The sequence below is a fragment of the Nuphar pumila genome, chromosome 4 (assembly GCF_984573655.1).
Source record: "Nuphar pumila chromosome 4, dmNupPumi1.hap1.1, whole genome shotgun sequence".
NCBI classification, from domain to species: domain Eukaryota; kingdom Viridiplantae; phylum Streptophyta; class Magnoliopsida; order Nymphaeales; family Nymphaeaceae; genus Nuphar; species Nuphar pumila.
The window spans coordinates 134,429,330-134,501,418 of NC_143252.1; the positions used below are offsets into that span (position 1 = coordinate 134,429,330).

A 72,089-nucleotide genomic window follows, 5' to 3' on the forward strand; every position below is an offset into this window, starting at 1 on the left:
GTTTTTCAACAAGGAGAGAAAGCAACTCAACAGGAGCCGAAGACATTGTAGCAAGGGGCGGATGCCAAGAAGAAAGTGCAAGCTCTGAGGATTTCCTCGAAGAGTGGAAGAAGGTTTGAAGCTCTTGGATAGAAGCCACAAACCGATGACAGCCACATGCACCGCTTCTATTGGTTCCAAGCACGACAGCGGTTCTAAACTCTCTTGGAAGACATGAAGAAAATGCTTGATGGTATGCATTTCTTAAGTTTCTTTGAAATCTCATATGGAAGATCAATCACCCTCTTTTAGAGATCGTGGTAAAGTTTGGGGATATAAAAACCAACACATTTCAATTTGGAGATATTGAGATGGCCATCATGTTGGAGGACGTGGCATGAATCATCAGATTGAAGTGTCACGGGGTGCTAGTGAGTGGTCAACAGTGGAGAAATTACAAGCAATTGACTACCATGGGTTTCAAAGTGATGAATGGTGCCTTCGAATGAGAAAGGCTAAAGTTAGCAAGGCTAGGAATTATCATGATCCCACAGTGGCAAGGAGGATGAAGAACAAACTATCGTGTGCTGGAGGGAAGGCCGATAGTACCTGGGAGAAGGATTTGAGAGAATTCTTGCTTTACTTTTTTGACACATGCCTATTCATTGACAACAGTGAGAAGTCAATCCGTAGTTCCTATATTAATTTGGTGGCAATCTTAGATTGTGTCGATGAATACACATGGGGGAAGTTGCGCTTGCACACTTTTATGCCTCTTTGACTAGTGTGAAGGCCAAAAAAGTAAACTAGATCGGCATGTTGGTCTTGTTGGAGGTAGTTACTCCTTCATTGTACTTAAACTATTGATTTAAGCTAAAATATTGGTTATTTAGTTATATTTTTTTATTTTTTATATAATTTACTCTATAATTATGTGTTAATCCTTGTATAAATCCATGTAGGTTTGGTTATGGGAGCACATATTTATTGGAAGGCCCCTGAGAGGTCAGGTTGTCCATGGATTTTCACATCTCACAATGTGGAGACAAAATATCAACGAAGATGAAACTGTGTGGAAGGAAGTTTTGTCATCATATGGGTTGTGACCAGTACTTCAATAAATTGCAAAAGCTGAGCAAGGAAGATGTAAGTATTTTTTTTGTTAACATGTTATATGTGCTTTTAAGTAATGCAATATAGGACTAACCATGAATGAAACTTCATTATGTAGATAAAGTAGTGCTTCTATGAAGATGCAGGTGAGGACGAGAACTGAGATGTCATTGTGCAAGCAAAAGCTATGACGAGGAAGGACATTTAGTTGCACAACATGAATGAAGTAGAGCGTCAAATGGCCAATCGAGTGGTCTAGCAATTTGGCTAATTTAGCAACAAACTGATCACTCTGCATAGTTCGCAAAACTGTCTCGATGATAATCAAGGATAAGTTAAAGGATTACCTCACCTTATTTCAATTGGAACTTACATACTAGTGCGAGGGTGGCCAAGACATCTACTTGCCCTCCATGGTAGTTCCAAATGATGACAAAGACATAACTTCTCATCATGATGTAGTCAGTCCCTTCGAAAGGAGAGCCAAGGAGGAAGAGGAGGAGGAGGAGGAGCCTAGTCAAAAGCACAAAAAAATGCAAGTGAAGTAGATACTCAATTGGGTCTTGGGCTGGCAGAGATCAGGCAACTAAAAGATATGCTTGTTGTAAATGAGGCCAAAATTAGTGTGTTGAAGGAAACACTTGCTGCAAAAGAGATCGAAATAAGTGTGCTAAAGGAAATAGTTGTTGCAATATTTCTGACCATTATACAACATCAAGCTACGATCATAGAAAACTATGCTAAGGTAAATGAGCAGCTACAAGCACGGCTGAGGAATCTAGGGCAATAATTTATGTTTTTTTATCATTTTATAAATCATTGAAATGAAGCTATAATTGATTCCTCGCACCTATTGTTTTGAGGTTCGAGTTTAAAAGAAATTTCGCAGTTTATATTTTCCTAGTTTACATTTGATGCAAAGTTATTACATTTTTCATGTGAAGTAACTCAAGTATTTGCGTGGTTTTGAGATTCAAGTTTAAAAGAAACTTCATAGTTTTTTTATACAACATTATTACATTTTTTATACCGAGTAACTCAAGTATTTGTGAGGTTTTGAGGTTTCACAGTTTTTTATGTGAAGTTATTACATTTTTTATGTGAAGTAACTCAAGTATTTGCAAAGTTTTGAGGTTCGAGTTTGAAAGAAAGTTTACACATTTTTTTATTCAAATCTTATAATTTTTTGTACGAAGTTATTACATTTTTTATACAAAGTAATACAAGTATTTGCTAAGTTTCAAGGTTCGAGTTTGAAAGAAAGATTGAATATTTTTTATGCAAATTTCACAAATTTTTTTATGCGAAATAACTCAAGTATTTGTGAGGTTTTGAGGTTCGAGTTTAAAAAAAACTCTGCAGTTTTTTTATGCGAAGTTATTACATTTTTTATGCGAAGTAACTCAAGTATTTATGAGATTTTGAGGTTCGAGTTTAAAAAAATTTATAAATTTTTTATGCAAAGTTATTACAACTTTTATGTTAAGTAACTCAAGTATTTGCAAAGTTTTGAGATTCTAATTTAAAAGAAATTTTGCAGTTTTTTATGTGAAGTTATTGCATTTTTTATGAGGAGTAACTCAAGTATTTGCGAGGTTTTAGGGTTTGAGTATAAAAAAACTTTTATAGTTTTTTATGCGAAGTTATTACATTTTTTATGCGAAGTAACTTAAGTATTTATGAAGTTTTGAGATTCAAGTTTGAAAGAAAGTTTATAGTTTTTTTATGCAAAGTTATTATATTTTTTATGTGAAGTAACTCAAGTATTTGCGAGGTTTCGAGGTTCGAATTTGAAATTTTTTTGCATATTTTTATGCAAAGTCACTAAAGTATTTATGAGGTTTTGATGTTCGAGTCTAAAAGAAAATTTTACATATTTATCATTAAATCTATCCAATTTAAATCTAAAACATCATCTAGAAATTAAATAACATTCATACATTCATCTCAATATCTCCATATAAAAATATTATCAAATTTGCCCCACAGTTTGTCATTATCTTCCTTCTCAGTTGTCAGTTTTTTTCTTTTTTTTTTAAACGTTGTCACTCCCTTTTGTGTGAAATGTTACTATCAGAGCATCAATTTTCACTTCATTTGCCTTTGTCGACCGCAGAGCTTTTGTTCACACTGCCTTTGTCACCAGCGAAGTGTGTTCATTTAGCGATGTCAATAGCCCTACCTTTCCTGTTGGTTGCGCTATTATGGTTTCCTATAGCGTAACAGTGTTCGATCTCGTTGGCTATGCTATTGTGGCTCTTGCTGCCTTTTTTTGCTTCGGTTACCTTTACCAACTCAAATTTTCTAACTTGCTTGTAGTAAGCGATCATTCATTTTTTGTAGTATGTGAGATCAGCTTGACAAAAGGGTTTATGTTCGTTATAAAAACAACTATCAGCCTTCAGATGCTCATTACAAACAAGAACATTTAAATATACACCTAGGTGAGATTCTCCCATACTTTCTGCCCTAAGAGTGATATGTAGGTGATCACAAAAAGACCATAGTATTTCCTGTAACAATCATAATCCAAGTCAACAACATGTACAAAAATTAATTGAATTAATAAACATATAAGCAAAGTACTTGTTATCTTGTCAAGGGATATCATCCATAAGTGTGACCATGCAATCAGTGAAACAGTCATAGCCCATACATCCTGTAAATAAACAACCTTGCAAAAAATATTAAACCTACTGAGTACGAGAAAACAATCTTATTATTGTTAACTAGGTAATAGTAACTTACTATGCTGATGACATTATCAAATATGCAAGTTATGATGCGAAATGAATTGTACAACGTAAAGTCCTTCGCCTTAAGGTGCATTTGCCAAAAAACTCAATGATTGTTGTTCTAGTTGGCAGGAAATAAGAGCTGCAAAATAAATAGAGATTAAAAACCAACTTGGGAACCCATAATTTCAGTTTGGAGATACCTTGTCAGCTTCAAACCAAATATAAGGCAAGGATTCATCATCAAAGCATGTAACTACCCCCTCTTTATGTTTGGGAGTTGTGAGCAATTGTTGTGACTAGTCAACGTATACAAGTTAGTTTTTTTTTTTAGTAGTAATACAAAAGAAACAAAAGGTTGCGCTTACTCACAAAGAAATAATGAATAAGGTAAATCATTTTTGAAAGATTTTCTTCCTTTCTCATGAGGAGATTGTATTATACTTGAAGTCTTTCTATGAATCTTGTTAAATGCTATATATATATATATGGTACATGCATGTTATATTCGAATGAGTACATATACAAAAGAACAAACAAACAAATATGCAAACTTCACACTTACATCACTTGCTATCCAAGTTTCTTCGTCAAAATAAATTTTTTTCTCCCTGCCAGTCTTCTGCACATCCTATACCTCGGGCACAATAACTGGCGCTGGGGATGGGGCTTTATAGGGTTGACGTCCGCTATGTCGCCCTTTCCCTTTTACTATCCTTGTACTCATTACAAACTACCTAATATATATATATATATATATATATATATATATATATATATATACAACACATAAGACATTGAAGTTGTTTATTAACAAAGACTATATAAATATAAAGAAAGAAAATTTATTAAAGTAAAAACAAACTAATGAATACAGATGACACAATAAACTAATGAATAAACATATGTTTAATATGCTTCTGCTTGTTGTGGCCAAGCTCACCACAAATATTGCATTTGTATGACACAACATCCTTGTTTGTTATCCGTCTCTTCTTCTTAGGGCGCCCTGGTTTAGGACCCACGTTTGGTGGTAAAAGGGGAGTAGAGTACGACAGAACAACATGTGATACATTATTTGCCATCGGCATGAAAAAATAGCTATTATATGCAGCACGATATAAATCAATAGTGTACCACTTGTCACAATAGTCATCTAGTTAATTGCCTTCATACATAATGCATATGATCACATGTTTTCACATAATCTCTCTAAGCAACCACTCTCTACAACTGCACTCTTGACTCGCGAGATTAACAGTGTAATCAAAATCTCGATCGTGGGCTTCATATCGACGCTCGAGGCAATGCACTACTTGCACACGTACCCTCTGTGCATCTTTCTTACCTTTCTCAAGCTTTTCTTTTACGTTGGGCATGAGAATAATTCTTGACATGTTCTGCCCATCATTCCTTTTTTTGTCATAAAGTTTCATCAACATGAAACAAAGTTTTTCAATAAGAGAAATTAGGGGTTTATCATGTATTGTGAGAATCCACGCATTGAAGCTCTCTGCTACATTAGAGGTTAAGCACCCATACCTCTTAGCTAAAAACTCATTGTTAGCCCAATATTTCTTTGCAACATCTTTCATGATACATGGTATGTGTCTTCGTGTTGCTCGTTGATCTTGTCAAGAAAGTATGTGCACTAAGTTGTCGTGGTTGCTCTGACTGCACTCCATCAAAGTGGTACAAGTGATGGACCAAAAGCAGTTTTAAAGTTGTACGTAAAGTGCTTCATGTAATATCCAACATGATATTTAAGTCATACGAGGGGGACAACATACGATAGCCCTAGGTGTTTATCTAAGATAACTTTCAACCATTGTTTAACTCTAGGTTCTCAACATCATAGCAATCCAATTGTCGCTTTACGTGTGGCAAAAACCACACCCATGAATTCTTCGACTCCCTATCCACAACTGCAAAGGCAACCAAAAATATCTAACCACAAAGATCAATACTATCGACTGACAACAATATACTCATATATTTTTCTTTTAGGAATGTGCCATCTAATAGAAGAACTGGAGGATATCCATTAATAAACCAATCGATGCATAGTCGAAAAGATCAGAACATGTACATAAATCAATTTTGTGTATTAGTCTCAATGACCACCCTCGATCCACGATTAATCATCTTTAAATGATGGCAATAGGTGGAAAGCAACCTAAAGGAGTCTTCGAATGAACCATATATCTCTATCTTATCCTTTTTCCGTCCATGCTATGCTTGTTTGTAATTAAGCTCAATTCTTCTTCGTGATTTATGTTATTCATGATTTTTATGGAGTCATCTTCGGGTTATAGTGTAATCGTTCGTGAATAACACGTGAAACCCACTTGGAAGAAATATTTTTTGGTACTAGGTTGACCAATGATCTACCACATGTATGCTCTCTTTGATCCTTCTTCACTTGAAAGAACGCTACTCCCCACACCTTTGTGCAATGGATCCTTCAAATGCAATCAATCTTAGTTTGCAGGTTCTTTTGCGTGCATATGATAATTACTCTGTTGTTGCAGCCATTCTTGAATTTTATTTTATAGGTGTTCTTGATCACATGATCTTTCAGAAATTCATGACAATGATCGACATCATTAAACCTTTTAACAATAGCAACTTCTCGATCGTTGGACTTTGTTGATAGCCACTGAAATTGTTCCCAGTCATCAAGTCGTTTTTTACGCAACTATTCATACAACTGAGATGCCTCCACATCAAAGATTGCCAATTGTTCTTCTACGAAAGAGAACCCATCCAGTGAGAACCTAGTAAACCCTAAACAGTGAAAGGCAACGCCATGAGAGCACCAGAGTTTATCGTCCTCGCAACGCCATTATCCCAGCATGAGAGCTCGTCGTCCTCCTCCCAACGCCATTACTGCAGCAGCCCTGCTCATTGTTTCTGGGTAAAGTCGGCTTTGCAGATAGCCAAGAGTCACCAGGAAGAAAAAGAAGGCGTAAGTGAAGACATGGCCCTGCCCTTTTTTTTTTTATTTTTGTGACTAAATTCTTGCTTCTTTTTTTCCTTTCAACATTATGGGTGTAATATTGGCCACTCTTTTATTTTCCTGTGTTTTTTGATGTGATTATTTATGATGAGGGTGTATAATATTGGGGCTTGATGGTGTATCTTCTTGCCTTTAATTTGTTTCTACATGTGATGAGGATGTATAATACTGGGGCTTGATGGTGGTTATATGTGATGAGGGTGCAATTGCTTAGGTTGATGGTATATAATCATTTAATTGTCTGATTGTCTTTTTTTTCAAGCCAACACAAGCAAATGAACATTTTTTGATGTTCACAGTGAGTTAAAAGCTTAAAACACTTGCTCCAAAGAGAAAAGTTTTTTCAACTGTTGGAAAGCTTATGCTTGTGTGTTGATTTTTTTGTTTGTTTTTATTGTTTTGTTTTTTGCTGCAGCAGCAAGAATTGTCAGCTTCCTACCTGAGCTTGGGAGTGCAGAATTGGCACGCCTAGCAGAGCTTCTTGTCTTTTTGAAGGAACGGTATAAGCATTTTGGATGAGTTGTCCTTGTGCACATGCGCATCCTTGTCAAAGAGAAACCAACAGCCTACTACAAAAGACACGTGTGTGTGTGTGTGTGTGAACTATTAGATGTGTTTATCATTGCTTATTAATTAATAAACAGGCTTTGTTTCGAATTCATTTGATGTAAAAATTTGAATATTTTATCCTTGACAGTTGATCTAGACTATGTTTGCATGAAATCAAAGCCAATGTTGTAAGAATTGTCTCAGGCCCTGAATCGATTTGAATCGGGCAATTCCAGTTTGGTTATGAATCAATCAACTTTTAACCACAGAAAGACACGTGTGACAAAACATTAAAATAATATTAGAAAATATTAAAAAAAACTAAGTTTGACCATTCTTAACATTTATTTGAAAATAAGCTGGTCCATGTCCGTTTTTTATCGATTTTCTGCCAATATGATACAATTCAGGCCAATTCCCAACATTACTGACATTGATCAGAACCATCATACAAATTTGAATATGATGGCACTTTCTTCCTAATCTCATTGTTCTCCATTTTTTATTTATGGGACCTGGTATTGGTTACGGTTCACATGCTTTCAAGGAATATGAGTTGGTGGTGATGAGTGATGGAAAACATAAGTTTTATGTTTTTTCCTTTGCTTTTAAGTCAATAGTTGAATATTCCTTGTTGAATATCAAGTCATTGGAATATTTGTAAGACTCCTTTTCACATCAAACTTGATGGTAAGACTTGTGTTATTGATGAAATCATGGAGGTTATTTGGTTGCTATATTTCCAATTTAATGAGTCGTGGCTTGAATCATTCCAAGTGTTCAATTTCATCTATCGCTACTTTTGTTTTGAGTTTTTGGATGGGTTCAGCATCATTGTTGCCAATGAGTATATATAAATTTGCTTACCGTGACTAGTTTGTCATAAATAGCTATTTAGGTCAGGATTGTTGGTTCTGTAAATCATTCCAAGTGTTCAATTTCATTTTCCACTGCTTTTGTTTTGCGTTTTTGGATGGGTTCAACATCATTGTTGTCATGTGTATATCTATAGATTTGCTTACTGTGAATAGTTTGTCATAAATAGCTATTTAGGTCAGGTATTGATGTGCAGTAATATATAATACACTTTTTATCATCTTCAACTTCTCTTTTATCCTAATACATTAGTACATTCTTCCTTGGCTATGTTTGCTGCATTCATCATCTGTGTTTTTAGAGGCTGTGAAGAACATTGTTAATCTCTTGTTCTGTTTTCACAATTGAATTGAGCCAGTGCCCAGAGAGTTGAAAACAGGCCAGGTACAATGACAGAAATCATTGTGCTAGTCACAACGAAAACCAGCCATTATGTGATTAATAGGCCTAATATGCGTGTTGATTAGAAATGGACAGCAACAATAGTGGGGGCTTTCATCACATGCCCCCATGTTTGTTTGGTTGTCTTTCAGTTTCAGAGTAGTAGTGAACTGAGAGAATTTAGAGATTCTAAGACTAGTGTGCTTTTGGACATGTATAATTTTCTTTAGTGTCAATACTTTAATTGGGACATTTGTATCTTTGTACTCTTGACAAACAATTACATTAAATTATGAAATTAAGTCAGATTGCCTCAAATTATGATATACAGGCAAACTGTTACCCGGTGATTGATTTCACCTGAGGGATTCCTGATATATTCATGCGTGTTAATAACCTTTATTTATCACTGTAATTACTGTCTTTTATAGTCTTCATTTTGGTTTAGAATAGGATTTATCTTATGGAATGCACTTGTTGATTAGGACACTTTGATATGGTTGTAAAACAGGGTTTCTATTCTGAAATTTGTTGTGATTCACTGTCTTTAAGACAGTGCCATGGTTCTAACTTGGTATTCTGATTGTTGCTGTGAGTGATGCTTTAATTTAGATTTTGATCAGAGAAAAAATATGTACTACAAGGTATAGCCGATTTGCTTGATGGAAATAGTTCCATATCCTAATGATTGGCTGTCAACATGGCAAGTAATCCTATGATATACCGACCACCTTTCACATTGCATGTTCTAGAAATATGGAGCTCTCTAGCCTATTATAAAGGTTGGGTGAAAAGGAGTCCTTTGATGCAAGTGTGAGGTCACAACATTGGTCTGTTTCATTCAATATTAAATGGACCAATTATTCCCATGTTTATTTACTGGTTGTCTCCTACAGTGGATTCACAGTTCGACTACCCAGAGTAAAAGCTTCATGGTGGATGTAGTTCACATACTAAAACCCACTTGAAATTGAGCTGATATGAGCATCCCTGATCCTCTCTGAGTCCAAAATGTAGCTTGGTAAAAGGACGGCTAAAAGGGGAATTAACCCACCCAGCCTAACATGGGGTAATTCCATCTGAGAGATGTTCTCACGCTGGGACACCTTTGCTTATTTGTTTTTAGTTCAAAGCACATCCAATGCACATACATATATATATATATGGCTACCTTGCAAAGAAAAACCAAACTAAAAAATTGGAACAAAGGTGGAAAGATAAGATAATGAAAATCTTGCAAAAGGTTGAAAAAAGGGCTGCTCCAAGGAACCTAGATGTGCACGTGCAGACATGTACATGTTGCAATAGTAAATACACACACCCAAGAAAATTAAGAGAACTAATAAAAGGCTTGATATATGAGATCAAACCATTGGAAAAGCAGTCAATATTACATACATGAAAAGAGGAGATAACAAAATGACAAGATTAACCAAATCTAAGATTAAGTTACTAAATTCACAATATACATAAGCATTGACCATCAAACATAGCAACTGCATAGCTGAATAAGAGAATAAAAAAAAGACTACTAGATGCATGCGACAAAAGTTACACCAACCCAAAGTCAAATATTTCATCATCTCATCCAACTTCATTACATGCCCAAATCAAGAACCACAGCAAAAATAGGTATGGTATTGGGTTTGGATCTGGGTTTATTATAAAAAATCATACTCGAACCCTATAAAAACTATATGAACAAACCCGAATCATACCCGATAAAACCATATTTTTATCATTTTTACATTAAAAAACTATGGGTCTTAATCAGAACTTGGATAGGGTCCAGGTTTGGTGTAAAATTTCACAAACTATACACCAGCCCATTTATTAATTGGACCTTCGGCTTTGGATTCGGGTCTTAATCGAGTTTTATTATTTATCATCGTACCCGGACCCTATAGTGTTTGTTCCGGGTCCCTTAATTGGTATGTGAGATTCAACCACCACCAACTTGGATTTAGCCTTTGCTTTCAACCATCCATTAAAATTAAAACTCTAGATGCAATTCACTTAGAGCAGGCATTGAAAAAAAAAATTGGGCCCACAAGAAAACATAAACAATCTAACTATGAAATGGTTCTTAGATGGAATATCTATACAAAATATGATTGACATTTTAAGAATATTTACTTTGTTAATAATTTTGTGGTTTTATACTAAAAGAATTTATATATTCCGGTATGTAATATTAAATTTGTTGAAAGAAAATCTTTTTTTTAGCTTACGAGGAGAATTACCCGGTAGTGAGATTTGTGGCATGGACAGCTGGCTGTGACTTTAATGCCCCGTAGAGCCTATATAAACATCCAATAAATAAGACAAAAGAATGCTTGATAGAAAGGACGTCTGGCTCCAACCCGCAATCAATAAAAATGACAAAAAGAGTAAATGAAAAAGAAACCGATAATTTCAATTAATAACCGAACTTTTCTTTTTGATAACGAGGAACCCTCCACTACCGGGGTTTGATCCAGTGTCTTCAACTCAACAGCCACACAACCAACTCCACTGGCCACACGGGCGAAAACTATTGGATAAGGACCCAAAGTTAATTTTTTTATTAGTATTCATACAAAATATCATTTTTAACCATTGGTTTGAAAAAAAAAAGTTTTTGACCATCGGAAGTAATACATAAATCAAAATCGAGAAATTATTATTTTTTCAAACCTTTAAATGATTCAAGAAGCAAGAAATGCCAAGTAGTGTAAATAATCGTTTAAAAACTAATATGTGAAATAATTGCAGATAATCTGATGGAATTAGAAAATATAACTTTTAAAAAACAAAGATGATCGTCAACGAGAATTTCAGTTTTTAAAAATATCCCTAGTTCACTTTAAATTATAATGCACACGTATACATTTAATAAAAGTACAAAAAATATTCAAAAGCAGCATATTAGCCTATTTTTAACACCAAACATTAAAATAATAAAATTATTTACATATCAATTGATGCATGCTTATCACATGTATTACTAGGGGTGTCAATGGGTGGGGTTTGATTCGAACTAAAATGAAACCCGACCCAAACCTGATTTGAGATGATGGTACCGGGTTCAGACAGGGTTAAATTGGACCCACCACAAGAGGAACAACATCCGGATCCTATAAAGATTACATGAACCACACTCGGACTATAACCGGTAAAATAACATTTTTTATCTTTTTTACATTAAAAAATTACGGATCTTAGTTGAAACTTGGGTCAGGCCTGGGTTTGATGTGGAATTTCACAAATGTACCTAGCTCCATATATTAATCGGACCCTTCAAGTCCGACCAAGAATCCAATCATGCCTTCTTATTTATCACCAAACCCTGAACCTATAGGCTTTGGTACGGTCGGGTCTGGGTCAAACTCAACCAATTGACACTCGTATGTATTACAAATCTAACAATCTTTAATTAAGCCTGATAACATAAGTTAGTTACTATATGATATTGGTGAACAATAAAAAGGATAGGCCAAGGATAAAAGTATAAAACCATCCATGTAAAATGATATCCATTGACCACCGAATTAAATAACCTTTTATGCATTTAATGCAAAAGACAAATAAAAGCTAAGAAATAGGAGAGGTATCCTCTACCAAAAATTCTGATCTTACATTTGTTTTTGAACAATGGTAGCTGTAATTAAAAATGGAGTTTTCCTTATTTGCTTTCTTAATCAATGGTTGAATTTAAGATAGATGATCGCTTTAATTTTTTTATGGCTTTTTGTTTAATTTTTTAGTAGCATGTATTTCATTTTAGGGAAATTAATTTAATAAAATTTAACACCAATCTCACCTATCAATCCATTCCTTGACCATAAGTTGTTCATATTGGTGGGCCGATAAACTATTATTCATCCTAACATTTGCACAAAAACTAACATCCAAATAGTGTCAGATCAGAAATCGAGATTTGCACCACACCACTGTGAATTAGAGTTCTTAATGACTTCAGCTTCTTGCTTCATAAGAATGGAGATTTATACTTATTTTAAGTATTTTTTTGTAACTATGGTTTTGAGTATTTTTATTATGAAAATAGGAGCAGTTTAGTAATTTTGCCATGTAAATGGTTCGGATTGAGTCAGATGGGCCAATACAAGATCCGACTAATCAGATGTTGACTAAATGGATTCAGATTTGGATGGTGAAGGTTCATACCAAATCTGCTTTTTTGCATGTAATCCAATTCTGACATCCATTAGATTAGGCAGCAAAAAATCAAAGTTGGCATCTAATTATAATCAGATATGGTTTGACTTACCAAATATGGCTAAATAAGTCGGATAATCCGATCCATTGGCATCCCTTAACTCAGCCTTGTAAACACTCTAAATAGGCAAAGAGTCTTGAACATGAGGGTATGTGACGCGAGTTCAAGCTCCAAGTTTGAATTTTTTGTTGGAAAATAAGACAAGACTTGGATCTTATTTTTTTTAAATCAATAAAAATAATTTTAATATTTTAATGGCAATAATACAACAACAACAACAACAACAACAACAACTACTACTACTACTACTACGCCTTCATCCCAAAACAATTGGGGTCGGCGATATGAACGAAAAAAGAAAATCATTTTGGGTCTTTCACGTGAATTCTTCTTCTCCAATCATTTCTATCCAATGTCATATCCTCGGTGAGGTTCAAAGCATTCATATCCTTTCCTATCATCTTCAGCCAAGTTTTCTTAGGCCTACCTTGAGCTCTTTTAACTAATATATTTTCTCATTTCTTCATCCTTCTAATTGAAGCATCATTAGGCCTTCACCGAATATGTCCAAATCACCGTAAACGATTCCCTCTCATCTTATTTTCAATGGATGCAATGCCTATCTTCTTACGTATTTTCTCATTTCGAATCTTATCTTTTATTGTATTTTTACCCATCCATCTAAGCATACGCATCTCAGCTACACTCATTTTTTGAATATAATGTTTTTTGGCAGCTCAACATTCCGTATCATATAGTAAAGTGAGGCTAATTGTCGTTCTATAAAACTTTTCCTTCAACTGCAATGGCATTTTATCATCACACAACACTCTAGTTGTACTTTTTCATTTCATCCACCCAACATTTATCCTGTCATTTTACATCTCTATCAATTTCTCTATACTTTTGAATGATAGATCCTAAATATTTGAAACAACCCGATATTTCTTACTTACCAAACTTCACTACACTCTCATCACTACTTCGTTGCTTACTAAACCGACATTCCATATATTTTGTTTCAATGGCAATAATATTTTTTGTAAAAAAATATAAAAAATATTAATGTATTATCGCCCTCTGTGTGTGTGGGTTTCCGTACAAATATATATATATATATATTATAAAAATAGAAAAACTGAAAAGTGAGCAGATCGTGTGTTCGCGGCAGAACACAACCCAAGTGTCTCTCTCCCATCACGTGGCAAGCAGGATGGTGGGGTCCAGTGTACCTAGGCAGAGCAGCCCCGAATTATCGGTATCCACCTTCAATCGTCGGGCTACCGTTTCATTTGTGTTGGTCTATACAGATATTCAACTGAATCGTTCTGTATCGAACAAAAAAATAATAAAAAATTATTCCGTATCAATGATAACGTCACACATGTTAAAAATCATTGAAATAATTTAAAAATAATAATAAAAGATATTTTTTTTATATTTATTAAAAAATAGCCGATTCAAGTCTAGAGCGAATCAAAATTCTGACGATACGATTTGTATCGGCCGATACTGAAAACATTTGTTATCACCCTCGGACACAGACTCCACGCCTCAAGCGGGAAAGGAAGGAATGAATAAGGAGGAGACGAAGACACCAGTAACGAGAACTATAAAAAGGGTCGCAGCTCACCCCTGCCTTATCTTCTCTTTGTTGTTCGTTACTCTTCCATCCCTGGAGAGAGAGAGAGAATGTCTGGTCATCCATACGTTCCTCAGGACCTCCATCTCCCGGGGTACGTCCCCTTGGCACTCTCCCAATCGTCCATCCTCGCAACCTATGTTGCCTCTTCCCTCCTCGTGCTCGCCCTCGTCTGGATCCTCTCTGGTATTTCTTCTTCTTCTCTCTCTTTGTGTTTCTCATACACATTGACGTAATGCTGTGCTGTTCAAAATCGGAAACAAGGAGTTCTTCTCCTTGCATACCAAGTGAGTTTCGGTAAGCATCAACGTTTTTGGGGTCAATGGTAAACCCGTTATTGCTGAAACAAATCTACAGACACTAGCAAAGAAATTGGCGTTTTTGAAAAACAGAGCAGAACGCAGTGACGAAAATGCAGTTTCCTCTCAGATATGCTCACTAGGAATATCTTTGTTGTCCACACGAAACATGCAGTGGTTTGTTGGTATCAGATATATAACATTGTTTTTTGTTGTTTAGGATCTCTCCTCCTAAAAAAACTTTACCTTTCTTTTGTGATTATTGGATCATCTGTTCGTCGATCTGCTTGATTTATATCATTGTCAGCTATATGAGAAACAACAAAAATTCGTTAAAGAATGAATACATCTGTTAAAAATGCGTTGCATTCAGAGGGACAGATGAAGAAACGACATAGAAAGTGAGATCAAAAGGAGACCAACATAGATATGAGACTTTTCCTTGAAAATCAAGTTAGGGTGTAAAGTCCGGGACTCAACCAGACTCAAAGTGATTCAAACTCCAGATCCAATAAAATTGGATCCACATTAGAGTTTTTTCAGTGTTCTAAATGGGATTCTTTCAAAGAAATGATTTTTTCAGTGTTCTAAATGGGTTTCTTTCAAAGAAATGAATTTTTCTGCCTGTGTGTGGAAATATAGAGTTTCACTTTTTTTTTTTGAAAAAGGCGTGTTTTAAATGGAGTTCGTTGAGATGGGTTGATTTTCTCCTAAATGCCATTCGCTAATAAGTTTCATGCAATGTTAGTGTTGAGACATGTGCATGTCTCTTTGCTGCTGTGGGATAAGCTGTAAAAATTAAATTCTGGTGTAATAGAATTTAATCTGTTTCCACTTCAAGCGGATGATTTTAAATATGCATCTTTTTTGTCAACCTATTAAGGATTTCAGTGTCATTAAAATATGAAACATGCACGCATTCATAATTATATATACATGAGCAAGATGTTTGGGTTGGATCCTTAATATATTTTTGTCTCCAGTCAATGCATTTGAAGCTCACTGGTTTTTCTTCTTTTCAATACCAGGTTATTGTTCTAAGATTACAAAAATTGATAGGGTGCTCATGTGCTGGTGGGCATTTACTGGTCTAACACATATCATTGTAGAGGGATACTTTGTTTTCTCTCCAGAATTCTACAAGAAGGATACTCCCTTTTTTTTTCTGAAGTTTGTAAGTTTCATAGCTTCTCCTTTTTTTTCTGTGATGTTTGGTGAAGATTGAGATCGAGTGAAAGTAGACCTGCTTTCTAACTATGTGAAGAGAATTAATCTTAGGGAAAGAATACAGCAAAGGTGACTCTAGATATGTTGCTCGAGATGTGGGAATTGTTGTTGTGGAAGGTATCACTGCTGTGCTTGAGGGACCAACCAGCCTGCTTGCAGTGTAAGATCTATCTTCATGCCATGTCATAGTTTGTAGAAGTAGTGGGCTGGTAATCTCTACACATGATGATTGGTTGCATTATATCTAGCCAAGGAGGCTAAGGTTAACCTAGATTGGGGTTCTATACAAAGTGACCTAAGCTCTTTCAAAACCAGTCTACAGAAGCCTAAAATGCATCTTAGGTTTGCTCCATTCCGCTACATCTTTGTGTAGTTACTTGAACTTATCGCAAAACAGGATGGGCCATCAGGAATGTCCGGCACATTTGTAACCCTAAGTTCGGTAATAGGGGTTCAAATATGATAGATTGACTAATTACAGTTACGCTATCCTAACTGAAGGGGTCTTGGGTTGGATCCTAAACGGGGCTATAACCCTGCTTGACTATATTACAAAAAAAAAGGGTTTGGTAATGCCTTTATTTTGGTGGTTGAGAATGTATATGCTTGTATTCTCAATGTTTGAATGCTAAAAAAAATTGCCTTTGTAAGTGTATGAAAGAAGTGGTCCTGTGAAGCCTCTACCTTTAATGAAATTTAAAAAGCACAATATATATATATATATATATATATATATATATATATATATATATATATATATATATATATATATATATACACACACACACATCCTCCTGCACTCAAGTTTTTTTAAAGTGCCCCATCGCCGCACCGGTACCTGCACCTGCACCTATGTGACATAGCTTAGTACCTTTGATACTAAGCTTTGAACAACTGTTCAAATAAATGTTCTTTCTATTGGTTCCATCCAATACACATAGGTACATGCTGTTCTTACATAATTCAAGTAACAATGGGCTGTCATTCTTTTTATCGTTCTTTCCTTTGTAGATTTTTATCAGTTGTACACTTGTTTTATCCTTTGTTAAAGTGTTGGGGCATGTTTAAGTGCAATAGATATGTAACACCCTAATTTTTAAATCCCGAAAATCATGGAAAAAGTTTTTTTTATGAAATACTTTTAAATTTTTAATCACTTTAGCAAAATAGCAACGAAAAAATCTATCGAGACTAAAACATTTATAAATTGAATTAAATATTCAAAATTAATTACAATTGTCCAATTATCAAATAAATATAATTATGAGAGTCTTGAGCAATTAAGATTGCTTTCAGTTCATAACATTAGAGGTTTGGGAAAGATATGGCTCGGTTTCTGTCACAACCTCCCGCCATCGCATGTGAGCTCACTCACTTCCTGAAAAACATTAAAACCATATGGTCAGATATACAATGTCTCAATAAGGTAGAGCTATACTAAACAAGCAAACTAGAATACGAAGCAGAAATTTCATCAACTTTTCATGCAATTAATCAAATTAAATACAGACAAATTCAACATACATTTCAAATATCTCAAGTAAGCATACTATTGCAAAAATGACAAATATTCATTTCATTCAACTTAGATAAATAAAAATGCATGAACAGTTAAAAATGCATGTACTTACCGATGCAGAAGCCATTCATATGCATGAATCAATTTTTATCTTTAATTACATTTTATTTATTATATGATGCATGCTATGCCTATCTAATGCACACATATTTAAGTTTCACTTCTTAGCCCCGTGGGTACAAACACAGGCAGAAACCTGGATCAGGATCATGATTTAAGAAGTATTTTTATACATGGGTGGTTTTGGCCTGGCTTGGCACCTTTCACCAGTCCGGGTGAGGGACGATAAAAGTGAGAGCGACTCTCAACACCACCAATCCGATGCATCAAATTTTTTACTTATGGGTTTTTTTTCCCTACGCTACAGTTTATTGTAATGGGTTCTCTTATCTTCGTGAGTGGGGAGAAGCAACCTTCCATGCTCAAAATATATTTTTACGAAATCAGATGTACTGTTTGCTCTCTCTTTGCAAGCCCTTGCTTTAGTGTCACATGTTTCACTTATTTAATTTAAATGTCTTACATGCAGCACCATGATTGAATCCCTCAAAGCGGATTCAACTACTTCAGCTATGGATGCGTATATTAGAGCATTGATTCGATAACATGTTTATTTTCATGCTTTGCAAACACGCATGCATATACATAAGTAATGCGATAAACTTTCATAACTTGCATGCATGCATCCATACATCATCATCATAGAAATATGCATAAACATACAACAAGAATAACTTTAAAACATATATCAATAAGTTTGCAAGTCAGACCTTTTGGTCCCTTAACGCGTAGAACATATTTATTTATTAAGCATTCAATCATGCCCCAATGTTTGGGCATATCATTCTCTGCAGAAAATTAGACTTTTGCAGTACATTTACGGTCTGTAAACTATTCGTAATGACATTTATATCAATGGACAATTTATGCATGTATTCGAGGATCGGTTCTTAAACCAATTCCAAACTTGAGAAAAGTTCAACTCTGTCTGACTGTTACAAAGGTTACAGAAAAAATTTCAATCAGTGGTCAAAGCTGAATTTTTTATAGTTTCCAGAAAATTTTATCAGCTTTTCAATGCCGCAAACTGTTTATAAAAATTCATTCGTATGAGGGAGTTACAAACGTTTTGGTGCAGACCTGTACTTTTCTGTTTCGACTGTCACAAAACAATGCTCAGTCCATGAACAAAGCTCAAAAGTTGTTAGCTTTCCAACGCAATAAACCGCTTGTCAAACTCCTTTGGACGAAAGAGATACGAGCGATTTACTGGTCGAATGTCATGCCAAAAATACATAATATCGAGTATATGCATTCGGGTGGGGCCAAAACGGGCCACCCGAATTCATTTTTTAAAATTTTTCTACATGAACTAAACTAGAAAAATTATAGACTTTTAACTACACTAAATTAAGATCCAATACAATGGATCTAGAAAAAAGACCTGTCTCACATAGGGCTTATTTTCTTAGAAATAACTTAGATAAATTTTATAATAAAATAAGTAAATCACATAATTTTTCTATAAATAAAAATCATAAAATCATGCAATAATTCTAGAATATTAGCAGGACACTCACTACATTTTTCAATTAAATTTTGCATGAAACTAATTAGACATATCATGGTTTTTACTAAAATTATCAATTTTTTTTTAGAAACCCTATAACACAAAACACTTGTTTTTCTATGAAATCAACCATGGAAATCATTCAAATTTTTACAGGGTCATATACACATGATCTACTAATCCAAACTGAAATTTGCAGAAAACTAATTGAGTAACACATGTATTTTAAAATTTTTACGGTTTGATTTTCTGAGAAATCAGTTTTCAGAAAAAACAAATTTTAGAGGTTTTTTTTTAAAATCCCTTTCTATCATCTATTTTGATATCTCTAAGCCAAACCCACATGTGGGAGGCATGGTTTAGGTCTATACTTATGAAAAATCGATGAAATTCGTGCCTACGAATTTTGTTCTACATGTAGAGCATAGAACCCCCTACCTTTTTGGCGAAAAATTGATCCTACGCACGTGGATCACTCTTCTAGCATGAACCAACCGTTCCACATGAATAACGATCTTATCCACGACCTCCATACGCTCCCTTCATAAATGTGAAAGCTCTCCTTGCTGAGCCAAGGGTGACAACACCAACAGTTTGGTGTAGGAAAAAGAAGAGAGAAGAGGGATTTGAGAGGGAGAAAAAGACTAAAAAAAAATCAAAGGAGGCAAATAGGGAGGCATGAGCCCCTCCCTTGTTTTTATAGAGGTTAGGAGAGGTCAAGGGCTTGTGTAAATTCCAGCCCTTGATCCAGATCTAGGATTTAATTTTTTTATTTTTCTAATTTCTCTACTTTTTTTTTCTTTCTTATTTCTTGTTTCTTTTTCCTTTCTGTTTTTTTGTATTTTCATATTAGCTACTTAGGGCATTACATTTATTTTCATACACTTATATTAAAAACCTTTGTGAATTTAAAGTTTAAGTTCATTTTAAATTCCTAAAATTGCCAAGGAGATGCCACATAGGATGGGAGACCCACCTATGGACTCCTACCTTTTTATAAATTCTAGTTTATTTACAAGTTTCATTCCATTAAATAAATTCTTAATTAATTTAAATTAAATTCAAATAAAATTCAAATGAAATTCTATAAAAATTCAAATGTGAAATTACATGAAATGCCATTAAATAGGATTTGAATTAGGCTTAAATGTGAATAGTTTTCATCTATAAATTTTTTAATTTTTTATTTATTTAAATTTTTTATTTTAAATATTTCTTAAGAGGTTAATTAAAATTCTTCAATTTTTTTTTTTGAAAAATTCGAAACTCAATAAGATCAATAAGACCCTTGGGCGTGTAGGAGTATATTTCTTATACTTAGACATTTTTGAAGTCCTACATACCCTATATCATAATGCTTAGCTAAATTATCATTATAAAATTTCTCTTCTAAAAGTATCATTTTCTTAAAAATGCATTTCGAAAATGATTTCTATTAGGGTCAGCATGACCTATTATCGTTTTGAATATTTGATTTTATTTTGGTTTTGTTCATTAGATTTCAAATTAAAATTCAAATTTATTGAATTTACATTACATACATATCAAGTTATCCTAAATTTGTCTGAAATCCCATTCGACTTTATTTCGATGAAATTTATCAGTTTTTTATTAAATTTTATCTTTTTCAGAAATTTGATTATGAAGGAGAATTCCATTTAAATCAACTTGAATTAACTTTAATTTTTATAGGATATTTCTTATATTTTATTTTAGACTAATTTATATTTTTACACTTCTTTCTCATAAAATTCATCATTATTATTATTTTATTCATTAAAAATGCCCTGAAGAATTCATATGTATTATTTATAGATTCAATCAATGGTTTCAAATTTAATTTCAACAAAATATATAAATTATTGTATATTTCAAGCTTGAATTAACATTTAATTAAGTCTTAAATTAGATTTGAATCAAATTTAAATCTAATTATAATATTCAAGATATATTTATTAAGTCCAAAACTCAAATTCAAATCTGATTGAAAATCAAAACCCTAATTCAGAATAAATTTTACATTGAAAATTTATTCTGAATCTTAATAAATGTTTGAATTATAAATTAATTTTTTAATTAATATTAAATAATATTTTAACTTTAATTTAATGTTATTTTTCATAAAATATCAAAAATTTGCAAGTTTTACATCTTTCCCTCCTTAAAGAAATTTTTTTCTCGAAATTTAACTAAGGTTATTTATCGACATAGTTCTAAATGTTTTGTTTTTATCATTTATATGTTTTATAACCGAAAAAAAATTTACGGGTATTATAAGATATGTTGTGTTTAGGTAACCTATGTCTAAATAATGACAAAAACAAATTATTAACAGATTGTAGTCTTCCTTGATTCTTGTGCATTTTAGTGAGATGTAAGTGAAAATTACAGTCCTAGAAAGATTAATACAAAATTAAATATAAGAATTAGATGAACATAACATTCATTTGAAGAACATTTTTTGCATTTTGAGCATAATATCCAAAATTAAAGTCAGTCATGCAGTCAATACGAGAACAAAATCAAGTGAATACGAGCAACAATACATAGAGTTCAAAGAGATGGATGAGTTCAGGCCTAGTTATGAAGTACATGAAAGAACTTACGATCCTTATGCTTTACATTCTAAAATGATGTCCACAATATTGATTATGAAAGCAATACGCATGACCCATGTTGTATTGTACGATACATATCATCTCTATGGGGTTTTCTAATACGATACACCTGTATCTTGATACACCTCTGTATCTTATTCTTATGACACACTCCGATATGGGGCGTATCATAAGATACACTATAAATGCAGTTTAAGTGCACTCATTTCAATTTTTTTGTTTCAAAAACAGACACGGTCCCTTGAGGCAAGTTCATATTCATTCTTAACCAACTTAAGAGTGATTTAAGGAGTTTTTTTGCAAAAAAAGGAAAATAATGATGATGATGATGATTATACCCATGATTGACGTTATCTAATTCATTTTTGTTTGAATTCTGAATAAATTTGATTGTGTAAATTTTTAAGCATTGAAAAAAACACTTTATGATATTTTTTTTATGTAAACACACATTATTATTATTATGAATCTTGTGACTTATTAGCTTAGATTCATTATTAAATATGCATATTATTTCATAGTTTTCATTTTCTTGTGAGATATGCATGGCATTTATATCATATTATTTTGATTATTGAATCTTTGACATTAATTGCACATAATTGTTTTGATATGTGATATTATAGTTTTATCTTACACTATTCATCATTATTTCTTGTGTTATGAATTATTTTTAAAATTCCTATTTTTTTTGGATTTTTGGATTTTTTAATTTTTTATTTAAAAGATACTATCTTTTATGATATGAATACTTATTTTGGTGCCATCCAATACGAGTTACAAAATGTTTTTTACAACCTTTCCCATGACTATTAGGTAATTGTTAGGAGAATACCGAAATATTTAACAAAAGGGAAAGGGGAACCATCCAACCAATGGAAGGTTCAAAATCTACAATTGATGATAATCGATGATGTTCTTTCTCTAACGATTGAGTTTTTCATTGATCGGACTTTACCTATTAGATTTTTATCAATCATTTAGTGAGCAACATGTCTTGGATTATGAATTTTTGATGTTTAGATGCATTTTTGAAAGTGCTAAAAATCAACGGCTCACAATACTTTGTATTGTAAAGTTTTAAATGCATTTTGAGGCTCCGGTTTTTCACATTTTGAAAAACATACCTATATGTTGTAAAGTCTTCACGTAAAGCATATTTCTTACTAAATAAATGATAAGGAACAAATATATGATGTCTGATTGATGAGATGCTCAAGCATTGGAGGAGCTGTTCGATAATCATTAGTTGTAGATTTTGGACCTTTGGTTGGACAATTCCTCTTCCCGAACAAAAGAATGGCATTTAGTATCATCTTAAATAGTATAATGACTTTTGACTCCTCAACATATACGATGAATAAGTTGTTGATATCGCTGTGCTGCTTGTAAGGATGGCAGTGGACCGGGGGAAAACGGGGCCCGCCCCGCCTTGCCCGGTTTTGACCGGGGATGGAGGACATAAAACGAGGATGGAGGCGGGGATGGAGGTTAAAGTCCAAACCCATGCGGGGATGGACTTACACTTTCTCTCGTCCCATCCCCATCCCGATCCCCGCCTTGCCCCACCCCGTCCTCAATCCTTCTTTAGGGATGACAGTAGACCGAGGGAAAATGGCCCCTCGCCCTGCCTCGCGCTGTTTGGACTGGGGATGAAGGACAAGAAACGGGGATGGAGGCGGGGATGGAGGTTGAAATCAAAACCCGTGCGGGGATGGAGGGTAGAATTTTGAGACGGGGCGGGGTGGAGACCTTATCCCCCACCCCTGCCCCAGTCCAATGCCATCCCTAGCTGCTTGTCTAATGAAAGAGGTGATTTTACTGTTGACTGGTAATTTGGATGATCAACCTTCAATGTCAGATGGGACTATGTAGATTCTATGACAATTTTGTTATTGTGGATTGCCAATTTCATCTAAACTGTCCTAGATAAATACAAGAACTAAAGAAACTAGGGAATTTTGATACATAAAACTTTTGATGTGTCAATGAACAGTGTCTGCTACTAGCTTGTTAAGCTTTTGGATCTGCTGTTAATCACACTACTCTGGCGACTCGCAGGTATGCTATAGGAACAAAGAAATCGTACAGCTACATACTTCAGTTTGCTATCTGTGTGGGACAGTTGTATGGAGTTCTTGTCTATTATATTACTGCATTGTTGGAAGGTGACAATTTTGCAACTAGCTCATTTCACTACTGGGCATACTATGTGGGAGCAAACAGCGTTTGGGTTGTGATACCCATATCTATTGTTATCAGGTGCTGGAGGAAAATAACTATGACATCCGTCCAGCAAAAAAGCAAAATAATCTGATTTAGTAGAATCCTTGTCATGGTTTAATTTATTCTCGGAAGATTTGATTATTTATCAAATGTTGATTTTCCACTGGAAATGTTCATCACTTCTCATTGACTGATGGTACCTGTAAGGCTGTAACGCTTAAAGAAAATAAGCTTACATGGTCCTCTCTCTCTCTCTCTCTCTCTCTCTCTCTCTATATATATATATATATATATATATATATACTTGCATGACTTGCTTTTTGAATGATTCAGAAAATTTTGATCTTCATCTGATCATGGTCCATCTTTTGTAAAACCTTTTGCTGCACCAAATTGGTAAACTAGTATGATCAGGATCGTTTTTTCAGCTCTGTTGTTTATACATGGTTGCTATATACAGCAAAACTGGTCTGCTAGTAGTGTCATTAGTTCTAGCATTTTATATGTTGCAGTACAAACATGTGCGTGCGTGCGCGTATACACACATGCAGAAAGAGAACCATGTTCCTACCCAAAGCGTTGGAATGGGCTGCAGGATTGTCACACGTGGCCAACCATGATCCTACCTAAAGGGGTTAATGGCATAATGCTGTAAAAAGTTAAAAGTGGAGATGAAGGCGCAGGGACATACCATTTTGTAGCAAGGACCAAGGGCGGAGCTAGGAATCTGAACTAGGGTGGGCACAAACTCTAACAATGAAAAACGAGATGAACAACTTGCCATTGACCCCACTTGACTCAGAAATTGAGCTCAGCGAGCTAAGCTATCATCTAGCTCATTTAGGTATATGAGCCGAGTACGAACATGGCAAACTCGATTGGCTTGATTTGTTTTGGTCATTGTACATATTATATATTTATATATACTTTTATATTAATGCATATTATATATGTTCTGTACATGGATTAAACAAATATTTATATGTATTATACATATATTTTATACATTATCAAGCTTTAAAAAATACTTGAAAACAATTTTTTTAAAAGATGAGGCAGCTCGTGATTGGCTTGCAAAAAGCAGGGGTGTAGCCTTAACGAGCCAAGCTTGAACAGTCCAAGCTCGGCTTGTTTACCAGCCCTAGCAAACCCTTCTATTGAGAGGATTTTTGTTGGGTTGACAGAGTGAGTCATCGGGTGGGGAAGGGGGGAATATAAAAGATCAAGGTGGGCACTGCCGACCCTTGACCTGAACCCCGCCCTTATTAGGGGTTTTTTGGGTCAGGGTGGGCACTCAATGTGGCTCCACCTCCTTATTAGGGTTTTTTTGGGTCAGGGTGGGCACTCAATGTGGCTCCGCCACCGGCAAAGACACACCATTTTGGTGGTGTCTTTGGTGACACGAGCGGACTTGTTCAAACACGTGGACACAGACACTAACACAAAAGGATAATATTGTTTTATTATTTGGTATTAGTTTGAAGTTCTATTTCAGTAAAAATATATTTTAAATGTTAAAATATCAAAATTAGTTTTTTATTGATTAAGAAAATTAAAAATCTTGTGTTCTCATGTCCTATTTTCTAATGCTTTTTGAAGTCGCAAGTTGAACCTAGGGGTGGGCAATGGGTTGGGCGGCCCAGTGGGCCAAGCCGAGCATGGGACGGGTTTGAGTCAAGGTTTTATTAGGTCCTGACCTGTTAGCTACCGGGCTGAAACCTGGACCGTTATATACATGTGCTGGGCACGGGTCGGACCATGGGCTACCGGGCCCACCCGATGGGCTTAAGCTACCTAATTAATTTTTTAGTAGCTGGTTACATACTAATTACATTGATTATATGAGAAATAGAAAGATAATTAGATGTGTACATTAATGTTTTATTTAATTAATTGTTTTTGGTATTATAGAGAATAATTTATGAACTTCATTTAAAAATGACCTACAAATGGGTTTGGGCTCAGCTGGATTGGCCTTCTAAACATTGACACAATTGGCCAATGGGCTGGGTCATGGGCTGCTCTTCAAGCCCGAGCCCGTTAAGAACCGAGCAAAAACCCAGCTCGTTAATAAATAGGTTGGGCCAGGCCGGTCACACTTAAAACCCGATGTGCAGTGCCCACCCCTAGCTAAACGCGTCACGTGTTCTCATGTCCACGTGTCTTTGTGACATAGGTTAAAAGAAAACAAGACAATTTTTTTCTAACTTTCATTTTTGCTCTCTCTCTCTCTCTCTCTCACACACACACACATCTGCAAATCATTCTAATGTTTCTCTCATTGACACAGAACAAATGATCGTCTAAAATAAAAAGGTGGGATGGCTCTCGAGAAGAATCGGAAGCCATATTCTGCTGCCTTTAGGATCAATATCGTCTTATTGGTTCATCAAACAATCTCGATAGCTAAACAAGCTAAGCAGATCCAGTGATTGGGTCCGAGTGCTTTACAAAGTACAGCTCCAGCCACACAAACTATTTTTTGTGTATTGATTCTATGGATTTTTTTTGGGTGCTTTACACAGAAAATTGCTGCATGAAAAATCGCTGGGATTTTCTATGTTTTGTGCCAGATCGCCTTACCACGCCTCCTAAACAAGTATATCAATATTAGGCATGCCTTTTTTTTATAATCAAGCTGGGATTAGGATCCATTTGGATATCTTTTAAATCCATCTTCTTAACATAAACTGCAACTGCACTAAAAAAAAAAAAATCTCTCAGCAACCAGTCATACTTGAGAAACTTCAGAAAAGAAAAAATTACCCCACAAATCCATGGCCAACCATCCATCGTTCCACAACCTGAGCTTTTCTTTAATGAATGATTAACACAGATCCAAACTATTTTCATCCCTGACCCCATGTTAACGATAACGCGAAAAGAATAACCATAAAATGGAAAAAGGAGTACGAGTAAATTCAAATAATTAGTTAGTGCCAACCCAGATTCAAACTGACTTTAGTCTATGAGTGCAGACATTTGTTTTTAACATTCACAAATCTTTGATGGGAAATTGAGGACATTCAAAAGTTTGGTTAGCATATGAGTTAAACCAAGGTTGCTGGAAGCTTCATAGATAATTGGGAAGTGCGCTTCCCAAAAACTTGCTTGGAAAACATATACTTCCCGCTTCTGAAACTTGATGGAAATCTCAATTTACTCATGCTTTTTCTATGTTTTTTAGATGTGTCTTCCCTGCTTCCCTATTTGCTTCCTGTGTGTTTCTCTCACACTTTTTTATGTTTTATATGTGTTTTCTTTCACGTTTCTCATTGTTAAGATAATGGATCCAAGATCAAATGTAACTAATACATGAAAGGGTTTATAAATGAAGAGAGTTACACCCCTCTTCATGTGAATTGCGAGAGTATTTATTCATGGATGTAGGTCACATTGACCAAACCATGTTATATCTATGTTTATGTGTGTGGGTGTTTCTTATTTCAAACATGTGAGCGCTCTTTATATGGTATCATAGTTTCACGCCCTTCAATGATTGTTTATGTGGGACATCCCTATTCGGCCGATCATGACCATATGGCACCCAGTTCTGCTTCATCCTTCTCGGGTCTCTCCTTCCTCATGCCAAATCCGATCATCCAGTGAAATGCAATTTTCTCATTAGTGTCAATCAAGCTTGATCGACACAACTATCTTCTATATAGATCACAAATTGAGTTAGTTATGTTTTTGAGGATCTCATAAAATATGTTGATGGATGATACCCTATGCCCAACTAGTTTGTTACAGAAGAAAAAGTGAAACTGAATTCGGAGTTTATTGTGTGGAAAGAGTCTGATCAACTCACCCTTAGCTGGATTCATGCTACTCTCAAAGAGTCTGTCTTGGGTAGATTATATGTATTTCATCTGCACATGAGGCATGGATTATATTGAAACAATCCGACATTTCTCAGTCTAGCATCTATATCTTATAACTGAAGAAAGATCTCTAGGATGCTCGAAAAGAAGAAAAGAATATGGTAGAATATCTGAACCATATCAAATTTCTTGCTGACTCGTTATGTGTTGTCTGTAAACTTGTATGTGATAAAAATTTAGTTCACTATACGTTGAATTGTCTCTCAAGAGACTATAAAAGTTTTGTTACCATAAATTTCACTCGTAGTTTGTTGCCCTCTTTTATGAAAATTTATGAACTCTTACTAAATCAAGAGAAGATGTTACAAATATTAAACAAGTAGTCTTCTTAAAAAGAGTTATCCACCATGACCTTCTTTTCTCAAATAGGCCGTGTAAGAGGTGATTCCTTTGGTAGAGGCAGAGGTCACTCCATAGGAGCTGGGCAATCTTTTGATTTTTTTTTTTTAAATAATCAAGAAGGTCAGTCTCAATTTATCTAATCCCAACAGAGAAAAGGACAAATAGTCTGTTAAGTAAACGATCATTGTAATCATATTGTCTGCGCATGCTATGATATTCTAGAAGCATCTGCGGTCATGACCCTGAATAATATAAAGGATTCAACGTGATATCCAAGTACAAGGGCCATACATCATGTCACCTCTAAAGACCAAGGCATAACTACTAAGAGCGAATATCAAGGCTCAGATGACATCATGGTTGAGAGTGGGACCCACCTACCTATTTCGAGTTCAGGTAACCTTTCATTATGGTTTAGAAATAAAAAGTTCATGTTAAAGGATGCTCTTCATGTGCCTTCTATTAAGATAAATATTTTGTCTGTAGCTAGATTTACAAGAAATAATCATTGTTTATTTCAATTTGATACTAATGGTTTTTTTGTTAAGGATCCTTAGAGCAGGTCTACTCAATTAAGATGACCAATTAAGAGAGGACTTTACCCATGGTCGACTGACAACATGAAAAAGAGAATCAATCTCCTATAATTAATTTTTCCAAAGTTAGTAATAAGTTGTTTAAATTTTTTGATGAAGTTTTTCATTGTAGACTCGGTCACCCTGGTTTTAAGGTTATGAAAAAACTTAGAAAAGACAACTCTATTTTAGTCATGAATAATAAAAAGTCTTATTTGTTGCTTATTGATGATTTTTGAAAAAATTTATGGTTGTTCTCATTTGTTAAGAAATTAGACGCATTCACATGTTTTATAAAATTTAAAAATATTGTTGAGAAACAAACTGGAGCTAAATAAAGATATTTCATAATGATGGTGTCGGAGAATTTAATTATTAGTGACAGTTTTATAAAAATTTTATTTAGTTGTGGCATCAAAATGTGGTTGTTTTGTCCCCATATTCCTGAACAAGATAATGTAGTAGAAAGAAAACATTGTCACGTTGTTGAAACGGGTTTGACATTGATTCTGCATGCATCCATGGAAAATAGATTTTGGGTAGATTCCTTCAAAACTATAACTTATCTTATCAATAAGATGCCTACACCTAATCTTGACCAAAAGTCCCCATAAGAACTCCTCAAACGTGTCCCTAGGTATGAGCATCTGAAAAATTTTGGGTACGCGTACTATCCATATTTCATCCCATATGCTGAATTCAAACTTTCTCCAAGGTCTAAGCCCTACGTTTTCTTATGATATGGTTTTAGCTATAAATGTTATTTGTGTTATGATCCAATAACTAAGAAAACATTTGTCTTAAGACATGTTGTCTTTGATGAAGATAAATTTCTCTATACTAGAAAGAAACAACCTCTCACATATCAAGAAGTGTCAACTTGGATTCAAAATCAGAAAGACAATTCTCCTAAAAATCCTACACAAAGTCAACCTTTAGCCCCAATTATTTTTCCTAATCCCATCAATTATCATGAAACGATCATTCATAATCAGAATACTGAAGTATCCACCGACCTACTTAATCAAACACTAGAGTCACCTCATAGTCCCATGCCTATGTCGACTCCTATCCTTTGAACCTGAACCTGAAATTCCCCTGTCCAACATGGTCAACAAAGTGGATCCAATGAACAAGGGCTATGGTACAAGACCTCATCTCCAGGTCTAAACCTTATAGTTAACCTTTACCATCAAGCTACATCCAAAATGCATCACATGATTACGAGAACCCATGAAAGAACTATTAAACCCATGTTATTCTTTAGAATAAAATATCCTATTTCTCTCCTAATTGAGGTGAGCCAAGAAGAGAAAAAACCATACTCATTCATCTAGGCTCTCACTGAACCTAAGTGACATCAGGCCATGCATTAAAATCAAACTTGTACTCTTGTCTCTCTAGAAAAGACTATCAATCTAGTTAGATGCAAATGAGTTTATAAGATTAAAAGACATGTTGATGGAACCACAATCAAGTATAAAGTTCGTCTTGTTGCTAAAAGATATAGTCAACAAGAGGGAATTGATTAATTTAAATTGTCCAACCTAGTCATTAAACCTATATTAGTCTGATTGGTTCTTTCTATTGCAGTTAGTTTAGGGTAGCTGATCTATCAGTTGGATTTAAATGATGTATTCCTTTATGATATTATGCAAGACGAAGTCTATATGAGTCAACTTCTTGGCTTTGAAAATACGAGTTATCCAAATTTTGTGTGTAAGATTAACCGTGCTTTCTATGGCTTCAAACAAACTCCCAGAATATGGTTTGAAAGATGATGTTTCTACTTAGAAAAGTTGTGTTTACTGAATCAAAGGTTAATCCATCACTTTTTATCTGTCATAAAAATAAAATTCATACGTTTATTCTGGTTTATGTTTATGATATTATTGTTACATGAAATTCATGTGAAACTACTAAGTAGATCATACAATATTTTGGATGTGATTTTTCTATCAAAGATTTGAGCTCTCTGCATTATTTTCTTGGAATAGAAGTTGTTTATGATACCTCTAGAATTGTGCGCTGTCAGAGATAATATGTTTTAGATCTCTTGCTCAAAATAAGGATGACAGATTGTAAACTGGTTGTCACTCTAGCTGCATCAAATATGACTTTATCCAAGCATAGAGGAACATTATTAGAAAATGCCACCGAATACAGAAGAGTAGTTGATACTTTACAATACATCACTTTTACTAGGCCTGGTATTACATACTCAGTCAATAAAACTTGCCAATTTATGCACGAACTATATCAGGATCATTGGGCTCATGTTAAAAGGATATTGCGTTATCTCAAAGGAACCATTAATTTTGGTCTACAAATCAAAAGGTCTTCTTCCTTGCAACTACTTGCATTTTTTGATGCCAACTAGGTAGGATGCTCAGATGATTACAAATCTACATGTGGTTATCTAACCTATATGGAAACTAATTTATTATCTTGGAGCTCCGCCAAACAATGTACAATTGCCAGATCCAGTACAAAAGCATAATATAAAGCAGTTGCAGGTGTTGTGTTTGAACTTGTCTGGTTCAAACAACTAATGACAAAACTGAATGTTTTTCCCCATGAGGTTCCAATTATATGGTGTGATAATCTAGGTGCTACATATCTAACTGCAAATCCTAGATTTCACGCGCAGACCAAACATATAGAAATTAATTATCATTTTGTGTGAGAAAAGGTTTCTACAAGAGAAATTAAAGTTTAGTTTATTACTTCCCAAAATCAACTTACAAACATCCTGATCAAGCCGTTGGCTGACCTAAAGTTTCTTCACTTCAGGAACAAGCTCAAGCTCATGGAGATTGGCTTTAGGGGCATGTTAAGATAATAGATCCAAGATCCAATACAGATCTCAAGGGGACACCCAAGAGTCCTCCTCAAGATGGGACGTCCAAAGGTCCTTGTATGCCTCTACACAAGAGTCCTTCCAAGAAACTTTCTTATTAAGAGACTTGTAAGAATAATAAGGTTGAGCTAAGTAGAATTCCTATAAGAGAAAAAAAAACTTCAGTCAATTATGACTCTCATATATGTAAGGACTCTAAGGATATTGAAAATAATATAGTTCTCTTATCTAAATATAACTCATACATGAAAGGGTTTATAAATAATGAGAGTTACAGTCATCTTTGTGTGAATTAAGAGTGTGTGTTTATTCATGGACGTAGGTCACACTGACCAAACCATGTTAAATTTGTATTTATGTGTGTGTTTCTTATTCCAAACGTGTGAGCCCTCTTTATACTCACTCACTTTTCATGTGCTTTTTTTAAATTGGTAACCATTATTTTCATGATTCTTACCCTACAAAATTATGAAATTTAAGAATAATTATTTTAATTTTTATTTTTATTATCTTCTTTTTCGATTACCATTCACTTCACATTTGATCCCAAATCACTTCATTTTTTATTCTCATTTCATTTTTAAATTGATTCCTCACTTCCCGCTTCTTATGAATTTTAAAATGCATCGCTTCTCGCTTTCGCTTCACATTTCGCTTTTGCTTCCTAATATGGTAACCTTGAATTAGACCCAATGTTTTGGTAGGCATTTTGAAAATTTTCCTTTTCATTTTTAATAAGCAAACAATTAATATGGTCACAAAAGTACATATCATTTGATATCATCGATAAGAGCGGAAGCAAGTGTATCAGGTGAAAAAAATGGTTGTCATAACTTTTTCTTAATTGTACACAGAGTTTTCATAAAAAAAAAAGATTACATAAATGGCACATTATAATTTTTAAAAAACTTAATGAGCTCTCTCTCTCTCTCTCTCTCTCTCTCTCCTAGGCATAGAACGAGGAAACTACCATTCTCTCTTTTTCTTCTTCTTAATAGTCACAAAATGAAATTAATTTGTAATGTTTTAAATTATCAATATATTGTGGTTTTCATTATTTTTACTTTTAATCTTGATAAATGTATATGAAGTAAACCTTTTTTTTTTCAATTGACTTGTTTTATAGGGCCCAACCATATGGGCAGGCCGATCATCTAGTTAACATGTAAAGCTAAAAAATAAAGTGTCATAATGAGTACCCTTTGTGACGAGAGCGTATCAGGTCAAAGGCACCTTGGAGGACGGAAAAACATTCAAGGAGCCTTGGATGACTTTCATTGCCATGAATGACACCCAAAAACCCATGTAATTGAAGAAGGCCCTCAATTAGATGCCTTCCCAGCGCTATTCAATTTTTTAGATGAACAGTGTCGGCAGTTTCCAAAAGGATGGTTGAGAATTGTTTTACTCACATACAGTTTGATGGGTTTTTGGATGCTAGGGATGGCAGTGGACCCGGCAGAAACGGGGCCCCGCCCTGTTTGGACTGGAGATGGAGGACATGAAACGGGGATGGAGCTTAAAATCAAAACATGTGCAGGGATGAACTTACGCTTTCCCCTGCCCCGCCCTGTCCCCGTCTTCGATCCCCGCCCCATCCCCGATCCTTCTTTAGAGATGACAGTGGACCGAGGGGAAACAGGGCCCCACACGCCTCACCCCGTTTGAACCATAGATCTAGGACATGAAACGGAGATGGAGACGGGGATGGAGGTTAAAATCAAAACGTGTGGGGATGGAGGGTAGGATTTTGAGACGGGGTGGAGGTGGAGACCTTGTCCCCCGCCCCTGCCATCCCTAGATGCTCCTTGGACGAATGTTGTTAGAATCGTTTTTTTGAACCAAATCACTTTTTTTAAATGATAAAGCAAATTGGGTGATTCAAATCATTATGAATGAGCCTTTCTAAAAATTTTATTTAAAAAAAAACATTCAATAAACATAAAATTTTTAAAAAGTTCAGGAAATGATGAAAATAGAGAAAAAAAAAGCAAATAGTGACTGATAGAGCCCAATAAAGTTGTAACATGTATTTAGTGCTCAAACGATCAAACAGCTAATAAATTCTATAATTATTATAAATTCTCTTTTTGCCGTTCCTTTCTAAAGTGTCCATGATATTCAATACCCTATTTGATCAATCTTATGGGGAAAAAAAAGCAGAAAGTAACGTACCTGAGAAAGGGAAATAATTTTAGGATAGAAGAAGATTCCACAAGCATAAATATTGATATACTAAAAAATTTCTAGTACAGTAATGTTTCATTTCTTCTGAACTAGGTGATCCTTTTTCACTAAAAGACGTCAGCCAATTTCAAAATCTACAGTAAGCTTCCAATGAACTTTGAAGATTTGTATATCCCATCTTAAAATTAAACTCAATATTCAAACTCTCCAAAAACACCTTAGAGTTTGTAGTGCAATTGCAGTACAAATGTGCGATAATGATTTCTACAGAGGTAGAAACTAGAAGACAAGTTACGAGACTCGGCTATGACATGCATATGCAGCAAAATAGATATGGCTTGGATAGCAGATAAAGAATGATGAGTGGGTTCAACAAAAGTTCACAAAACACCAAGACCTTTTTAAGTTCTGCAAAATCAATAAAATAATATTGGGCTACTTTCAAAAAAAGATTAGATTGTTATGTACAACTAGAGAGAGTAACTGGGATCTCTACATGTCCCACTTGTTTATCTTGTCCTAAACAAAACTTATTCTGAAACACTCAGTCATGCCACTCTCAAACCTCTACGTTTAGGGCTTCTTTCTATGGTCCGAGGAGAAATGGCCTTTCTTTTTCTTGCATTACTACTTTTATTGATGTCATTGGATTGTTTGGACTTCAATAGATGAGGATGAAGCTTTTTCATGTCGGATAATTGCACAGGTTTCAACAGGAATTCTTCTGCTCCACCTTCCAAACATCTGTTGCATTTTATGAAGAGTCAGCAATGGAGAATGAGGAAGAATTACTCATGTCTTAAAAGCTAAATGAATTTTCACAAGTACGTTCAGATTTCATAAATATTATTCCTAGATGTGAGGGGAGGCACGCTTTTTCCTAAAAAATCTGAGGGATCTATAAAGTTTGAGATCAAGAACTAAGACCTCAACAAGATGCTAATTCAAGAATATATGGAAAAAGTACTTAAAAGGAATACAATCTTGTCTTGCTTGAAAAAAGTATAAAATGGAGGCAAAAATCATCAACAGGTTGCCTCATGTGATTAAGATATTCAGGAACTAGGAAAGGTATTTTCACACACACACACACACACACACATATTTAGGCATGCATGCATCCATGCATTGATGCACACAAAATGGTTGTTCCTCTTAGAAACGGAAATTTTGTAATTTTACAGGAAAGGGAGCAAATATGGCAACCATTAAGCTTGACTATGGAAGATCATAGCAAGTTGAATTTCAATATAATGATAGAGGTAGATGATGCATATAATTAAAAAGAAAAAAAGAATAAAAGCCTGTGGGGAAAGGTAAATTTTTTTTGGAGCCTATTGTTTGCGATACTAAAACAAGGCAAACAGAGGAAAATGACATGTATTTAATTCTGATAAACAACAATAATTTGGACAACAGTCAACATAAATATATATAGTTGTGTGTTCCTCAGGACCCCATTCTTGTTAGGTCTCAGTAGGTCCATTACAAAGTTTCACAGTTGTTGGTATTTTCAGCTTAATCTGAACCTCTAGATGTATTTATCATTGCTTATTTACTACAAATATGCTTTGGATTTGACTTAATTTAACGAAAAAGGTTTGAATTTCTTTTGTTATCAAGTAATATAAGCACTTGATTTTTTTTTTATCTCTAGAAAAACATTTTGAAAAATGAAAAATACACTTAATCTAACACATTTTCTTTTGAGTAAACTATGATATGCACATCTACAAGTTCATATTAATTACAAAACACAAGAAACTATTTTTTTTAGTATACCAAACGAAAATGGGGTCCTAAGGAATACACTTGGCATTCAAAACAACAGTTAGGGATGGTCAGGAGGCAAATAATCACCCCGAAAAACCTATAGGTGAGCAATCAACCCATTATCCCAAAAGCTAGTCCAAAATATGTATCTTGAGCGTCTACATAAAGTCGTATAATCTCCTAATTGGAAAGACAAATAAATGAGACTGCCTCATCACGTAGCAGAGGCAGATGATCACCTCCTGATCCCAAAGCAATCTTGGCCAATTTGAATGAGCAAAAGAATTTTGTAGGCCACATTATATATATATATATATATATATATATATATATATATATATATATATATATATATATATATATATATATATATATATATATATATATATATATATATATATATATATATATATATATTGATGAAGTTTTCCAGCAAAGCGGGTAATCCGGGAGGTGGGGCGGGGGGGGCGGCCTCACCAACACCCAAGCCCTCACGGAGCTCACCAAGTGAAAGGCACCTGTACACTCGGTGGGGGTCGAACCTTGGATGAAGGGGTCAGCACCTTCTCCCCATGCCCGCCAACCCGGGCGGGTGTGGTAGCCAACTGTATCATTACATCATCATCATAGCTTAACCAAGAACATCCACAGATCAAACAGGGGCATTTTATTTATGAGTAGCAACTCATCCTTCCCCCAACATCTTGGTGACATAGGAGAAGGATAAACGGCAAAAACCATGATCGAAGAAAGAAAGAAGAAAAGATCACCTGGTGATTCTCGATGGCACGCTTTCAGATGACATAACCACGACAGGGATGTCTTTCCAGGAAGATTCCTAGGAAAATTAACACATTCAACTCAATCAAACAAACGCTGCATTCACATGCACTTAGTAAATCTCCATTGATAGAAAGAGTAGAGAAAAGGTTAGGAGTATGGATTTTCTTTACCTTGATTCTCTTGAGTAATTCATAGCCGCTCATCCCAGGCATACAGTAATCTGTGATTATTAAATTCACTTTCACGTCCTGCAATTACCCAAAGGTGTTAATTTTTTAAAATTCATCAGCCACCAAAATTCTATCATTTTTTTGTGTGACTAACAATAAAATATAGAATTTAAAAAAAAAATACATGCTTTGCATAAAAATTTCTACTTCTTAGATTTCTTGGATGAAACAGTAGCATTGTTGATAAAATCATCTATAAAATATATTTAAAAACTCATAAATGCATTCATTATTTTTCATTCCTTGATGTTAAAGTAAATTTCAGAATCTGCATTTTCTTAACTTTTTTTTCCATACCATCCTATTTTAAAGTTAGAAAAAATTCCATACCTGTCTTTCGCAAGAGGAAGAACCCATGTCATCCATCAAACCCAGAAACTCTAGAGCCTTACTTCCTGATTCCACGCTGGTAACTGAGACACCAATATTAATTTCAGGGGACAAAAGTATTAACACCGAAATATACACTTAAAAAATGTCAGGGACACAGGGGTTAAACGAATTCTTTTTTTTTTCTTTCCCCCTTTAATTTGACAATTCTATTATTGACTTGCATAAATGCACTCTTAAAAGAAATAAATAGCAGAGCATCGAAAGAGATGACCTGCACAAACAGTTTTACTTGAAATGACCATTCTATTCACTTATCATAAATGAAGAAGCATGGGGAACATTTTCTTTTATCAGTAAATGAATCATTTTGATTTTCCCCCTTATAATTTACCATTCATTCTCAAACCAATGGAAACTATATTTTCTTGGTAGGACGAAATCTAGTTCACTACGGATAAAGCTTTATTTGCTTTGGATTATGATGTAATTCTTCTTATTCTTCTTTTATTGATGTATGGTTACATCTTTAAAAATGTGAAACCAATGTGTGGAAACATGTATAAGTTCTGTTTGGAAAGCACCAAAGTTTCCTACTGTTGGGATCTGACATACAGGTAATATTGGATAGGTTGATATTAGAAAGAAAGTAAAAATGTCCAAGAGTTCCCTAAGAAAACCAATTACACCTATAATTCATTGGCTTATTAGACAAGATGAAAGACCAACAGAATATCATACCAAAAACCATCTCTCTCTCGCTTGAGAATGGAGAATAATAAAAGAGTACCTTGGTATGAGGAAACAGTGAGAAGTTTCTCCAAGATTTTCCTGTCTATCAGGCTATCATCTACTGCTAGAACATGAAAATGGGTGTCACAAGGACCCTGCTGCTTTTCCATGGAATACACTTCTCTTCCTTCTCCTCCTTCTCTTCAAGTTATCTTCTTCGGTGGGATTTATATGAATGCATGAAGCAAGGGGATAGGTATTTCAAATGGCCCTTTATTTGACCACTTATTTTTTTCGGAAAAGAAATGATGGGAGTTTGAGTAGGTGGCAAACAATGCTGCTTGATCTCCTTGGATTTTCTCCATCGTATGGTACAGCTCCTGCTTTTCCTTTTCGTTTTTTTCCCTCTCCTCCTCCTTGTTCTTTTGCTTCCCTTTTAATATTTGAATATTAATTGACGTATCTTAAGCTTTATGTTAATTTTTGAAAGCTAATAGAAGGCAGGTGCAATTTTCAAGGTTTTTTTTTTTCAATTACGTGATTAGGTGACCGTCTCAGTATGAGAACCATCAAGAGGCTGTGGTCTGGTCATAGGTACCTTTAGACAGAGACGTACCTTGGACACTATTGATGCTCATGATGTGCTGGATCTGAGGCACCTCTGTGTGACCACCTCATTCTTGACTGGGACCTGCACATGCCATTCAGAATCTTTCAAGAACAGCACGGCAGGTTTGTGCTGTAACTGCCTTGGATGTTCTCAACAATTACGTCATTGACACATGACTGAGAACCCTGCCACCATGATCTCCCAACGGTAGCTTCAAAAGGATCTCCTCTTCCTCATGCCTACCTAGCCCTAAACTTTAGTACGGTTTCAAAGAAAGTTACTCAGAAGCCTTCTGTTCATAATCTGGAGTATGACATTTTTCAAAAGGACTTACTTTTTAAATATATATAATGATAGCACATGCAATTTCATTAAGATGATCAATATCTACATGTCACCAAAAGCGTCCATTGGTCTATGGACACATGGGAACAGTTGAAGATCTTTAGTACATCTTGAGGCTTTGTTAGTGAGTTAGTGTTACAGCCGAGATAAGAGCGGTTATGGGATTGTAGATGAAATGGGTGATGGAAATATATTTTTTTTCCTTTTGTTTTTGATAGTCCAAGAGACCCGCTACACATTGGACGGCCTCCAGTTGGTAAAACCCTTGAGGTCTGTCCACTGCAGAGTACACCCAGCTTGGACCTTGCAGCAGGGCCGTACCTGTGTTTTATGGGGCCTGAGGCGGAGGGAAAAAATGGGCCCCTTATTAATAGTTGGAGTTCGGGGCAGGGCCTCGAAATTTTTTGAGCCCTTATTAAAAATGAGCTTCTTAAAAATAGGCCCCCTATTAATAGTAGGAATTCGGGGACAACGCTTCGAAATTTTTTGAGCCCCCTATTAATAGTAAGAGTTTGAGGGTAACGCCTCTAATTTTTTTGGGGTCCCTATTGAAAATGGAATCCCTATTAAAAATGAGCCCCTAAATTTTTTTTTGGCTCAGGGGCCCTGAGGCCCAAGTCTCATTGGCCTCTTTGACAGGTCTGGCTCTGCCTTGCAGCAAGGGACATTACATGTGGGTTTCGAACTTGTGACATCTGCTAGAAATAGAGTTGTCAGACTACGTCCTCACGAGAATGTAGTTGAAAAGGCAAGATTCAAGGCCATTTGCATTTTCATCTCCTAAATCCAGGCACCCATAAAGCAACGAGCTGGGTAAGGGGAATTCATTTATCTCCATATCACCTTGCATCTCCCTCTCAATTCCGGCTCCAAAGCAGAGCTCAGTGGTGTTTGAATTGCAGATTGGGCCTTGAACATGAAATATAAATAATTAGGAAACAGACTGTAAGGACTCTTGTTTGGATACACTCGTTTATCCTGAAAACCGGGATATGTTGAGATATGGAACTATGGTCCAGGAAGTGAGGGGTACTTTTGTCACTTCCAGAATTGAAAGCCTCAGAATTCGAATAGTGAATATGAAAGGTGACTAGTCATGTCCATGCCGGTTGCGAACAAACATGGACAAACAAGTGCACAACGATGAATTCTGTACGTAGGTCTTTTCTCTATGTGGGTCCCACTAATCACTCAAACCGTATCGTATCACCCTTCATGGATTTTACTGTGCCACATTATTAAATGGAGTTTGAGAGAAAAATTACCCAAGTAATTACGTCCTTTCATCTACTCCAAGAGGTGCCCCCCAAGGGTTGGGCATCACCCCTTGATCAAGCCTAAGCATGACAACTTCTGAGAGGCAAAGGGTAAGGCCATGAAGTTTTATGCTACCAGGATAGTAACTGTAAGTATGACAGGCAGAGTCAGCGCAACTAGGTCTCTGTTCCTGTGGATGGTTTCGCTGTGTAAATATAAAAAAAAAATCTACCCTTAAGGGTTGTCTATAGCCTGCATGGTCTCCGACTTCCCTTTGGATTCCTATGTGAGATCCTCCTTCCAGAAGCCGCAATTTTCTCATATTTTAGTTCAAAAAATTGGATACTTAATTCCATGCGTGTTCATGAAAACTAGTCATGGAAATGACCGGTGTGGAATAATCAAAGTGATTTTATGAAACATCATAGGAAATTTCTTCTGTTTCCTTTTACATTAAAGTAATTATATGCGGTGGGCCATTTGAGATCTGGATGGGCCACAGAATAAATTTTGTAATAATATACCAGGAAAAATTTGTTGCTGATTGTGGGGGACCTTGGTCCTGCAATTCCATGGCTACCCTACAAATCAAATCTTTTGGGGACCCACCTGCAATTACTCTAATGCGTTATAGAATCTGTCCCCATAAGAGGGAAGCCAAAAGTGTGAAGGTGACCCCTCCCTATGTGGGAGTCTATGGCCTGTGATCATGTAGCAAATTTGCTAGTATGAATGCAAAATCTATCAACCAACTAGTATTCAAGGCTTTTGGGTGCTTAGAATTTGCAATTTTTTTTTTAACCAAAGATTTGGCAAGTCATGACTTGCCTCATAAGATCGATGTGTAACCTTGTTAGGGCTCGTAAACAGGCCAAACGAACTAAACAGAGGGTATTCAAACTGAGCTGATTTTTATTGCAAGCTGATTCAAGCTTGAGCTAATGGTGAGCTTGAGTTAAAAGTACTGAGCTCAAGTTGTCTCGTTAATCTTTGATTCTTGCAAAAGACCACTTTTTAGGTTAAGGCTTAAGAGCAAGCGTTCTTAACTTTTTAGGTTAAGAATTAGAACACTTGCTCTTAAGCCTTAACCTAAAAAGTGAGCTTTTGCATGAACGAGCTTTAAGAATGGCGATCCATGCAATCCTCCGCGGGCCCCACCTTTCGTCACACTTGTAAAAATCAAAAGTTTGACATATGATATTGCGTAGGCTTTTTCCATGTGTCCGAATTCTCATAGATCTCTTCTTTCCCCCACTTTATCTTAGGTCGCTTTTTTAAAGAAAAAGATGCAGAACGTGTTCAAACATCCAAACACGTTTTATTCACCAGGGGAAAATGCAGGGTACACGGTTTATTCACTAGGGGAAAATTAGGTGCCTCCTAAGGAAAGCTCGAGAAAAAATAAATATGAGAGAGAGAGAGAGAGAGAGAGAGAGAGAGAGAGAGAGAGATCCTTGTAATAATTTCTTGGGAATGCTATAGCAAGTCGTTTTTTAATTCAAGGAAAACAATAGTTTCTCTGAATGATGATGTGCATGCTGTCAAACAGTTTTTTTTTGTAAAATATCGGCAGTAAAATCTTCTGAGATTTTGATTTTTTTTTAAATGTCACATTTTTGTCTAAAAAAGGGAAAAAAATTAAAATTAAAAACCAAAATTTTGATCAATTTTTACAAAGAAAAATAAATAAATAAATGTTAAAATTAAAAAAATAGTTTCTGACCATATTTACCAAAAAATGGCCAGGTAATATCTAACGTTCTATTTTTCACAACATTTTCAAAATGTTACTAGTGTTCTAAAAAAAAATAAAATAAAATTGTTACTAGTGAATTGATCATAGCTTATAAGGACATTTATAGAGGAATCTACCTTTGGACACACGTAGCAACGTTCCGTTGGCTCTCTTTTTTTTTCAACATCTCGTCCGTACAAACATTCACATCGGGCTGACAGAACCGTTGATTGGGCCAGCTCAGTCAACGGCCCAGCCTTTTTGGAAAACCCCGACCCATGGCCAGCCCTAAAAGATCAGGTCATGCTGAACATGAGCGCTTTTGCTCATGCCGACATCGTCGCCGTCTGTTTGCATTTTGGATGAATGCCGCGTGGTTTTGTTGACTTTTGAGCTTTTTAAAATGCAAATCGGATGGCCACGATGTCAGCATGAGCAAAAATGCTCATGTTCAGCATGACCTGATCTGCTTCCGCCTGCCCGTCCGCCTAATGTGGCTGGGATGGGCTGGGCCTCTCTCTCTCTCTCTATATATATATATATATACACATGGCTTAGCCGGACTGCTTCCCAACCCTTGTCAGCCCGAGGCCATTGTCCACCCCTAATTTCAAGAATTTTTAGGTCATCCCAACTAGTGTGAGGTCAAGTGAGGGTGAAACTAGGGATGACAGTGGACCGGGTGGGGGTGGGAATAGAGCCCCTCTGTGCCTAGTCCCATTTAGACCGGGGATGGAGAACATAAAACGACGATGGAGGTGGGGATAGAGCCCCTCTGTGCCTAGTCCCATTTAGACCGGGGATGGAGAACATAAAACGACGATGGAGGTGGGGATGAAAGTTAAAATCAAAACCTGTGCGAGGATGGACTTACGCTCTCTCTCGCCCTGTCCCATCCCGTCCTCAATTAATCCTTCTAAGGATGACAATGAACCTAGGGGAAAACAGGGCCCCGCCCGGCCTTGTCAATGGAGGACATGAAATAGGGATATAGGTTAAAATCCAAATCCGTGCGAGGATGGAGGTTCAGATTTTGAGACAGGACTGCCTAGTCCACTGCTATCCCTAGGTAGAACAGAATTTGTAGATTCTCCCAAATTTTAATTAGTTTTTCCTAGCATCACATTGCAATACTCTATTGATGTACTTAATCCTTAGTTCATGTTTATGGTCACCCTACCGCAATCATGGTTAGCAAAACCAAGGTTGTTAAATGCGATGAGACGAAGAGAGGCGTTGAGCCTGCGCTTCGCCTACTGAGGCGTACGCCTCTCACAACATGAGACTCTCAAGTATCCATGGTAAACGAGCCTTGGAAAGCCGAAACCCCGATAATATGTATTCGACTGCATCAGAACTACCTTTGTTTAATGATCAGATTTGGAAAGCTGAAACCCCATCTGCAAATAATCAGATTTTTTTTTTATATTTACCTTAGGCGCATCACTGCAACGCCTCAGTACCTTCAGCGTGCGCTTCACCTCTGAAGCGTACGCTTCAGGTACTGAGGCGTACGCCTCTCACAACACTGAGCAAAACCGTATTTAAAATAATCCTCTTTTAATAGATATTGTTAAAAAATAAAGAAAATGAAACTCATCTTTTCCAGAAAATCTGAAAAGAAACTCTTCTCGTAGAAACGTTTAGAAGACTAAGAGTTATATTTAAAAAAATACTTTTAGAGAGAAGCTCAAATATCGATCGAAATTTTGTTTTATCTCAGGCTTGAATAACATTGAGTCTTGAATTTAATACTGCAATTCCTAAACCTTGCTTGATTTCAATGAAAAAATCTCATATATATGTCCATTTTAACTACTGCAATTCCTAAACCTTGCTTGATTTCAATGAAAAAATCTCATATATATGTCCATTTTAACTACTTTTGTAAAGTTAAAACTGAATTAAATCTGTATATGCTATTTACCGAATTTTTTACAGCTTATTCTTATTTTATTTTTTTATCCGTCTCTTCTTGAAAAAAAAAACTTTTCTTTTAATGCTGCATTCATTCTTCAGTTTTTTTGCCATTTCACGTATTCCTAACTATGACGACAACTCCTGTACAACCTGTCCACTTGCTACCCCTTACGAATAAAGCAGGACCATAATCTAGTGACTCAGCTTTGGGTTTCTTTGTTTGGTCTGTTAAAGTGCTGGTATTTAATACGAGTCATAAGTGCTGGTGCAGGTCCGAGATCCAACTCACTAGGGTCAGTGTAGGCCTCATTAAAACGTATCCCCATTATTGATTTTTTCTCGTATGATCGGGTAAAAAACCTTTATCAATGTAAAACCCTTGGTCCCCTCTCACCACTAGAGTATAACCTATGGGTCTATGCAGTGCAACTACAACCAATAGGTGGTCCACATTGCACATCCGCCGCCAGTGTGCAACACGTGGGATTCATTTTTCTTTGAAAGGCAAGCTGGGGTTAGGAACACCGCTACCATAACAACAGCCTCCCCATGTGGGAGGGATTCGATCCTGATCCCTCAGCTTGACACGATCAGGCAAACGCAGGGTGCCTATAGAACACAACATTTGACGTGTCTTGCAAGGACAAATTTTGATGTCCAGGGGAGTTCCACCCTTCTTCCTGGAACAAGGGTGTCGGAACACCGCTGAACACGACATTGAAAAAAAAAAAGTACCGCAGACATCCATAGAGAAGGACACTACAATAATTGTTCTAAACATGACAAGACATAATAGTGTGTACTTGTGTAAAGCGGATTCTAAATCAAAGATCCCTTAGGGTATGTTTGATGGCTTGTCCAGGGTTGAACGAAATGAACAAAAAGAATGGAACAAAACATTGGTTCTGTTCGTTCCGTAACACTTGTTCCAAGTCCAACGTTTGATTGGATCGTACTCAAATGCTACGATCCAAATGTCTGTTGTTTGACGATGATGTGCAGACAACTTGGACGATCATAGATAATGGGTCAAATTACTTTGTTTTGGATCATATGACCTGATCCTTTCACCATTTTACATGTTTTAACAAGTTTATTATGGGTTTTTGTTTCGATATGGATCCAATTACGAAAAGAGGTGGGAATAATTCGAAGCATCTCAAACGAAAAGAGTAACTGGTTTTACCCGATAAGCGTCTTTGCTAGATTTTGTATCTGCTTAGACCCATGCTTCTTCAATCTGCTAACAACTCTTTCAATCTCTGTGGCCTGAGAAAAGGACACAGAATTCACCAAAGTTCCACTTCAATCATGGTTGCCAAAGCAAACTAATAGGAAGAAAAGGACCAAAAGATCATGCTATGTCCACCTTCAAGGTGTCAACATAGAGTTCCATCAATTGCAGCCTCCTCAACGAGTCGAACAAGAAAGCATCAGACTATCAAAACAGAAACACCAAGATAGAAAATCAGACACCAACATCGTGACAAAATACTCAATTATGATAGTGAACAAGAACAACCATCTCCTAAGCACAGAAAAGTTTTGCAGAGAGTACCATGCTCAAGAAACAAAGCAAAACATCCATCACAAGCACATAAGAGAAAACAATTTTAGCACACTGTCTCATTTTCCTCCCAATTGATAGAAAAAAACCATACACAACATACATCATGAATCAAGAATTGCAACGTCGTTTGAAGCTAAAAAACCTTTAACTCATCCCTTCAAACAAAAACAATGAAACCAAAAAGAGAAATTCATCTCTCCGACCACCAATAACAGTAAAAGACAAGATAATTCACTGTGCATTTGCAGAAACCCATTAATCAAAACATGTACACCATCAAGACTAATAAATAAACAAGCTGAGTCAAGCACCGATTTCTTCATTGCCCAAAACCATTCATCCAAAACTTAGAAAATCTTCACCAATGTAACAAAGAAAGGACTAATCCTTAAAACTCATCAGGACTCTCCAGCACCACTCTAATCCTAAAGACCTCACCCACAATTTGAGACTCCTCAATCTCCTCCATGAGAGCCTTTGCCTCATCATAACTGTAATTGCTGATCCTATTCCTCTCATTATCGTCACTGCTGCTCTGGACCTTGCTCTCCTTCACATGGCACCTCTTTGAGCCACTATCTTTGTCGTCCGCCTGCTCTGCCAGCGCCACCGAGTCGCATTCAACACAACGGATCAATTTGCAGGCAAAGAGGGGAAGCCTTCAGAGTGATTTAACCCTAGAGGAATCCTAAGAGGGAAAGCAATTGTAGGCAAAATCAAAACCAGATCACTATTGAATCGAGGTTTTCTTCCTGCCAAAATCATGCCACAGGCTAGCCGGAGGGAGACGTCTGCCCCGCCTATACGCCTTCCTCCTTGACAACAACCTCTTCACAAGCCCGTAAAAAAAAATTCAGGCGAGGGGCGCGCCCTTCGAAAAAGTTGTGTTCCCCTCATCCCTGTTACTTTTGTAACAAGGGGGAGGGTGGAATGAAAAGATCATACTTATAAGGACACGACAGACGCGGGGAACGTTGTTCATCGCGTCCAACGTTTGTTGAAAATCATCGTTCCCAGCGAGATTTTAGTCTGAATCACGCTGGGAACGATTCATCAAACATACCCTTAGGGCCTGGTTGATGTCGTGACAGGCGTGATTTGAGATGGCAAATCATGCCCGTCGAAACAAACTTTTGATGCGACAAAAATGCATTCCTTGCATCCATCGTGTTTCAAGAACAAGATTTCACTGTTTCACCCCCATTACGAAAAGAATAAGACCAGGAACCACAAGTTGAAAAAAAAAGTCGAAACATCCTACCCCCAACATTTCTCTCTCGGTGCGTCTCTCCCCCCAACCCCGAAACTACCCTCATCTCTCTATCATTGCCTCTCGACCCCAGAACTCTCCACTCTCTTATTGTTATGAGCGTTCATCTGGTGAGTGATGCCCCCCGACGAGACGAGTGACGTCCCTCCGACAATGTCACCATTGTCCTTTTGGCTATCCTTTGCCTTAGGTTGCGAGCATCATTTCAGCATTCCTCTTCCTTCTTCGACCTTTCCTCCTCTGGTTGTTGTAGGATTAGTGTGTTTTCCCTGCATCTCTCTGGCTCATGGACAGAGTTAGCCTTAATTTGATTGCAGGTTTAGGGTTTGTTGGAGATGATTTTTTTGTTGAGTATGCTTAGGGTATCGAGTGAATGCATGCTAAATTCAATATCATATCTTCAAGTATGCTTAAGTTTTAGGAATTTTGTATCATAAACCTTGTTTTTTTATTTTTTTAGTGAATGCATTATAAAGGGGTTATTTTGTTTGGATATGCTTAGATGCAAGGGTTTTTGAATTTTAACTTTTGCTTTTGCAATTTTTTGAATGAATTCATACTAAATCCAATATGATACTAATTATAACATTGAATTATAAAAAAAAATGGTTGTGTACACAAGTTTTATATTATTTTGATATTAAAATCCAATTCAATATCCATGTTCAGGTTAAAACCTATAATAAATATGTTAAAACATTGATATTGGTAGGCAGATCGGGTCATAAGATCCAAAATAAATTTAACGGAATCATTATCCATGTGTCACATAAATCACACAAGAGATATAATTAGGAACACAACCAGGACTTGGTACAAATAAAACGTTTGTTCTATATGTTTTATTCATTCATTCCATGCAATCTTGGACAAGGCATCCATCAAACAAGCCTTTATAAGGCATTTGACAATAATCTAGAGTTTGGACCCTTATGTCAAAGGGACATAATAGTCTTGAGGTTCTTTTTTTAAAGTGTTAGATTCCGTCCAGATGGTTTTAGATGTATCCCACCAATCAGGCGGTGCCTTGGGGAATGTTTAAGAGCTTTGGATCTCAGATCGAGGTTTTGATGTTACATGGGGAACGTTGGTGTTTGTTTGGGGATCGAACTACAACAAGATCTGCGGATTCTTAAATCCAAAATCTCAAATCAAGGGTGAACCCTCATATAAAGGACATCCTAAATACTATCGCAGGGGTCGCCCACATGGCCATTAGGGTATGCTTGAAGGCATATCAAACCTTTTTGGCACACGGGTGTGTCCATAAATTTATCGTGGATGGGGACACATAAGACAAGATGGTCATGTCCTCCTTTAGGGTTTTACTGGCAAGGAGGTAAGCCCATTAGGCAGACACGGTTCTCAGTGAGGGTTCCTCATCCTAAAGAAAAAATATCATAAATATCAAAACGATCTCAAATCCAAGAATATCAAATCCATGGATCTTCCTTGGATCTCAAATACGAGGCAGGGAGTAAAAAATACCCTTTAAGATCAAAGATTGAAAAAAAAAAAACCATGATTGTCTTGCGAAGTCACACAAAGAACAGTGTGAGTGCTTTTATTGAGACTGTTTGGTGATGAAAAAAACTCTGACATTAAGGCGAAGGCCATCGTTTTTCAGAGGCCATGAGAGACTGCCGGGTCTTTTTCAATCCAAGACAGGTCCATATCTTTGACCAAGGACGCAGATATATTTCGTGCTTCACACTTTTCATATGGGAGGGAGTCATCGTAGTGGTCTTGGATCTGGTGCAGACTCGGACTCTGGGCACGCCCACTGGGTCACACCAACTTTTTCTCCTCGTTCAGTACGTGCCAGGGCTGTTCACAAGAGAAATGGTATCGTACGCTGCCGGTGAATGATATCTAACCTACTAGGTCTATCCGTACCTTCGATTTTAGTGGCAGTTGCTTCGGATCAGTTCAGGTGGATCCTTTGGTTCCATAAAGGGAGTGAGTGGACCTGTCAACGGGTCGGACCTGCACGGACCCGGTGGATCCGGGCCTGGTCGGACTTTGAGGTGTCAATACTTGGCGATATGTGAAGCGACGATTTTTTTTTTAGAAAATGGATGTATGACAAAAAAATGTTTCTTATTGAAAAGATGAATAGAAAAAACCCGTGTCCACTAGTTACTAGACCGGCCGGGCCTAAGCCCGATTTGAACTGGATCGAGGTAAAAAATCATGGCCACAGCGGGCTGGTCCCAGTTGTTCAGTCCGTTTTCCACCCCTAGTTTTAGTTACAAGTGATACATGTGACATGAGTGGACACACTCGAACATTGACTTGTACGAGTAATATTTTAATATTTTCAATAGTTTTAAGTATCATTTTAGGAAAACTTTATTTTTAATATTAAAATATAAAAAATAGTATTTATCGATTAGCAATTAAAAAATTCCATGTACTGGTGTCCTATTTTTCAAAAAAAAAAAAATTGAACTTTAGAGTCGAATCTTCATCACACATCCTCGTATCCACGTGTCTTTGTGACAGTCCATGAGATTGATCCATTATATCCGGCTGAATCATTTTACTACGGAAGATTATCCGCACTGCAGTATAGAGGTCCCCTGACCGGACAGTGGTAGGTATATCATCACAACACCATCCACATCTCCGCAGAACATATAGGTAGTTATGTTCAACCGCTGCAGTGGGTGTGATCTCAGAGGGTGTTGCGTGTTCTTCCCGAACACGCACTGTAGCTACAGTGCATGTTTTGGGGTCTCAACTGAGCGCCACGTGGTGCTCAGTCGGGTGTACGAGTATACCATACACCCACCTGCAGGATGTACAATGGTGTACAATGCATCGACTGAGCACCACTCAGTGCTCAGTCAGGACCCGAAACGCGCATTGTAGCTGCAGTGCATGTTTTGGGTCTCGACTGAGCACCACATAGCTATCAGTCAGATGTATGGGTGCACCATGTATCACCGTACATCCTGCAGGCCGGTGTATGGTGGTATACGGTGCACCTGACTGAGCGCCGCTCAGTTGAGACTCAGAACACACACTGTTTATCGAGAGAGGTGACGTCAACATCACCATTAAAGGCCTTATCTGTACCAATATCCTCTCTCTCTCTCTCTCTCTCTCTCTCTCTCTCTTCGTCAACACGTGCCTTGGAGGCATGTTGTGACATGTAAAAAAGTGTTTCCGTTTAAAAATTTACTCATGCACGTTCTAACAAGTAAACGTAGGGACTTCGAATTGAGGTTTCTTACCCATGCCTCATGCGAAGTCATGCGATGACTCATCGAGAATCGATTTGTTCAAGTCCTCTATGCATCCACCGACAAAAGTGAAGCATTGGTTGCCTCAATATATTGAGCAAGAGGGCCTCAATTCAATCCATGAGGTCTGCAATTGACTGCTCAATATGTTTCAAGTGATTGCCTTGCTCCGCGCTCACTTGACATTGCCGAAAAAGATTGGCTTGCATCTGTTTGGCAATCGCTCGGGCCTATTTTGTATGCTTGCAGATTTTTTCTGTCTTATCAATGTTGGAGGGTGGCGGCTGATCCATTTGTATAAGTTCGCTTCGATACCAATATGTTAGAACCTCTGAAAAGTCTAAGGTAGAAGCCTAAAAAAAGTGATTGGAAGGTAGGTTCAAGTTCACGGTGGACAAATATTACACTTTGAGCCTAATATACTCAAGATGATCAAACCTGCAATTTTTGGATCGTGGGACTTGTGGTAAACGTTTTGGGGGTGATAAACTCTGCTGAAGATGGTGAAAAAGAGGTCTGAGGTTTTTCGTAGTTTTGGATAGGGAAAAACAATGATTAGCAGGGCCAAATAACTAATTGGGTAGGTACAGTTTGGGATTGTTAAGTGTTTGAGTAAGGGTTTTGGTCCAAAATTGAAAAGACTTGGCTTAGGGGTTCTAAGGTGACCTATGAATATATGTAAGGATTTGGTATGAGTTCTAACAAAGAGAAAATGTGTTGATGATCAGTGGTTAGAGGTTTATAAAAAATAGGTATTTTGGGTACCGGACATGATGCACTTTTGGATTTTATGTTCTAGAAAATTAGTAAAAGTTGTTCTAAGGTTATAGAGAGACTATAGGGGTACTTGAAGGTCTATAGTAGGCTGAAAAGGAGTTTCTCATATTCTAAAACTCGAACACACGATCTACAATGCAGAGATGCTTCTCGACTTGTCTGGAAAGCGGAAACACATGGTTCAACATACTGAGAGAGCTTAGGCTTCTTGAGAGGGTTGGACGTCCAACACTTAAGGGTCTGGTCCCTTTGTGAACTAGGGTGGGTCAAAGAAAGAGCAACATGAGAGAGAGAGAGTTGTGAGAACAGAGAGAGAGAGAGGAAGGCATTCAGAGAGGAAGAGAGAGAGAGAGAGGGTGACTAGAGAGTGAATTCTAAAAGAACCTCAATATAGTTCAATGCTTAAAGGGGGGTTCTGAGACCTCTATTTATAGATGAGAAGTTTGAGATATAGTACATAATTATTGAATAAAAACAAAACTATCTTATAAACCCCAAACACCGTCTAGTAGCCAAAAAAGATATTTTACTAGGCAACCATAATTAACCTAAAATTGGGAGACAAAAGTCTTATCTTGAGTTACACTCTTCAAAAGCCTAAAAACTCAAAAGTAAAAAACTCAACATAGGTGGACTCTTTGTAGCCTAAGAGGGCTCTAGAGAGGTTGGGACGTCTCACCCTGTTCCTCTGAATTGTCCCCCCTTATAGGCTCCACTTGCTGAATCGCCTTGGCTTTGGTTATGACATATGTCAGGATCATCTTTCTTCTTTAATGGACATATGTTTATTGACTTTTTTTATATGTGAAGAGGACATATCAGCTATCACATCATCCTCTTAGGCTCCACTTTGACCTGGGAATCCTTCTCTCACTGCTAAGGTGGTATTTGGATCCAGAAACTCATATCCTAGTGAGTTCGTTGAATCTATAACCATAACAGAAAAGAAGGTGGTCATAAACATTCCTGCTTGTTAAAGAGACTTGGGATTCAACATTTGAAGTATCTTTTCTTGATTAAGCAAGATATCATAAATTTCAACTAACTTAAGGAGCTTACTAAGAGTAAAAGTAGTAACTATTGTAATGAAACTTCCATAGTCTCGAGTTAGACCCTTCAATGTATATTGGACCAGATCTTTGTCAAAGACTGGTTTATCAACTGCACAAAGAGAGTCCGCGAAAAATTTGACATGTTTCAAATATTTCACCATGCTCTTTTCTTCCATAACATTTCGAAGATCATGTTTCAATTGAAGAATTCTAAGATTCAAGTGAGATGCATAAGATTATTCTAATGCAATCCATGCATTCCGAATAGAGGGGATACAAATAATTTAATAATTTACAGCACACTTTCAAATAACATATTCAGGATTGAGTTTAAGCTACTCATGTACCTTCTCTAACGATCTCACTTGTGAGGAAGGTTTCCTTGTTTTATGTAATCACCAAAATAGGAAACCTCATTAGATATTCTTCTTAATGTTGGATCGTTTCTTCATGATAAGCGGATCTATTCTAACATGTTTGATGAGGATCCAATGTAAGACCAACTAGTTCTGGATCTATCTTCACAACAACATGGTTTTTACCTAAGCATAATCTTCTAAATTGTCATTTAATTAATTTTTTTTGTGTATTAAGAAATGACCAACAATATCTCTAGAGATGGATTCAGGATGGTTGATTTGATAAGAGTTGACTCTTGGATCCTGCTTTTGACGAAAGTGGTGATTTTACTGCTATTTTTTTCAGTCACATTCAGGTCAGATTCCAACATTTCAAATTCTTCTTCAGTTTGGAAACATGCAGTTGGGATGGGAGTTTAAGCATTTGGCAGAAACATGGTCAGACTACCTTAGTGGTTTATGTCTGGAAACTAGTAGATGGGAGGAAAGTTTATGCATTCAAAAGTAGAAGTGAGATTATATCCTCTTTATATTTGCACTAAAGAGTAGATTTGACAGCTACCATTTTTCCAAATTCATAATCTCCCATGGAAGACCAGTTTCCAAACAAAGGATCGTTAGACAATCTTGCACACGTATCAGATTCTAGTGATTCAAATGTTGATCTTCACTAAATGAATAATGTAAATAGCATCTACAAGGTGAGATATGAGGAAAGCAAATTTATAACAATGAGATCACAATCGTTTTATGATGAATGGGTATGAGTTAATTAGGGGATGACGAAGCAATTTGATATAGAAAAGTGTCTAAATGGTTCACAAAAATGATTGTTTCTAGCTCTACTACAATCTTTATCAGTTGTTCTGCTATTATCTAAACTAATTCCATCATTAATATTAGGCATGCATTTGTCACTTGGAGTCCAACCTAGGATGAAGGGGTCAGAACATTCTCCCCAGGACCTGCAGCCACTCAAGGCGACCCAGGTAGGTGTGAGTCCTTGTTGTTGGGGACAAAGTAGAAACAAACAGATGGATCGAGTCTTCCCCACAAGTGTGAATCGATGGAAACAAAGCGACAATGATAGTGAAAGTAATAAAAGAATCAAACCAACAGCGGAAACAAAAACAACACAGAATGATTTACGTGGTTCCTTCTCTACTGAGGTACGTCCATGGCGACCAATAGGTCAACAACTTCCACTATCTTCTTTCAAAGATTACAAAAGGCATAAGCCTTACAAACACACAAGGTGTAACAAAATGAACAAGAGGATATACCTCACAGAAGAACAAAGAACAAATGATATGAAGAACCATCTTGACAAAGTTGTGCTGAAAGAAGTATAGCAACACTTCTTACCCTTGCTCTCTTTGCACCTTTTCAGTGCTTTAAAAGTGTTCCTCACACTTTCTGCCTTTTCGCACTCTGCAAAGCTCTCACTGAAAAGTCCTATCTCCTTTCTCATCCATCCTATATTTATAGGGGATAAGACCCACATTAAATGCTAAAAAACTAAACGCCTTGCACAACTTACGAAGCATCAGAAGCACTAATTGCTATTCCAGCAATACCCGCAAATCACTATGCTGCGATGCCACAAATCGCTCTCCAACGATGACCATAAATTGCCATCCAGTGATGTCACAAACCAACTTTCAATTGAAGCCACAAATCGCTATTCAACGATACACACAAATCGCTATCCCACGATACTCCAAATCACTATACAGTGATACCACAAATCGTTGTCCGACAGATAGCACAAATCGCTATCTCGCGATAACACTACAAGAAAAATAGCCATTAGCGACGGAAGTTTGCGATGTATTTTTTCTGTCGCAACTTTACAGCAGATTAACGAGAGAAACAAATCTGTCGCTAAAATTTGTAATATTTATGAAAATAGTGACGAAAAAACTTTCGTCACCAAATCTGTCGCTAATTAGCGATGTCAGGTTTTCATCGCAAAACCCACGACATTTAGCGACGGATTTGGCGACGAAGGTTTTTCCGTCGAGACGTATCAACGATGTTTGCGATAGAAATATTATGTCGGTAACTAGTCTTGTAAATTTATGACGGCGTTGCGACAAAAGTAGGCCGTCGCTAAATCCGTCGCTAAGTTTCTCGTAAATCCCTAATCAGAACCCTTCTTTCTCTTTCCTATTTCGTCTCTCCCGCCCGACGCACTCCCCGACCGTTGCCCTCTCCCGCCCGACACACTCCCCAGTCCGCCGCTCGTCGCTCCCCGGTCTGTCGCCCGTCCCTCCGCCGACCCATCGCCCCCCGTTCTGTCACCTGACACCTCCCAGGTAAGTGGGTCATTTTTTTTTTCGGCATGGGGTCGCCCCCCCTGCCTCGTTCTTTTTTTCCGGCAGGGGGTCGCCCCCCTTGCCTTATTTTTTTATTCGGGCAGGGGGTCACCCCCGTGCTTTTCGGATTGGGGGTCACCCCCCTGCCACTTTTTTTTTGGGAAAGGGGGGCGACCCTCTGCCTCATTTTTTTTTTCCGGCAGGGGGTCGCCCCCCTTGCCTCATTTTTTTATTCGGGCAGGGGGTCGCCCCCTTGCTTTTCAGGTAGGGGGGCGCCCCCTGCCTCTTTTTTTTTTCGACAGGGGGTCGCCCCTCCTGCCTCATTTTTTTTTCAACAAGGGGGGCGACGGGACGGGGGGCGCCCGACGATCGTCAGGTTCCTGAACCACGTCATTACCCCGTGCCTGCCGCTCCAGAGGACGATCACTGCCTTCGGAGACCTCGTGTCACTGTCATACAACACTAGCCTACTAACTGCCCGGCCAAACTCGAAAACCTGTTTGGCCAAACGAATATGTGGTCGATGCCTGGGAGGCATTCTGCCTCGCTGAAATCCCGTCCAACTTCGATATTTATTCTAAATTTTTTCCTTTTGGCAAAGGTTGACTTCATTTTAACACAGCGTCTCTTGTAGATTTCTCAATGGATCCCGCTTCTGCCGTGCCACCCGTAGTAAGTAAGTGACAAAAATAATGCAAATCGGGTAAATACCCATGGTGAGTAAGTAATGCAAGTGCATCACATGTTATTTAATTTATTGGATGCAACACTTTATTGTTCACACACTCACTTAGTTGTTGATATCTAGGACTGCTTTGTTGGAGTTTGGAGATTATGCTGAGTATGATTTTAATGTATGAGAATAAAAGTGTTCTTATTTTTAGAGTACGGATTTCATGCTAGGCAGTAGTTAGCGGGATATTAGAGTGTGTTTACTGCAGGTACATGTTTGACATTTTTTTGATATGAATATTTTCGATGTATTTCAATGTTTGATGTGATTGTATCCATACTTGCATGTAGTTACTTTCAATTTGATTGTGACTTACATATGAAATTGTATAATGAAAGCATGCTTCAAATGAATGTATCATGTTATGAATAGTTTACACATGAAAATATTAAGTTATCAATGCTTGCATCATAATTCTTATGACTGTATGACATCATATATTGCATGATAAATTTGATATTTTCTTCATCATAACATTCTGATGATTCTCTTTTAACTGGTTAGGATCGTAACATCATACGACAAAATGACTGCAAACCGTGAATGAATGTACCATAGGATAATTGACAATGAGTTATCACATGAATATATGGATGGTGTTGAAAGTTTTATTGAATTTGCAACGACATGTGTCAATACAGTGGATCCCACAGGTCGTTAAGGACACAATGCGTGACTACTTCCATGAAACAATTGCCGACGTTCTCCGGGATAAGTTCAACAATTTTTTGCAGAACAGAGGAGCTTCGTTTGCAGGTGCCTCTTAGGTATGAAAGTTTCATGTGATGTATTGCATGTCGTTAGATTTCATATAACTTTGATTGCCTTAACTTAGGTGCATTGCATATAATTTATTTCAGTATATTTTGTTTATCAATACTGACCTTTTATATAATATTTTAGTATAATATTTTTACTGTCATAGAACACATATGAGCATGATAGAATCACATATACAGTTTTTTTACTGCCTTTGAACACATATGAGCACAATAGAATCACATATATAATTTTTTTACTATCTTAGAACACATATGAGCATGGTAGAATCACATATACAATTTTTTGACTGCCTTAGAGCACATATGAGCATGGTAGAATCACATATAAATTTTTTTTGACTGCCTTAGAGCACATATGAGCTTGATATAATTACATATACAGTTTTTTGCCTGCCTTAGAACACATATGAGCATGATAGAATCACATATACAATTTTTTGACTGCCTTAAAGCACATATGAGCATGATAGAATCACATATACAGTTTTTTTGACTGTCTTAGAATACATATGAGCATGATATAATCACATATACAATTTTTTGCCTGCCTTAGAACACATATGAGCATGATAGAATCACATATAAAGTTTTTTGACTGCCTTAGAGCACATATGAGCATGATAGAATCACATATAAAATTTTTTGACTGCCTTAGAACATATATGAGCATGATATAATCATATATACAGTTTTTTTGCCTACCTTAGAACACATATGAGCATGATAGAAATCACATATACAATTTTTTGACTACCTTAAAGCACATATATATGAGTATGATAGAATCACAAAAACAGTTTTTTTACAGTCTTTAGAACACATATGAGCATGAATGAATCACATATAAAGTTTTTTTACTACCTTAGAACACATATGAGCATGGTAGAATCACATATACATTTTTTTGACTGCCTTAGAGCACATATGATCAGGAATCACATATAAGTTTTTTTTATTGTCTTAAAAACACACATGAGCATGATAGAATCACATATACAGTTTTTTACTGCCTTAGAACACATATGAGCATGATAGAATCACATATACAAATTTTTTACTGCCTTAGAACACATATGAGCATGATAGAATCACATATAGAGTATAATTTATTCCAGTATATTTTGTTTATCAATACTGACCTTTCTTTTCTCGTGTAGGTTGTTGGCGATAATCAGCGTAGTGGAGCTGAAGGGATAGATCAAGACAATGAACAAGAAGACACACAAAATCTTGGCGATGATTAGATTCATGTGTTGAATTTGTTCTACCTTCTTTTTGTTTCAAAAATATAAATGTTGAATTGTAAATAATTAGAACTTGCGAATTTTACAGTGAATCAATTAATTGTTTTAGTTTCCTTTTATATGTATTTTGATGTGTGCGACAGATGTTGGTATTTGTTATTTCGCCGTAACTTAGCGACGAAACTGACGACATATATATTTTGTCGCTACTTAGCGATAAAATGGGCGATAGATATATTTCATTGCTAATTAGCGTCAAAAAATTTGCGATGGAAGCTATCCGACGCTAATCCGTCGCTAAACTATTTAGCGACGGATTAGCGTCGGCTTAGTGACAAATTTAGGTCATCGCTAATCCACAGGTTTCTTGTAGTGTAACCACAAATCGCTATTCTAGCGAATATGAAGTCGACTTATGTAGCTCCAAACCCAAACCATAAATCGCTGATCCATAAACTCTGAACAGTTGAATCATCATTCAGCTGAGAGGACTTCTACAAATCGCTGTCCAGCAAATACAAAAACGTCCTCAACAAGATCAGGCGATGTGCTTGAAAGAGACTGCATCGAATAGGGATTGGAGTAAGGCGAACAAATATAAGGAGGGAAAACCCAACAACTCTCCCCCTTCCCGACTTATGTAGAAGCTTCTTCCATTCCTGCTAGGAATCGACACTTCTCATGATTGTCCTTGGGCAATGATTTGGTCAACATATCTGATGTGTTGTCATCAGTATGCACTTTTTTCAGTTGCAACAATTTTTCATTCAAGACATCCCGAATCCAGTGATATCGAACATTGATATGTTTTGATCTTGAACGAAATGAGGAATTCTTACTCAAGTGAATCACACTCTGGCTATCACAGTGAAGAACATATACTTCTTGCTTCAAGCCCAACTCTTGCAAGAATTTCTTCACCCACTGCAACTCCTTGTTGGCTTCTGTAATGACAATGAACTCAGCCTCTGTAGAGGAGAGAGCTACATACTTTTGTAATTTCAACTGCCATGCAACTGCTCCCCCTGCAAAAGTAACCAAATACCCAGAATTAGACTTTCTACTGTCTACGTCACCAACCATATCAAAATCTGTGAAGCCTTCAAGAATAGGTTCACCCTTTCCAAAGCACACATTCAATTTCGAAGTGCCCTGAAGATGCCTGAGAATCCATTTCACTGTTGCTTAGTGTTTCTTCCCTAGATTTGACAAAAATCGACTAACAACTCCAACAACATGAGCTATGTCTGGTCGAGTACATACCATAGCATACATCAACGAACCTACTGTCAAAGCATAAGGAATTTTCTGCATCTCGATTCCTTCTTCATCATTTGCAGGATATTGACTTGAGCTAAGTTTGAAATGGCCTGCAAGTGGACAATTAACAGGCTTTGCCTTGTCCATGTTGAACCTCTCAAGGACCTTTCTGATATACTTCTCTTGCGATAACCAAATCAACCCATGTGATCTGTCACGAATGATTATCATCCCAGGAATCTGCTTTGCTAGACTTAAATCCTTCATGGCAAAGGTCTCACTCAGCCCCAGCTTCAACTTGTTTATCATGCTGATGTCATGGCCTATAATCATCATATCATCCACATAGAGCAAGAGAATGGTAAAATTACCAACTGAAATTTTTTTCACAAACGCACAATGGTCTATGGAGGTTCTTGAATATCCATGCTCAGTCATAAAGGAATCAAATTTCTTATACCACTGCCTTTGTATTTGATGTAATCTGTACAAGCTCTTCTTCAGCTTGCAGACAAGGTGCCTTTTACCCTTGTCAATGAAGCCCTCAGGTTGCTCCATATAAATTTCTTCTTCCAAGTCACCATGCAGAAATGCAGTTTTCACATCGAGTAACTTGACTTCCAAATTCATGGTTGCAACTATACCGAGCACAGTTTGGATGGAGGACATCTTCACAACTGGTGAGAAGATCTCATCAAAGTCGACTCTCTTCTTTTGAAAAAAACCTTTCACTACAAGTTGTGCCTTGTATCTAGGTTGGGAGTTATTGTCGTCAATCTTTTGCTTGAAGACCCACTTGTTCTTCAACACCTTCTTCTCTTTAGGTGTCTTTACCAAATCAAAGGTGTGATTTTCATGCAATGAATCAATTTCTTCTTTCATTGCCTTAAGCCACTCAGACTTGTTTTCATCCTCCAAAACTTTTTCAAAAGTTTCTGGCTCACCTTGATCTGTAATCATCACATACTCATTTGATGAGTATTTCTTGGATGGCTATTTCTCCCTAGTAGACCTCCTTATCGGAGTCTGAGGAAGTGGCTCTTGGGGTGCTGGCTCCCCCTTAATTCTTGTCTCAACACTTCCTTCCTCTACATCATCATGAGGAGGTGGCATCTCCTCCACGAAATCACGAACAATCGATGCATCAAGGGGATCTATGTCAACAAGATCTCCTTTACTGGACTCTGATGGCTCAGACTCACCAATGTCTTCAATGGTCTGATCTTTTAAGAAGACATCTCAACTTCTGACCACCTTCTTATCAACAAGGTCATACAGTCTGTAGCCAAATTCCTCTTGTCCATAACCAAGAAATATGCATTGCTTGGCCTTTGGATCAAGCTTGAACCTCTTTTCATTTAGAATATGAACAAATGCTCTGCAGTCGAACACTCTCAAGTGTCCATAGGAAGGTTCTTTCCCAGTCCAAGCTTTCTGTAGAACATCTTCCTTCAAAGAAATAGAAGAAGACAAGTTGATGAGATCAATTGTTGTCCTCATTGCCTCAATCCAGAAAGATCTTGGCAATTTAGGGTGAGACAACAAACATTTGACTCTCAAGAATGGTGTGATTCATCCTCTTAGCAACCCCATTCTGTTGAGGTGTCATCCTCATGGTCCTTTCATGCTTGATGTAGTGATTGGTGCAATATTGATCAAATGGCCCAAGGTATTCACCGTCATTATCCGAGCGAACACACTTTAACTGCCTGCCAGTTTCTCTTTCAGCCATGGCCTGAAAATGCTTGAATACCTCTAGAACTTGGTCTTTAGTTCTCAGAGTATAAGCACAAACTTTCCTTGAGTGATCATCAATGAAAGTCATAAAGTACAGTGCACCACCAAGTGTCTTGACCTTCAAAGGTTTGCATACATTAGAATGTACAAGATCTAAAATGTGAGATTTTTTAGATGCAATGCTTCTATGGAAAGAAACTCTATTCTGTTTATCATGGAAACAATGGATACATGATTCCAAAGATGTACTTACTGTACCTGCCATGAGCTTTTTCTTGACCAGAACTTGCAGCCATTTCTCGCTCATGTGCCCGATCCTTCTATGCCATAATTCTGTGGATAAGCCAGTATCCACAGCATTCACAACACTCTTGCATATCTTTGCTTGCAAAGTGTAAAGGGAGCAGGCCATTGTCCCTATGACTACCACCAAAGAACCCTTGGTTAGCTTCCACCTTCCATCACTGAAGGTGTTGTTGTAGCCCTTATCATCCATATTTCCGGTAGAGATCAGATTCAATCGAATGTCTGGTATATGCCTCACGTCTTTTAGCAACAACTTGCAGCCAATGCTTGTTTCCAAGCAAATGTTGCATATGCCAACAATCTTTGACACATCTTCATTTCTCATTCAGACATTTCTGAAATCACCTTGCAAATAGGAAGTGAAGAAATCAGCCCATGAGGTAACATGAAACGAAGTGCTAGAATCAATCACCTAATCAGTCTCCTGACCAATTAGATTTATGTTGGTGCCATCATAGACAGCCATAAGCTCTCCTTCTGTGACTGCGGTGGTGGAACCCTACTTCTCTTCGGGGCTCTTCTCTCTGCTATGCTCCTTGAACTTGAGCTTTCTGCACTCCCTCTTCATATGCCCCTTCTTGTGGCAATAATATCACTCGACGTCTTTCTTCGAGCTCGAGTGTAAGTGGTCTCTAGATTGGCCACGAAAGTGCGAGATCTTGCTCTTACTTCTGCCTCTCTCCCTATTTTCAACCACAAACACCTTGGAGGTAGAAGCATCATCTGATGACCTTCTCCTGGTCTCTTCATTCAGCAGACTACTGGTAACTTGGCTCATAGTTACCATTCCATCAGGTGCAAAGTTACTAACAATAACCACCAATGTTTCTCAACTCTCAGGAAGGGAACTAAGGAGCAACAAAGCTTGTAACTCATCATTAAAAGTGATCTTCATTGTAGCCAACTGGTTCACGATGCTTTTGATGTCATTCAAATGCTCTACGATAGAGCTACCCTCTTTATACTTGAAGTTTACAAGCTTTCAAAATAGAAAAACCTTGTTCATTGTCATCTTTCTGTCGTAAAGGCTTTCTAGTTTGGTCCAAAGACCATGCGCTGAAGTTTTTGTAGAAACATGATGAAAGACATTGTCGTCTATCCACTGCCGAATGAAACCGACTGGCTTTCGGTCTAGCTTTCTCCATTTGTCATCTTTCATCTCTTCTGGTTTTCCGCTGACACCCACAATGGGTCCATCCAGATCTTTACAAACTAAGAGGTCTTTCATCTTAGTTTTTCATGTCATCCAGTTTGTGCCATTCAAACTGATCATGCGCCCAACAACATTGTTCTCCATAACTTCACACATGAATATACGAACCAAAGATCTGATACCAGATGTTGGGGATAAAGCAGAAACAAATAGACGGATCGAGTCTTCCCCACAAGTGTGAATCGATGAAAACAAAGCAACGATGATAGTGGAAGTAATAAAAAAACCAAACCAACAACGGAAACAAAAACAATACACAACGATTTACGTGGTTCCCTCTCAACTGAGGTACGTCCACGACGACCGATAAGTTAGCACCTTCCACTATCTTCTTTCAAAGATTACAAAAGGCATAAGCCTTATAAACACCCAAGGTGTAATGAAATGAACAAGAGGATATACCTCACAAAAGAACAATGAACAAATGATCTAAAGAACCAGTTTGATGAAGCTGTCCTAAAAGAAGTATAGCAGCACTTCTTACCCTTGCTCTCTCCGCACCCTTTCGGTGCGCTAAAAGTGTTCCTCACACTTTCTGCCTTTTCGTGCTCTGCAAAGCTCTCACTGAAAAGTCCTATCTCCTTTCTCATCCATCTTATATTTATAGGAGATAAGACCCGCATTAAATGTGAAAAGACTAAATGCCTTGCACAACTTACGAAGCATCAGAAGCACTAATTGCTATTTTAACAATACCCGCAAATCACTATGCTGCGATGACCATAAATTGTCATACAGTGATGTCACAAACTGACTTCCAACTGAAGCCACAAATCGCTATCCAGCGATACACACAAATCATTGTCCGGCTAACAACACAAATTGCTATCTCGCAATACTCCAAATCACTATATAGTGATACCATAAATCGTTGTCTGGCAGACAACACAAATCACTATCTCGCGATAACCACAAATCGCTATTCCAGCGAATACGAAGTCGACTTACGTAGCTCCAAACCCAAACTACAAATCACTGATCCACAAACTTTGGACAACTGAATCGTCATTCAGCTGAAAGGACTTCTACAAATCGTTGTCCAGTGAATACGAAAACGTCCTTAACAAGATCATACGGCGTGCTTGAAAGAGACTGCAACGAATAGGGTTTGGAGTGCGGCGAACAGAAATAAGAAGGAAAATGTTTCCATCGCTAATTCGTCGTTAATTAGCGACGAATTTTGAGACAGATTTTTTTCGACGCTAATTCCACAACTAATTCCAATTTTAAGGACAACTAGTTTTCTCTAGCTAATCCGTCATAAATTGGTGATGGGTTATTTTCGTCGCAAATTTCCATCGCTAATTAACGGTTTTCTTGTAGTGGATGTGAAAGGGCATTGGCCACTTGATTGTTAACCCCCTTGCGGTACTTAATCTCAAAGTCATATCCCAGGAGTTTCGAAGCACACTTCTGCTAGGTAGAAATGCTCACCCGCTGATCTAGCATATACTTGTGACTTCTATGGTCTATCCTGACTATAAAGTCCCAACCAATCATATACGATCACCACTTGTCCACAGCCATGAACTCCTTGTCGTTCGTGGACAACCCAAATTTTCAACTGCTATGACCTTGTTGAAATAAGAGAGGGGTGTTCCTACTGCATAAGAATGACCCTATGTGCGGTGCCATATTTGTTATTCATGTTGTTGAATTTTTACCCTATGTGCGGTGCCATTAAGTGATCTGATTCTCGGCAAGGGTTCCTCCTCATAAAAAAAACATTAGATAAAAAATAAATAGGAAAACAAAGCTAACGCCTAATAAGCTACTGCAATTGAAAGCTCCTAATTAAACACATCTTCTACATTCCCCCACATCTTCAGCAAACAAACGTTTACATAAACCTCTGAGAAATGTTCTCTCCATTCTCTTCAGCTTTAAAGAGAATGATTTATAGTAGAACCAAAATCTCACATGATTGCAAACATGAAAAAAATACTTCTGTACACGAGAGAACGCTACAACAAAGAAAATGATTCCGAAATTTTGAGAGAATGGGAGTTACCAGGTCAGCCCTCTTGACTCCTTTTCTAGGGACAAAGACTCACTTTTGAACAAGTTCAAAGTATCTTGAAATTTTTGAGTAGTCCTATTTTATCTATGACGGGAAGGGTGGTTATCATCAAATCGGTTTTTGCATCATTTCCTCTTTATTGGATGTCAAGCTTTTACCTTTTGATGCATTCTTTAGTAAGATCATTCTTGAACCCCGTAAGATTCAATACCAAAACAAAGATCAACCAAAAATAACTAAGAATTGAAAGTTCAGAGAAACAGAAAAAAATTAGGGTTTCAAACTTTAATAATCTAAGCTACTTCTCTCTAAAATATTTATAGGCAAAAATAAATAACGGATCTGAATAGCTGCGTAGATCTCACGTAGGGACCCGCTCAAACCATATCCCAATTAGATCTGCACTAGCTAAGGTGGTCAAGGTCCATAGGTCTACCATTTTTGTCTTCTTGCCAGCACCTGCACACAATAGTATCCACTCCACTAGGCATTAAGTCTGTACGGGATTCCAGTTCGGATCCTGAATCATCCTGGCAAGTTGGGTTTGGATTCTGATATTGGACCACTTCCTCTAGATCAAGGATATTATCGATCATTCTTCCCTGGCTAGAAAGAATTCGTCTCCAGCAAATTAGTCGTGTCATCGTCAAATAACATGCCAAATCTACCAAGCAAATTTGCATTACGTTCTGAACTCTTGCCAACCATACCAGTAGCCTTACTCGGCTTGTCCACTTTTGAAAATCTTTTTTCTTTTAGGGGTTTAAGTAAAATCTTTTTGCCATGAAATTTGAAAAAAATAGGTGTTTGTTTCACCTCTATGAGTAGTTTTCCTATGACGACCTAACTGGATGTGACATACATGGATGGGGTGACATCACACCATACCTCATCTTTATAATGCTTTCCTATCGAAAATTTGTCAAGGCATCTCGAGTGATTTGCATTTCATTCCACTCTTTGAATCAGAGGGTATTTTGTAAAGTTTTGGGTGCTTTTCAATTTTCAAATTAAGTAAATCAACTATTTTTTAAGAAACTAAGTTTTCACAAGGACCACTATCAATAGTAACACTACAAATATGGCTTACACTAGCAATTGGTAACGAAAATGTTGGTATGCAACCAGTTCTCCTCACTGGTAGCACACGGGTAGCTAAAGCATGACGAGGTTGGCTATATCATTAGAATTAATCTCAAGAACTTCATCAATTGAGTCATCGTCTCTTTCATAGTCTCCTGCATCCTCAAAATTCTAATGACCAGACTCAATAGGATCTGGATCTTGGTAAGCTAAGTGGGCACTTTTCACAAAAGTTAGACATTGAGCTGCTAAATGCCCTAGCTCTTGACATAGGAAACAGCTAAGGGCATGCTCGGCTGCTTGAGCCCTTACACTAGTGTTAAAGGCAGGGCTAGTCTTATTATCATTGGATTCCCTAGACATCCAAGGAAGCTTGCTTCATTAGCTGGAGGACCCGTTGAAGAGGAGTCCCCTTTTGTCGACTGCAACTTAGTTTTCCTTTTAAATCTTTCTTCTACACTCGTTGCATATCTACTTTCCTAATCTAGAGAAGTAACTGAAGCAAAACCAGATTCTTCAGACATAGCAAGGCAGAGTCCAGTAATATACTTGGCGATTTGTTGGTCTACGATCTTTGAAATCTAAAGCCGAAGTGCTAGGTGATAGAACTCCTCTGTGTATTCCTGCATAGACCTAAATCTCTTTCGAAGAAGGGTATACTGTTTGTAGGCTCTTTGGGCATGGTCATAAGGTACAAATTTGGCTTCCATCAATGGCTGCATCTCATCTCACATTGGGATCCGCCCAAGATTATGGTTTTTGCAAGTCTACTGCAGGTCAACCCACCACATCTGAGCCAAACCCCACAGTCATATCGCTACTAGAAGAGCCTTGCGATGCTCTGAACACTATGTAGCTTGAAGACTTAACTCTATCGCATAGACCCAACTCAAGAATGCCTCTACATCAAACCCACCTCCAAACTCAGGTAAATCGAGTTTGAAGCCATGAGTGCTGGCTCGCTCATTGCCACAATCTTGTTGGTGCTCTACGAACCCTGGTAGATGCTTGTGCTAAAATACATTATCAAAACCTGCCAAGCGATCAGGTTCATCTTGAGTGATATAATATGGAATGGGCTCCTGAACATGCTCGGGATCAAGGTTGTTAAATGCGATGAGGCGAAGTGAGGCGTTGAGCCTGCGCTTCGCCTCTGAGGCGTACGCCTCTCACAACATGAGACTCTCAAAGTATCCGTGGTAAACGAGCCTTGGAAAGCTGAAACCCCGATAATACGTATTCGACTGCATCAGAACGACCTTTGTTTAATGATCAGATTTGGAAAGCTGAAACCCCATCTGCAAATAATCAGATTTTTTTTTATATTTACCTTAGGCACATCACTGCAACGCCTCAGTACCTTGAGCGTGCGCTTCGCCTCTGAGGTGTACGCTTCAAGTACTGAGGCGTATGCCTCTCACAACACTGCTCGGGATATGCCCAACCTCTTTGCATGGTAGCTGGTGCATGTATTATAGGATGCCCAAACTGGACCCCAGTGGGAGGTGGTCGGTTCCAGTGCCTATGTGGACCCTAAGTAGGGATATGTAGGGATGGCAGTGGACTGGAGGACAACGGGCCCCCGCCCCGCCTCACCCCGTTTGGACCGGGGATAAAGGACATGAAACGGGGATGGAGGTGGCCGGGGATGAAGGTTAAAATCTATCCCCGTGCAGGGATGGAGGCGGGGATATTGGACTTACGCTTTCCCCCGCCCGCCCCATCCCCGTCTCAATCCCCGCCCCATCCTCAATCCTTTAAGGAATGACTATAAACCGAAGGGAATTGGGGCCCGCCACACTTCACCCCCGTTTGGACCGAGGATGGAGGACATGAAACGGGGATGGAGGTTAAAATCCATCCCCCTGCGGGAATGAAGGTTCAGATTTTGAAACGGGGCGGGGGTGAAGACCTTGTCCCCCGCCCCAGTCCACTGCCATCCCTAGGGATAGGTCCAAATAATGGGTTTGGGTTATGTTGGGAAGGTCTAGGTGGAATAAAAGGTTGTGGTTGGGTTTTGATCATAATTTGGGTTAGTGTTTTGATGGTTTAGATACTAGGTTGAGAAAAGTATGAATCGTCAGACCTGGAATTGGGTGGGATAGAGTGCCTGGTAAGATCTAGCTTGGGTTGAAGTCAAGTCATTTGGACCAAAATTTTGAGTTTTGGATTTGACCCAAGTAACAACCCAAATCAATCCCTGCTGAATTTGGGTAAGCGAGGGCTAGATCCTGGTCTAAAACCATTGGAGTTTTGAAACAGACTGGGATAGTGTTGCAACAAATTTGGGCGACCCCGGAGCCGGTCCAAAAAGCAATGAAACCAGTCCTAGATGGACTCGTACTAATCCACTAGGTTACCATTGGGGCAAACCTGTTCGCAACCAGTTCCCATCGGGTGGTAAGCGGGTACAGACCTGATCCATCGGATCCGTAATGGATCCGAATCTGGATTGGGTCTTCACAAGGATGGATGGAGACCCGATCCACCCGGTCCGTAACTTATCTGGGTTTGGATCGGGCCACCCCGGTCACAAATCCAATACCCGATCCACATGGATCAGGTTTGGATTGAGCCGTTCGTCGGGTCGGGTTCGAATCCAAACCCGACCGACACAGAAAAAATGTCCCGATAAAAAAAAAATGAATACCAGTCGGTTTATGAGAACTCATAAACCCAAAACCACCCATCGATTTCTCACGTCGCCCCACGTTTGTGTCGGATCTCCGGCACCGGTGGTTTCACCGGCAAAGGCCACCCCACGATGACATTGTATCGCCGTCGAGTCTTTCCCACCGACACCCGGGAAAAGGGAAACCAAAAGGGTCTTTTTATTTTTTTTCTTGGTTTGCAAGTAACCATCATCAGCCATTAGTTGCCGAAATACCACCCAACAGTGGGATCGTCCGCTCACCGACGCATGGAAGATCAAGGCGTGGGTCACCATGACCTTCTCTATCCCGCTCACATCGCTTCTGCAACACCGACTTGTCACGGGCGGTCATGGAACGCGTCCATCACAACCGACCTCAACGGAGCCTCCGTCGGCGCCGACGTTGGCGTCAAGAAGTGCTCCACCACCTGTCCGGTCACAGACTTGGTCACAATTGAGCGACCTGGGACGTCAGTGGTGCACAGGGAACAAATTTCCTATTCATGTTGAGAATAAATTAAACTTGAACAAATGTTTCTAGAATTATTGAGTATGTACAAGTTTTTAAGAGTCTTCTAGAATTATTGAGTATATACAAGTTTCTAAGAGTCTTCTAGAATTATTGAGTATATACAAGTTTCTAAGAGTCTTCTAGAATTATTGAGTATGTACATGTTTCTAAGAGTCTTCTAGAATTATTAATTAGGTACAAGTTTCTAAGAGTCTTCTAGAGTTATTAAGTAGGTACAAGTTTCTAAGAGTCTTTTGGAGTCTCAATACATCTAGAAAGGTCTTACTAGTGCTATAAAAGCCTAGTCTAAGAGTCATTGTATGTATCAAAGTGTGAAGAACCTTTTTGAGTAAAAGTATTAGAAATCATTCTCCATCATCATTCTCCACTTTTCTCTTCATTCTATATTTTATTCTCTTCAAATTAGTATCAGAGCTTTGTTTGATTAAAATGAACAACTCTATTCCTCTTCCATTCGTCCTTTAATTAGCCAAAGAAACTTACGACAATTGAAGTATTCAAATGAAAGTTATTCTTGGATCTCAAGAATTGCGGGAGACAGTCGAAAAAGGCTATGTTGAAGTTAAAAATGAAGAAGAAATACCACAGGCTCAAAGAGAGAGTCTAAAAGCGTCGAGAAAGAAAGATAAGAGAACTCTTATGGTAATCTACCAAGGAGTAACCTCAAATGAAGTCGCTTTTGAGAAGATTGTGTGTGCTACTTCCTCAAAGCAAACATGAAAGATTTTGAAAAGTTTATTTAAAGGAGGTGAAAAGGTAAAAAGGGTCCGTTTGCAAACTCTTCGAGGAGAGTTTGAAGGTTTGCATAAAATGGAGTCGGAATTAGTTTCTGATTATTGTTCACGAGTATTGTCTATAGTTAACCAATTAAAAAAAAATGGTGAAACTATGGATGATATTCGTGTCATTGAGAAAATTCTTCGTTCTTTAGATTCAAAATTTGACAACATTATGGTAGCCATTGAAGAATCAAAGAACTTAAATACCGTGACCATTGATGAACTTACAGGCTTGTTGCAAACTCATGAAAAAAAGCTAATAAAAAAGAAGAAAGAAGTAGTTTTGGATCAATCACTCCAGTCGAAATTATCTTAAAATGAGAAGAAAAATTTCAAAAATCAAAGAGGTCGAGGTCGAGGACGTGGTCGTGAAAGAAGTGAAAGCTTTAGAGGAAGAGGCGATTATTCAAGTAAGGAGAATGACTTGAATCAAAATCAAAATTTCAAAAGCTCGCAAAGACGAAGAGGTCATGGAAATCAAAGAGGGAGAGGTCGTAGCTATTTTGAATGTTATAATTGCCACAAACCTGGTCATATGGCAAGTGAATGTTGGTACAAGGAGGAAGAAAGTCATGATGCTCGTTTGGTGTATGAAAACAAAAACCAAGAGCAAAATCATGACACTTTGTTGCTTGTCTCATGGTGGAGATCTTGATGATGTCTGGTACATAGACAGTGGTGCTAGCAAGCATATGACAGGTAACAAAATTTATTTTCTAAGTTGTTTGAATCTAATTATGGTGAAGTTAAAGTAGGAGATGAAAAGACTTACAAAGTTAGTGGTGTTGGTGAAATGGAGTTCAAAACAAAATCAAGAAAAATGGAGAAAATGTCTGAAATTTGTTTCGTTCCTGGTTTGAAAAATAATTTGCCCAGTGTGGGCCATCTTTTGAAGAAGGGATACACCATTCATTTCCATGACATGGCTTGCTACTTGTCAAAGAAAAAACAAGTTATTGCAAGGGTTAGAGTTGATTCAAATAATATTTTTTCACTCACTCTTCAAAATAAAAATATGTCTTGTTTTACTAGTATTGATAATGGAGTTTCTAAGCTATGACATGATAGATATGGACACTTGAATTATGGAAATTTGAAGCTTCTCTCAAAGAAGATGATGGTCAAAGGCTTGCCTCAAATTGATCATCTTGATGAAGTTTGCGAAGCATGCCAACTCGAAAAACAACACAGAAATTCATTTCCTCCTCAATCATCATGGCGTGCAACAAAACCTTTGGAGCTTATTCATTCAGATCTTTGTGGTCCGATGACAGTGACATCTTTGGGAGGTAATCGTTATTTTATCTCTTTTATTGATGATTACTCATGAAAAGTTTGGGTGTATTGTGTCAAAGAAAAATCTGAAGCTTTTCAGAAATTCAAAGACTTCAAGGCGGAAGTTGAAACATTTAATAGGCTGAAAAACAATACTTTACAGACTGATCGCGAAGGTGAATATTTTTCAAATGAGTTTGAAAAATATTGCAAGGACAATGGTATTCGGCATGAAATGACGATCCGACATACACCACAACAAAATGGTGTGTGTGAAAGAAAGAATCAGACAATTATGGAGATGGCCAGATGCATTCTTAAGAAGAAGTTGTCAAGAAGATTTTGGGAAGAAGTTATTTCTTTTGCAGTTTATCTTATTAACAAATCACCAACAAGAAGCTTGAAAAATTTCACACCACATAAAGCATGGTATGGTTCAAAGCTTAGTGTTCACCATCTTAAGGTATTCAAAAGTATGGCTTATGCTCATGTTCTAGATGCTATGAGAAACAAGTTAGATGATAAATTAGAGAAGTGTATTTTCATAGGCTACAATGAAAGAAGCAAGGCTTACAAGTTGAACAACCCGGTGACAGAGAAGATTGTGATCAGTCGAGATGTTCGATTTGATGAAAATTTCATATTTGAAGACTTGGAGACAGAAAAGAAAAAATTGCCTATCTTTCCTTTTGAGATTGAAGAAGAAGAGAATGACCCAACATTTGAAAATAATGAAAATGGTGCCCAAGCAAGAAATTCTTCTGCTTCCCCAAGTTCTTCATCGAACACCCTATAAGAAAAATGAGAAGCGTCTAAGAATTATATGACATCATAGAAGAAGTTAGTCAGAATGATGCCATATTTTTTGCCTTATTTACAGTTGAAGATCCAATTTCTTTTAATGATGCATGTCAAAAAGAAAAATGGAGGAGAGCCATGAAAGAAGAAATTGGTTTAATTGAAAACAATGATACATGGGAGATTACAGATTTACCACCACACAAAAGTTCTATTGGAGTAAAGTGTGTGTACAAGACAAAAATGAATCCAAATGGCTCTATCAACAAGCACAAAGCAAGGCTGGTAGCAAAAGGGTACAAGAAAAAAGAAGGAGAAGATTTTACAGAGGTATTTGCTCCTGTTTCAAGACTTGAGACTATTCGTTTAATTATTTCTCTTGCTACTCAGAATAATTAGAAGCTTTTTCAAATGGACGTGAAATATGCGTTCTTGAATGATGTTCTTAATAAAGAAGTCTATATTGACCAACCACCTGGGTTTGTTAAGAAAGGAGAAGAGAAGAAAGTGTACAAGTTGAAGAATACTTTGTACGGGTTGAAGCAATCACCCAGAGCATGGTACAACCGCATCAATTCATATTTTGAAAAGTGTGGATTTCAGAAATATTCATATGAGCATACTCTCTACATCAAAGCCAATTCGGAAGGAAGATTCATTGTTGTAAGTCTTTATATTGATGATCTAATTTTCATAGGGAATGATATGCAGATGTTGAATGAGTTCAAGAACTCAATGATGACAGAGTTTGAGATGACAAATTTGGGTGAATTGCATCATTTTCTTTGTATTGAAGTTTATCAAACTAAGAAAGAAATTTTTATTTCGTAGGAGAGCTATGCAAAAGTGATCTTGAAGAAGTTCAAGATGGAGAATGCTAATCCAGTTTCGACTCCATGCATTTCAGGTTTAAAGCTATCTAAAGAAGGTGAAGGAAAACTTGTCAATTCCACTATGTTCAGAAGTTTGGTTGAAAATCTAATGTATCTCACATCCACAAGGCCTGACATTATGTATGTTGTCAGTTTGGTGAGTAGATTCATGGAGAAGCCATATTCAAATCATTGGGAAGCTGCAAAAAGAATTCTAAGATATGTGAAAGGAACTATCGATTATGAAATTCATTATGAAACTAATGTTGCAGTCAACCTTGTTGGTTATACTGATAGTGACTTAGTAGGGAATGTTGATGATAGCAGAAGTACTTCAGGTTATGTATTTAATCTTGGAAGTAGAGCAATTTCGTGGAGCTCAAAAAAACAACCAATTGTTGTTCTTTCTACTACAGAAGCAGAATATATTGCTGCATCTTTTGCAGGTTGTCAGTTAATCTGGTTGCATGGAATTTTTGAGAGTTTGAAGCAGAAGCAAAATAAGCCAACAACTCTTTTCTGTGACAACAACTCAACTATCTCAGTTGCGAAAGATCCAGTTCTTCATGGAAGGACGAAACACATTTGGATTCAGTATCATTTTCTGAGAGAA

General features: G+C 37.2%; 1 protein-coding gene and 1 long non-coding RNA gene across 2 annotated transcripts; one reads left to right on the top strand and one right to left on the bottom strand.

Annotated features, from left to right (window-relative positions):
• The first annotated feature begins 16,090 nt into the window (after positions 1-16,090).
• On the top strand, positions 16,091-24,283 carry LOC149841151 (uncharacterized). The gene is made up of 2 exons (XR_016431637.1): positions 16,091-16,199; positions 23,868-24,283. It is a non-coding gene; the product is annotated as an uncharacterized LOC149841151 (long non-coding RNA).
• Positions 24,284-34,278: 9,995 nt separating this feature from the next.
• LOC149841152 (two-component response regulator ORR4-like) lies at positions 34,279-37,943 on the bottom strand. Its single transcript, XM_090004682.1, has 5 exons — positions 37,787-37,943; positions 36,997-37,079; positions 36,607-36,684; positions 36,424-36,491; positions 34,279-34,624 (listed from the first exon to the last, which is right to left on the bottom strand). The coding sequence occupies exons 1-5, from the start codon at positions 37,896-37,898 to the stop codon at positions 34,429-34,431; spliced, it is 537 nt and encodes a 178-aa protein (XP_089860808.1). The 5' UTR covers positions 37,899-37,943; the 3' UTR covers positions 34,279-34,428.
• Between the last annotated feature and the right edge of the window lie 34,146 nt (positions 37,944-72,089).

Excerpts from the sequence above, each read along its gene's own strand:
- LOC149841152 (XM_090004682.1), bottom strand. The coding sequence starts at position 37,898 with ATGGAAAAGCAGCAGGGTCCTTGTGACACCCATTTTCATGTTCTAGCA. Across the intron at positions 37,080-37,786 it reads CACTGTTTCCTCATACCAAG|TTACCAGCGTGGAATCAGGA; the intron begins GTACTCTTTTAT and ends TTGGTGTCTCAG. Across the intron at positions 36,685-36,996 it reads CTTCCTCTTGCGAAAGACAG|GACGTGAAAGTGAATTTAAT; the intron begins GTATGGAATTTT and ends GGGTAATTGCAG.